At 41.4% G+C, this 71907-nt stretch overlaps 5 protein-coding genes and 2 pseudogenes across 5 annotated transcripts; 4 read left to right on the top strand and 3 right to left on the bottom strand.

Moving 5' to 3' along the window:
* Nucleotides 1–11796: 11796 nt before the first annotated feature.
* On the top strand, nucleotides 11797–12693 carry LOC131911294 (putative vomeronasal receptor-like protein 4). Its single transcript, XM_059263279.1, has one exon. It carries the CDS (start codon nucleotides 11797–11799, stop codon nucleotides 12691–12693), a length of 897 nt encoding a protein of 298 aa, XP_059119262.1.
* Nucleotides 12694–28861: 16168 nt separating this feature from the next.
* On the top strand, nucleotides 28862–29892 carry LOC131911020 (putative vomeronasal receptor-like protein 4). The gene has a single exon (XM_059263003.1). The coding sequence runs from the start codon at nucleotides 28999–29001 to the stop codon at nucleotides 29890–29892; it is 894 nt and encodes a 297-aa protein (XP_059118986.1). The 5' UTR covers nucleotides 28862–28998.
* A 1056-nt stretch (nucleotides 29893–30948) lies between these two features.
* Nucleotides 30949–31686, bottom strand: LOC131911019 (glyceraldehyde-3-phosphate dehydrogenase-like; annotated as a pseudogene).
* Nucleotides 31687–31845: 159 nt separating this feature from the next.
* Nucleotides 31846–32966, top strand: LOC131911018 (putative vomeronasal receptor-like protein 4; annotated as a pseudogene).
* Nucleotides 32967–44754: 11788 nt separating this feature from the next.
* On the top strand, nucleotides 44755–45693 carry LOC131911285 (vomeronasal type-1 receptor 4-like). Its single transcript, XM_059263270.1, has one exon. It carries the CDS (start codon nucleotides 44755–44757, stop codon nucleotides 45691–45693), a length of 939 nt encoding a protein of 312 aa, XP_059119253.1.
* Nucleotides 45694–57960: 12267 nt separating this feature from the next.
* LOC131911288 (vomeronasal type-1 receptor 4-like) lies at nucleotides 57961–58884 on the bottom strand. The gene has a single exon (XM_059263274.1). It carries the CDS (start codon nucleotides 58882–58884, stop codon nucleotides 57961–57963), a length of 924 nt encoding a protein of 307 aa, XP_059119257.1.
* Nucleotides 58885–68156: 9272 nt separating this feature from the next.
* Nucleotides 68157–69101, bottom strand: LOC131911284 (putative vomeronasal receptor-like protein 4). The gene has a single exon (XM_059263269.1). It carries the CDS (start codon nucleotides 69099–69101, stop codon nucleotides 68157–68159), a length of 945 nt encoding a protein of 314 aa, XP_059119252.1.
* Between the last annotated feature and the right edge of the window lie 2806 nt (nucleotides 69102–71907).

The following is a 71907-nucleotide window of genomic DNA, read 5'->3' as shown; positions in this document are numbered from 1 at the left end:
TGGGATGAGCAGCTCTGCTGCCCTGCACCACGGACTGCTGCAAACTCTCCCTAACCAAGGTTCTGGATGACAGGTGGAAAGAGATAAACTGTCACTATCACAGAGAAGTGATAGTGACAGATGAACTGAGACCCTCTTTATTCACACCTAAAGTCACCCTGCCTCACAGTGTCCCTTCCAAAGTCCAAGGCAGCCTCAGTCTACAGTGACAGAGGAGCACTCACCTGGGCAGTGTGTGCAGGGCTCAGTGGGTGTCCTCACTGCACCAGCCAGGCCCTGTTTATCATCCCCACTCCCTGTGTTCACAGCAGCTCTACCTGCTGTCAGGAGTTTGGTTCACCAGGGGAAAAGGGTTCCTTCTTCACATCTCCATCCCTGAGGCCAGCCCTCTCCCTGGTTCTCCGTCATTTGCTGAGTCACAAATCATTATGATTGAATTACAGAGTCTGTGGGCGATGAGGTGGGAAGTGAGGATGAGCAGTGTCCTGAGGGTGCTGCTTTCTCAGACTTGGTTCCAGTTTCCTCTCACCTCCCGTTACACTGAATCCAGGAACTGATTGGAAAGAAACATTCCTGATCCCAAGGGGTCAATTTCTGAATGTCTGCAAAGTATAGTAACACTGATAATAGAAGATGATCAAGTACTGAGTCACGGCTAATCGCTGATTCCTGGATGAGGGTCATTTTATTAATCACTTCATCTATCTCTTGTTAGGGTCTCCTTTAGTTTACAATGGCAAGGAATCCAAGGCCTGCTTCAGAGTTTTGTGAAGAAAGCAGTTTCAAGGTTTCTTAAACACTGTTCTACTGCTGTGATAAGGCACCATGACTAAGACAACTTATGATGGAAGGTATTGAATTGGGGGCTTGCTTACAGTTTCATAGGGTGAGTCCATGACCACCACGGCAGGGGATATGGTGACATGGAGGCAAGCATGGAGCTGGAGTAGTAGCTGAAATCATGACCAGCAAGCGGGGCAGAGAGAGACAGAGAGAGAGACAGAGAGAGAGACAGAGAGAGAGAGAGAGAGAGAGAGACAGAGAGAGAGAGACAGAGAGACAGAGAGAGAGAGAGAGAGACAGAGAGAGACAGAGAGAGACAGAGAGACAGAGAGAGACAGAGCCAGAGAGAGACAGAGAGAGACAGAGAGAGAGAGAGATTGGATTTAGCTGAGGAAATGCCAGGATGAGATCCAGTTGTAAGACATTTTCTCATTTAGTGATTAATGGGGGAGGGTCCAGCCCATGGTGGATGGTGCCATCCCTGGGCTACTGGTCCTGGGTTCTATAAGGTGGGCTGAGCAAGTGATGGGAAGCCAGCCAGTAAGCAGCTCCCCTCCATGGTTTCTGCAGCTCCTGCTTCCAAGGTCCAGCCCTGTTTCTGTTCCTGTCCTGACTTTCTTCAGTGAGGAACAGCAATGCCAAAGCCTAATAAACCCTTTCCTCCAACTTGCTTGTTGGTCATGGTGTTTTGTCACAGCAATAGAAACCCTAACTAAGACACATGTCACTAAAGGAACCCCAAATGTTGATTGTTTCTCAAATGCTAATGCCAGGAAAGCATCCTTAGAAAAAGAACTGTGCAATTTCCAAGGAAGCACTGCCTCTGTTTCCATTGCTTCCCAGTGTGTTGGGTGGAATGCCATCTCCGTGTGACACTATGACAGCAAAGGCTTTGCTGGTTATGACAGACAGCAGCAGTGATGGCGGAGGATGGCAGGTTAGGAACACTCAGCTCTGGCTGGAGTCTCCACAAGACTGAAATAAAACATCAGATGCTCTTACTGCAAGGAGAACTGTGCGGTAGGGAAAGGCACTGCTGTGTTATAGTAAAGAGTAGACCATGAGAGGTGGATGAATTCAGAAATACTCAGTTTTAGATCTGTAATGACATAACATGGACTCTAGCATCTGGTTCAAGGCAAAATGGTGTGTAAAGGGGGAATCCTCTCCCTTCTGTAGGACTTCTAGCAAGAGAAATGCCTCAGAGACTCCAGATGGAATATTACAGCACTGTGCAAAGTATGGTTTAATCCAGGAAATCCTGATCCTCAAGGCAGACACAGAAGAATTGGTTTGAAGCATTTCTTGGCTCTCTGGTGCCCTTTTGGGGACTCATCCTAAAAGATGCCTCGCAATCACATATTTTGACAGTCAAGAGCAGAAGCACAGGCCTGCATTTTGTGTCTCCAAGTCCCAGTAAATGCCCCTCTCCACTGGTCAAAAAATAAAAAAGTAAAAAAACCTGTGTCTCTCTCTGCAGTCAATCTCTTCATGACAAAAATGCTTCAGAAAGTCAAGTTGTAGAGAATAAAGTCTATATTTTTTCTTGGCACCAATGACAAAAATATATACTTGTCTTACAAACACTGGGATCTTCCCTAGGATTGATTCTAGGTTCATTAAGAGAATGGAGGGTTATTGTCTTGATTAAATCAAAACTTTGCAAACATATCAAATGGGTAAGAGAAAAAATATACATAATGTATGAAGAAAACGTTTTAAAAGAAGAAGTTGAGATTAATCATGACCTTTTGCTTCAGGGAGAATTAGGATTTTCATTTTTATATTTGTATTTACCCTTGAAAATGTGATAGGACCTTTGATCCATCCAAGATTCAATTTCCCATTGAAAAGTATAAATGAAGATGATAAAGGACTTTTCTTCAATTACAGCCAAGTGTGTTTATCCTGCATTGGATATCAGGAGTGCCTTTGTTTACAGGGATACAGTGGTGTTAGGACAGAATTTGAGTTGGAAAAGGAAGGTCCATCTGGTTGAGGATATCATTTATTTAAGGAAGAAGGAGTAAAACCATTGCTTATGGCAGACTATGGTGATCTAGAACGTGTGCAGATGAAGCAAAGACACCTTGTTCTGCTCAGGTGTGTGGTTGGGATGTGCTCAGAAAATAGAGTGTAAAGTGACAGATGTCATCTATTATGTCCTCCACACAACAAAGGGCTTGAGAAAGAGAACTGACTTCTCTCTGTACCAGAGGCAGGTCTCTATTCTGATTCGTAGACTTAGTTTAGAAAGGCAAAGAAGGGATCAGGAACATGGGGGAACTCTAGACATGGAAACCTTGCTGTTGTTCACTTTCTCACTTCACATGTTTCTATGATTTAATGAAAACCTCATTAATGCAGGGGTAACTTTTGAGGCAAACAAATGTAATTGAGGAGGGAAAGGGAAAGCCATGCTTTAGGGACCAGGTTCTGCAGAGGGCTCCCTTTTCTCTACAGCACGATGTGTTAGTGTCTTGAGGATACTTCATGGTGACAAGTGCTGTACACACACTGAAGGTACAAATATGACCCGGGAAGGCTCATTTGCCAGAAGGACCTGGAGCCTGTCTACACCCATCCCCGTGGTGAGTAGACATCATAGTTTCTTTTAATCTCACATGCCAGGCAGGGTTTTACTTAAAGACATGCATGAGACTCTCTGACTGAGCTGAGGAGTAGAGGGAGAGGCTGAGCCTGGTCATCTTCAGTCTTCTGCTGACACTTGAAATAACTGGGGCCATTTCTAGGACACATGACGCCAGGATGCAGGGGTGCTTCTTACCCTGTGCTCAGGTTCTGCCACCTTGAGAGAGTTAGTGGTGAATCTTTGTCTAATGTTTCCTCCTTTCTTCCAATAACTGAAAATAAATAGAAACTTTTCAAATTTCTGTAGAAAATGTCCATTTTTCTTTAACCTCAAAGTTCACTTGCCTTACAAGGATGTCAGTGATGTAAATTTAGTCCATCCATTTCATTTTTGGTGAATTTCTACAGTTCCTGTCTCAGCACCTTTGTCTGTTCTAGTCTGCCGGCTAACTCTCCAGGCTGCTGCTGTTCACCGTGAAGGTTTCTTTTGTGAATCCGTCCTGAAAGTCTCCATCCTGACACGAGATGTTGTACTGAACTAGTAAGTCAGTATCTTCACTGTGTTCCTAGACCGTGGCGAGGACTGTTAAGAACTACAAAGATGGAAAAGTAAGCCTGGCATGGTAGCACACACCTTTAATCAAAGCACCAGACAGGCAGAGGCAGGTGGATCTCTGTGAGGTCAAGGCCAGTCTAGGAGAGACCCAGGCATCTCATAACAGCAGCAACAACAAAAGATTTAAAAAAAGTCACAAACTTGTCAGACTTGAGTTGCTATAACTCAAGATGATCTCACCCCAGTACAGAGAATCAAGGAGCAATAACCCTATGTTTTAACTTGAGAAAACTGGGCCTGATAGATTCACTTCCCTGCCCAGCTGATTTGGAAGCCAATCCAGATGGGACATTATCCCCCTATCAGAATGCAAAGCCACCCTGTTTTTTGTTTTTGTTTTTGTTTTTGGTGTGTGTGTGTGTGTGTTTTGTTTTGTTTTTTTCTGTTGCTGCTGCTGCTTTTCTTCTGTTACTGTGTGAAACAACGGGAACCATTGTGACATTTGCATGCACATGTCATTGTGTTTTCCTGTGTTCGTCCTTACTGCCTTTCCTTCTCCTTCTTTCCCCTCCCACTGGTCCTCCCTGTGAAGTCCATTTTTGAAACTACTTTCCTGGAGTCAGAGGCACTACCGTTGTGCCCTGAGGTCAATGCAGAGACCATAACCAAATGTCAGGCAGAGCTCAGGGAGCCCCGCAGAAGAGGAGGAGTGTTGGGGTCCAGCTTTGGCTCAGGTTCAGGTCCTGAGAAGGGGGAGGGGCCTTAGAGCAAGGAAAACATCTGACCACCAGGTGGATTGCACTCAAGTGGCCTGGAATAGCTTGAGCTGGACAAATAGAGTTCTGGTAAATTGGTAGACCATTGACTGCTTACTTTTCAATCACAACCTCAAGATTTTAAATTTCTGTCAGCCATCTTCTAAACACAGACTTAAAAGTGCTTTTCATTGGGCTAAAATATGTATCGGGCTCTCTAGACATAGGAATCAATGTTCATGCTTTTTACCAAAAGCCATAGCCTTTGCTAAGATACCAAGATGTAAATCTGTTCTACCTGTTTTACAGAGGCCTGTTAACTGCCTTTTTTCTACAATATTGATGTCAGTGTAAGAGTAATGTTAATATATCTAAAACTTTTATCTCCTCTGGTAAACTAAAATTCATGTAAGCTTCAAGGAGTCAAGAAATCATAAGGCTTGGATCCACCTTTCACAGATCAAAAGGACTCCAGGTAAGTGCAGCCTAAATTTCCCCACCTGTCTGTTCCGGAGGATTCTCTCTCTCTCTCTCTCTCTCTCTCTCTCTCTCTCTCTCTCTCTCTCTCTCTCTCTCTCCTGGTCTTGGGACTCCCCCTTCCCCAATTACTAGGACTATGGACCTAAAAGTTCCAAATGTAATATTTTCCTTTAAGTTCCTATATTTTAACTTCTGCCCCTAGTCTATATCTTTCTCGGCAGATTTCCCCTTAACTGACACATCATCCAGGGAATAGCAACTGACTACAACCTTCTCCAAAAGACTGTAAGCCATTGACTTTCTAAAACTGATATGGACCAGTCCAGCCAATTGATTGCTCTCTATCCATTCACCGGATTCAGCTAATCAGATGCTTCTGATAAATGCCCCATTGCTCAACATTCCTGGGGCCTGACAACCAATGCCCTAATTCAGCTGGGAGCAGCCACAGAAAAGAGTACATCATCCCTGCCTTCATGACAGGTTGAAAAAAATGCTAAGTCTAAAGAAAACTCCTTGACATAGGGGACAAAATGGCTTCCGCTAATGCCAATTGATATAGCAAAAAAAAAAAAAAAAAAAAAAAAAAAAAAAAAAAAAAAAGCTCAGATTTATCAGCAGTAGATTAACTAAAATGTTTCTACAATATGATAGGACACTTGACCTGCTCTATGTAGAACAAAGAGATAGTATCCATCACAAGGCCTTTGGCTCTTCTGCTTTCTTTAATTACTGTTAGCTCTACTATTACTATTATTACTATTTCTATTAATTACTGTTGATACAATAACTAAATGATAATTCCTGCTTGGGAACTATTATACTAATGGTTATTAAATCTAACTATAAACTGGTACTATCATAGGGTCAGAGATTTGACTCACGATACAACTTCAGCGGGAAATGTTAGACCTGAAATTAATCTGTAAGACCCACTTGTCCAAAGACCAGGTAACTTCTTGGGATTCTGGAAGTTGTAGTTCATGAAAGATAACACCTGCCCAAGGACAAAGTATCTTCCTGGGATTCTGGAAGTTGTAGTTTTTGGAAAATAACAACAAAGCCTCATGGGAAGTACGGAATGTAGGGTAAAAGGGCCAGCCAAAGAAATACATCCTGACCCTGAAACGAGAGGCAAAAATTTAAAAAGTGCCAGCCAAAGAATCACACCCTGGACACTAAGACCAGAGTCAAAGAAACATACTTTGGTCCTGAAAGAAATTCATCTTGACCCTGAAACCAGAGCCATTTAATTGGCCCTAAAAACAGAGCCAAAAGGTTAACAAGGGCCAGAGAAAGAAACACACTTTGGACCTGAAACCAGTGCCAAAGACATACACTCTACCCCTGACCAACTCAGTATGAAAACCAACGAATTCCTGAGAACGAAAACAAACTAATCCCTGAGCATGAAAACCAATCAATCCCTGAGCATGAAAACCAATCAATCCCTGAGCATGAAATCCAGTCAATCTCTGAGTTTGTCCAAGCTCAGGGATTGAAATCTGACCAATTCCCACCCTGAAAAATCTTCACCCTGGAAAACCTCCATCCCTAAGACGTCCTGTGTATGCACTATACCTGTGCAGTTGAGAGCTGCCTTTTTCTACTCTGGCGGAGGCAGCCATCCTCCTGGATTCCTCCCTCCCAATAAATCTCTTGAGTGAGGTTCAGGTGAAGACCTTTCACCAGAGTAGAGAGGGGCTGAGAAGTAACACCTTTCACCTGAGCAGCAACAGAACTGCTACATTTCTGTGGGGAAACTCCCTTAGCGGAGTGCAGCAGAGAAGTAACTGCTCTCTGCAGGGAAACTTTCTTAGCAGAGAGGAGCAAGGAAGTAATAGCTTTCCCAGAGGAGCAGAACTGCTACGTTCCTGCAGGGAAACCATCCCCCCACCAGAACAGAGCTGTAAGTATCACATGGTTTCTGACCACCAGGATACTTTTTCCTTCAGAGCTATAGGGATAGCCTGGCTTTTGATGGTCAGGATACCTTTCTGTTTAGAGCTGTAACACTTACAGGGATAGCCTGGCTTCTGATGGTCAGGATACCTTTCCCTCCAGAATTGTAACACTTACATGATGGCCTATGGGTTTTATCCATATAAACCCTATCAACAAGAGTCTCCAGGCCACATAACTGGAAAGTTTCCAGGTGGTGATCATGATCAAATTCCGTCTTGGTCAGTACTTAAAATTTTATTTAATTTTTTCATTTTTCTTTATTAAGAAATTTTCTACTCACTCCGCATACTATCCACAGATCCCCCTCCCTCCTTGCATCCCCTAGCCCTCTTTCCCAAGCCACCCCACATCCCCACATCCCCCAAATCGGGGTCTCTCATAGGGAGTCAGCAGAGCCCAGCACACTGAGCCTAGGCAGGTCCAAGTTCCTTCCCACTGCACCAAGACTGTGCAAGGTGTCATACCACAGGCACCGGATTCCACAAGCCTGCTCATAGACCAGGGACAGATCTCAATCCTCCTGCCTGGGTGCTCCCCAAACAGTTCGAGCCAAACAACCGTCTTCTGTATCCAGAAGGCCTAGTCCAGTCCCATGGGGACTCCACAGCCACCAGTCCACAGTTCATGGGCTTCCACTAGTGCGGCCGGTCATCTCTGCACGTCCTCCCATCATGATCTCAACGTCCCTCACCTGCAGTATCTCTCTTCTCTCTCATCAATTAGATTCCTGGAGCTAAGTCTGGTGCCTGGCCGTGGATCTCTGTATCTGCCTCCACCAGTCACTGGACAAAGGCTCTATGATGACAGCTAGGTTATTTGCTAGGCTGGTCACCAGAACAGACTGGTCCAGGCACCCTCTGGACCACTGCCAGCAGACCAAGGTGGGGTCAACCTTGTGGATTCCTGAGAGCCTCCCTAGCACCCTGCCTCTTCTATTCCCATAATGTCCTCATCTATCATGATATCTTCCTCCCTGCCCTCCCACTCTGTCCCTGTTCCAGCTTGACCTTCTCATTTCCCTATGTTCTCTTCCCCCACTCCTCGCCCTCTGCCACTTCCCCCACACCCAGTCCACTCATGTAAATCTCATCCACTTCTCCTTCACAGGGTCATCCATGTGTCCCTCGTAGGGTCTTTTCCTGTTAGCTAGCCTCTCTGGAGTTGTGGGTTGCAGTCTGGCCATCCCTTCCCTCACATTTAGTATCCACTTATGAGTGAGTACATACTATGTTTGTCCTTCTGAGTCTGGGTTACCTCACTCAAGATGATATTTTCTAGTTCTATCTGCTTGCTTGCAAATTTCATGATATCTTTGTTTTTTACTGCTGAGCAGTACTCCATTGTGTATATGTGCCATATTTTCTTTATCCATTCTTCAGTTGACAGGCATCTAGGTTGTTTCCAGTTTCTTGCTATTATGAATATTGCTAATATGAACATAATTGAGCATGTGTCCTTGTGGTAAGATTGAGTATTCCTTGGGTATATGCCCAAGAGTGGTATAACTGGGTCTTGAGGAAGACTTATTCCCAATTTTCTGAGAAACCACCAGACTAATTTCCTGAGTGGCTGTACAAGTTTGCATTCCCACCAACAGTGGAGGAGTGTTCTCCTTGCTCCACATCCTCTCCAACATAAACTGTCTTCAGTGTTTTTGATCTTAGCAATTCTGACAGGTGTAAGATGGTATCTCAGAGTTGTTTTGATTTGCATTTCCCTGATGACTAAGGATGTTGAGCAATTTCTTAAATGCCTTTCAGCCATTTGAGATGCTTTTTTTTGAGAAATCCCTGTTTAGCTCTTTAGCCCATTTTTTAATTGAATTGTTCAATATTTTGATGTCTAGTTTCTTGAGTTCTTTATATACTTTGGAGATCAGCCCTCTGTCAGATGTGGGGTTGGTGAAGGTCTTTTCCCATTCTGTAGGCTATCTTTTTGTCTTATTGACCATGTCTTTTGCCCTACAAACCTTCTCAGTTCCAAGAGGTCCCATTTATTAACTGTTTCTCTCAGTGTCTGTGCTACTGGTGCTATATTTAGGATGTGATCTCCAGTGCCAATGCATTCAAAACTACTTCCTACTTTCTCTTCTATCAGGTTCAGAGTAACTGAATTTATGTTGAGGTCTTTGATCCACTTGGACTTAAGTTTTGTGCATGGCGACAGATATGGATCTATTTGTAATCTTTTACATGTTGACATCCAGTTATGCCAGCACCATTTGTTGAAGATACTGTCTTTTTTCCATGGTACAGTTTTGGCTTCTTTGTCGAAAATCATATGTTCATAGGTGTGTGGATTAATGTCAGGATCTTCAATTTGATTCCATTGGTCCACATGTCAGTTTTTATGCCATTACCAAGCTGTTTTTATTACAATAGCTCTATAGTAGAGCTTGAGGTCACAGATCATGATGCCTCCAGAGGTTGCTTTATCATACAGGATTCTTTTAGCTATTCTAGGTTTTTTGTTTTTCCATATAAAGTTAAGTATTATTCTTTCCAAGTCTGTGAAGAATTGTGTTGGGATTTTGATGGGGATTGCATTGAATCTGTATATTGCTTTTGGTAAGATTGCCATTTTTACTATGTTGATTCTACCTATCCATGAGCATGGGAGATCCTTCTATTTTCGATATCTTCTTCAATTTCTTTCTTCAGAGACTTAAAGTTCTTATCATACAGGTCTTTCACTTGCTTAGTTAGAGTTACCCCAAGGTATTTTATATTATTTGTGGCTATTGTGAAGGGTGATGTTTCTCTGATTTCTTTCTCAGCCTCTTTTTCATTTGTATATAGGAGGGCTACCGATTTTTTTGAGTTAATCATCTTGGTCAGTACTTAAAATTTTAGTAAAAGCTTGCTTAAAGTTGGCCAAAATGGTGGAACTGGTTGTTCTGGCGAATTTCAGAATTAACACTTACTCAGGTGACACTTGCATTTTCCTTTTAGACAACACACTAATCTTCTGCAACTCAGTTCATTGGAGATGAAGAGAAAAGACAGTTTATATAAACCACACTTAAGAATTTAGAATAACCAGGGAAAAGGAAGTATGAATGAAAAATTTGGGAATAGGATTAGGGCAAAGATTCAGAGGAAAAGCAAAGATAACAGCTTGCCATGTTCTGTTACACATTTGTTTTTTTTGACTGGGTGGTTTTTTGTATTATTTAATGTAAATATTGTGAAAGTTATTGTTTTCTTTCTTAGCTGGTACTATAAAATGTTGATTTCTGTATGATGGTTATATATTCTGTGGCTTTCTGAAATAATTTATCACATCTTCAAGAGTATTCTGGTATAATCTTTGTGACCTTTTAAGTAGAGGTTGACATCTGCAAATAAAAACATTTGTATTTATTTTCTATTTCCTTTCTGTGTGTTTCTCTTCCTTTATTACCTGGCTAAGGTGCCAAGGAAAAGGACGAGGTAGGGCACTAAAGGTGGTTTTGAGGAGAATACAAGGTATATGTGTATGAAAATGCCACACTAGAATCTATGGTTTGGTACACTTTATGAACGTGGATAGTAATAAAACAAATTGACTCCTGGATGCCTTTGCTGATTCTGCTGTAACCAGTGGATCTCATCTTGTAGAGCATACACTTTGACTTGATGTTGTGGAACTACAGAAGACCAGTGAATATTTCTAAGTAATAAAATTGCTATCATTGGATCTAGCTACATGGTTTAGCACTGGATCAGGACCCTTACTGGCATTAAGAGAAAATGAAATTTATATGTGCATATGTACATGCAAATGGAAATTTTTATTTACAGTTTGGGCTAGAACTGGGGAGAGTTGCTTTCAGTCTGTCTCCATTGCCCCATAGTGGTCCTAAACTTTACAGAAATTATGCAACAAAGGTTAGTAAATAGGTATACGTATGTAGCTTTGCGGCTCAGTTTTCAGAGTGGAGAAAAGCCTTTCTACTGATACCAGGGCCCAGGACTTTGGGGGTTGACCACACCCACTCTCATTGTGATAGTTCCAGTAGAAAACTGAGCCTGGGAAAGATAATTTTAAATCTTAGTTTTAGTGGCTCATTATACAATCATAGAGTCAGTGTTTGTTTTTAATATGTATCTGGAAATACTGGGGTCTAAGCATCTAATATACAATAAGATGGAAGAAACATAGGAAATGCTGTGCTCATCAATTGAAAGACATAATGGAACACTGGGCAAATAAGAGGTGCTGTAGAAATCAAAATGTGGTTAAATTTGAGAGGCGTTCAATACGTTAAAACATCAGGACTTCACAGATGTTTGTATATGGCATGTGGCACAGGCAGACAGGTTAGCATGATTTACAGAACTGGATTACAGGAATGTGATAGAATGAAATATAAAATGCTTGGAAAAATTCTAGTTGGGGCCATTGGTGTTACTTCAGCCATGCTGAGAGAGAACATAGGTGAGATATATCAAGTTTGAACAAGTAGATTAGATTTTATAGTATAAGTTAAATATATAGCTTGGAAAGTTTTTTTCTGAAAACAAGTCTTTAAAGAAGTTCTGAGTCAATAATATATATCATTATTTTATCCTCCAGAAAACTGAGTGGCTTTAAAAGATTTTTTTTTTCTGATACTTATCATGATTTACTGATTTCTTCAAAAGGGTGTTTGCTGGATCAAGTATTTCTGCCTCAGATATAAGGATGATTTTGGACTCTGTGAAGGGCACAGTCTTCCTCTGTCTCACTGGGCTTGGCACCATGGGGAACATCTTAGTTTTTGCCAGTTACATGCACATGTTCCAAAGCACTGAGAAGAAACCTATACACCTCATTCTTGCTCACTTGGCACTCACAAACATCATAATGCTTCTTTCGAAAGGGATGCCGAAGACTATAGAAGCCTTTAATTTTGGAAACTTCTTAGATGACACCAGTTGTAAAGTTGTTGTTTACCTGGCAAGAGCATCCCGGGGCCTCTCCATCTGCACCAGCAGTCTCCTCACTGTGGTCCAGGCCATCATCATCAGCCCCAGACACTCCAGGTGGCAGATGCTCACCCTGAAGACTCCACAGCACATTCTTTCCTCACTGCTCTTCTTTTGGATACTCAATTTCTTGATCAGCATGAATTTACCATATTACATTAAAAGTATCAACAGTGTGAACATAACACAGGTTAAAAAAGGCAGCAATTATTGCTATTTTCTGCCAGAAAGCTGGATAATAAGATGGATTTTTCTCATCCTCATGGTCCTGAGAGATGCTGTGTTTCAGGGTGCCATGGGAGGGGCCAGTGGCTACATGGTATTTCTTCTCCACAAGCACCACCAGCATGTCCTCTACCTTCAGAAGGCCAAGCTTCTCTACAGAACTCCCCCTGAGCTGAGAGCTGCCCAGAGTGTCCTCCTTCTGATGCTCTGTTTTCTTTCCTTCTATTGGGCAGATTGTTTTATTTGTTTAATTTTTACTTTCTTCTTAGAAAATTATTCCCAAATACTGTATGTTCCAGAGTTTCTAACTCTTGGATATGCAGTTATCAGCCCCTTCATACTTATTCAGAGAGATGAACATCTGACTAAATATTGTCATACTCAGTAAGAGAGATCAGGCATTAATAAATGTCCATTTATCCTTTCAGCATACAAAACATAAAACTTGATAGTTTTGTTTAGGTGCACATAATACCGTATCTACTAAGAGTATCTCAACACATAAGGGTGGATTCACACTCAACAAATGTTGATTGCCCGTAGCTAATAATGAGACTGAGGGAAGTTCAAAGCCCCAAGTGTCTCTTTTTCCATCTTGCCTTCCTGTGTCTATAAAGGATCATTCATGATCACCACTTCTGGTAGTAGAAAGAGTTATGGAAGTACACCATTAATACATGATAGAGATGATGTGTAAATATCACAGTGACTCCCACTGAATGATACAATTAATCTGTTAATGATTATAATGAAAATAAATGCATTACATTTAGGTTTGAAGAAACAGATCTACAGGTCAGCCTGGTCCTATAGTCCTGGCTGACTGAAGACATCCACAGGCCTGCTTTGTGCCACATGGCCCAGGTGGGTGAAAGACACCCATAGGCCAGCCTGTGCAGGCAGAATTTCCCAACCAGACTACAAATCAGCTCTGTCCCACCAGTCACTCCCCAAATAACCACACAGAGTTAATATTAATTATAAATGCTCAACCAATATCTCAGGCTTGATTTTTGTTAGCTCTTATAACTCAAATCAACCCATTTCTATTTATCTATGTGCTTCCCCAAGGCTCATTTACTTCATCTCTGTATTTCTCATCCTGCTCGCTCTGTATCTCATGGCACTTCCTCTGAATCTGCCCTTCTTCTCCCCAGCATGCTCTCTGCACTGAAAATCCTGCCTAGCCATCAGCCAATCAGATTTTTCCTAACAATGAGAGCAACACATCATCACAGTATACAGAAGGATTACTCCACAGCATTTCCTGATTTTTTTTGTTTAATTAAAAAGGAAGGTTTTTAACTTTAACATAATAAAATTATCTACACTAAGAATAGATATCAGGTAAGAATTACACTCACAAAATCCAGTCCATTTGTATTTGGCAAATTCAGAGAAAGTATTCCACTTTCTATTCTATCTTGGTGAGTCCAAAGTGTTGTACTTAATTCACTCTCTAACCTAACATGTGTTACCAACCCCAAACTATCCTTTTATGTCTCCCAACCTTATACACTTTATTCCTCTTTTGTGAGTTCTTCTCTGAATTTGGTAACAGGGAAAAGTATAACTATAACTATCCAATCTTCAATTTCATCAGAGACCTGAGAAGGATGAGATATTACCTGAGTAAACAGGAAGTGCAGAGCAACAACTTCCAAAACTAAGATATGACAGAAACAGCTGGCTGCTTGAACAGTTACCCAAAGTTCCTCTGTAATGTTGGGGCATTCATCTTCGGCCTACAGACCTAGATTATCTGACAGATTTTTCTGTGAAGCAGGAATTTTGAAGGACTGTCCTACCTTTTCTTGGCAAAGTTTGGCAATCTTGTATGCTGTGAATATGTATTGCTACGATTAGTTAATAAAGAAACTGCTCTGGCCTATGGCAAGTCAGGTTATAGCCAGGTGGAAATGCAAGAGAGAGACAGGAAGAACAAAGGCAGAGGCAGGAGAGACGCTAGCCCACAGCACAAGGAGCAACATGCCAGCAGACTGGTAACCCTATGGCCATGTGGAAATACATAGATTAAGAGAAATGGGTTAATTTAAGATGATAGAGCTAGCTAGAAAGAATTCTTAGCCATAGGCCATCAAGTTTGTAATTAATATTAAGCCTCTGAGTGATTATTTTAGAAACAGCTGCTAGACCACGGGGCCAGGCAGAACTAGAGAAACATGGGACTGCGGGACTAGGTGGGAGTGGAGAAACTTCCCTCTACAGCTCTGCTTAATAGTTTGGTTTGAAAGACAATAGAAAAATATTTAATTGTATATCAGCCACAATACAATTCATGTAAAGAATAAGAAAGAATGGAAAAAGTACTTGCCTCATTTGAAAGAACCTAAATTTATGGAAGCAAATGAAGATGAATTTAATATTTTCCTCCCAGTGTTCATGATTAATACATTCACATGAATTTTGTAAATAAATAAAATACTGACTTTGAAAACAATTTGTGTCTCTTTTGGAGGAATTGTTTTTGCCTTGAACTTCCTATTGTTGTGTGGGAGCCCGTTCTCGGGTTCCTTGTGGCTTTACCCAGCAGGTCCTCATAGAGGATGATTAGACCAGGGCCTGAGTGCAGGTGTCTGAGATGGTCTACACTTGGCTGTGCTGGGGGAGGAGGTCTTTTGCTCCACCCCTTGGTGTCTCTATAAAAACCCTGGGGCAGAGACAGTCGGGGCCTGTTGGAAAAGGTTCTAGGCCCTCTCGAGGCTATCCTTTATTTTCTATCTGTTTATCTCCACGATATTCTCCGCAATAAATCCTTCTATCTAATATTTCCTGCTGCTCACACTCAAGAAAACTCTGGGGAACTGTGGGGGTGGTTGGGTAAACGCCCCACAGAATGGCGCCATGAACAGGGACTAAAGAAAAAAGAAAAAAAGGGACTAAAGAAAAAGGGGGGACTAAAAAAAGGGGGGACTAAAGACAAATGAACAGGGACTAAAGACAAGGTAATAGGGACTAACGATAAAGGAAAGTAATAGTTTTATTACAGAGTTTTTGGCGAAAGTGCTGAGTTCAGCCCTGCCAGTGGATAAGGCATGCCGGTGTTATGAAAAATATATATATATTATATATATTGAGAGGCAGGGGTTTTATCCTCGAGAGAAAAGGAAAGCGGACTGGAAGGATGTCCGATGCTGCAGCGATTCTCTTCTGTCAAAATTTTCTATCTTCTATCCCTTTCTCAATTTCTGTGAAAAATAAGTATAAGGTATAGCGTAGTAATATAGTTTAGGAAAAACTTAGAAGTGTAAGATTATGTAGGAAAAAATAAGTAAGGCAACTAGACAGAAAAACTCTACAATTTTCTAACTTTGGGGGCTATGAATGCAAACTGGGGGAAAAAATCTTTCTTTGGGCTTTATGGGTAGTAAAAAAAGCTCTTCTTTGAGTTTATGGGGAAGAAAAAGTTTCCTATGGAAGCTTTTGTCCTGGGGGCAGCTGAAATGCAAAGTCCAAGCGGCAGGAGAAAGTAATTTCTCCCTGAGGCAAAAATGGGGGTGTAAGAAGTCAAAGTTGGGAAGTTTTGGGAAAAGTAGGTCTTTCTCCTGGGGAAAAAATCTTTCTCTTAAACTATAAAGCTTTTCTTGGAAAATTTGGGGGGAAAAATCTCTCTAAAAAGCCTTAATCTTTCTCAAAAGCTCTCTTAAAAAACTTAAAAACTAAAGCCTTTAACTTTCTCAGAAGGACAAAAATTAGAATCATCTGAAGATATTAGTATGGGGACCACCTGTGATTAGCTCAAAGGGAAAACAACAAACCTCTTAAGACAGCAAAACCTCTCTAAGTTCTCTTTCAAGCTTTAAAAATCCTCCCTACAATGCAGGAGGCAGGGACAAGTTCCTAAAAACCTCTTCTAAGCTCTGTCTCTTCAAGCTAGTAAAAGTCAGTGGGTCAGAGTACCCTGAGGGAAACGCTTGGGAGAGTGTGGGTAAAGAGCTACAGAGAGCCCAAAAGGGCAGGAAACTTTACCTGAGAAAAGCAAAAAAGCCAAGCTTTTCAGTTACAGCATCAAAGGTTTTGTTTGAGCGTTTCAGAATGCAAAAAGGTGCTCCTAATGGTCCTAATGCAAAGATGCCCTGAAGCATGCAAACTGTTAGCATTGTATCCTCGCTTCTGAGCAAAAACTCAGAGGCGAATGGCCAGCATCTCTGAGTTGGAGTGCATTTCGGGGATACTAGGGTTCCTGCAGTTGCAAACTTCCTGGAGCACAGAGCTGAGGCAGGAAGGTGCAGGACCCAGGGGAAGATTGCTAATGAACAAACAAAACTAAAGCCAGTGGGAACGGCACAGTTGTCCACTTTCCTACAAGTCCCGGGTTGATAGGTCCACAGCTGCAAAAAGAAATCTGAGAAAAGCTTTCCTATCAGACTAAGGACCTTTCTGGAAAAAACAGTAAGCTAAACTGTGTCTGAAGTGGTTGTGCTGCTGAGTCAGAATGCTGTCTGGGGAAAGAACCCAGCCAGGGCAGAATAGAACTATCCAGGAGTAAAGCTTTCTTTTCTGTCAGAGAAAGCATCTCCTTGAGAAAAGCTTTGTTTCAACTGACTCCCGTGAGATGGAGTGTGGCCCTAAGGGGTGATTGCCTCTGGCATAAGCTCTGTCCGTGAACACCCAGACAAGCAAATGCAACCCACTGGGGGACTGGGCCAGGTGAAGGACTGATGAGGCAAAACACCTGTCCTAATGGGAGTTTAGAAATGGCAAAAACCTCCCTTGTTAGATTTTCAGTCTGTATGCAAACCACACAGACCCCCAAAACAAACGGACAAAAACCTTACCTTCAGTAGCAGGGAAAGCCGCCACTGTTGTGTCGGAAACTGTTTCTAGGGTAGAGGGGATAAATTGAGACCAAACTGGGAACTGTCTGGGAGAAAGACTCTGAAGAAACAGAAGGGACAGAATCCTCCCCAGAAAATGCATGACCTGAAAAAGCTGCTAGAATTTGAGGCAGATTCAGGGGGAGAAAAAAAAAAAAAGCCCCTACCTCCAAAAGCAGCTAGCAGAGGAACAGAGCCGCAGACAGATACCTGAAGCTCTGCATCTGGGGAAGGAGGGAACAAGCAAAATAAGATAGATCCGTGGGAGAATATCTCTCTGAAAGAGCTATGGAAAAGCTGTTGTAAATGATCTTGTTTTTCACTGACTGGCTAAGTCAAACACAAGCCCCGAGGAAAGTTGCTATCAGAAATGCCAGCCTCAATGCCCGCTAATGAGGCAGGTGCTGTTCTGATTTGGGGGCCAGTGTCAAATGAAGGAGAGACACCTGTTGAAGCCAGCTGAGGAGAGAATAGAAATCTCCCAATGTGCCATAGCTGAAAATGTAAAATGCTTGCTCAAATCTCCCGTTGCAAAAGCAAAAAACTTTGTTCAAACCTCCCTGGCAAGAATTTGTAAGCAAGTCTGCTAAAAAAGAACTTAGAAGTTGACTGTCAGACCCAAAAAGAACTATGGGAAATGACTGATATAAGGGAAATGATAGAAGGGACTGATATTATTATGGACTGATATTAGAGAAATGCATTCTGGGAAAGGTAGTTTTTCCGCTAAAGATGGCGACATTGCACTGAAACACTTTTGTCAGCTCGAAAATACGTTCATGGTAAACTTAAAATACAGTCTTTAAAAGAATAAGGAGGAAAGTCGTCTAAGAGTTTAAGTATCAGTTCCAATGAAAAATTGAAAGGATACGGAACTAGGTGCTTCGCGGTTTGGGGCTCCATTGGTAAAATGCCTTATTTACCCGAATAGCTGTGGAAAGTTTTTACGGTAGTTGGAAGACAAAAAGCTACCTGTAAGAGCAAACAAGCCACTTTAAAATCCTTAAAACAAGGGAAAGCAGTTTATACACTGAACGTTGTCTTAGATATGAAGAGACTTATGTTGAAATTAAAAAAGTTCTTTGCCTTTTGAACAAACTGCCTGCAATGAGTAATTCCTTTGCAAATCTAATAAGGAGACAAACAGGCATTCAAAAAGAAATGACTGCTTTGTAGATGGGAAACACACTTCAGAAAATCTAGCTGTCTTACAAAAGAGTTGCTTCACCTGAAAGTTCCTTATAAGAAATCAATGCTAAATATCACAGCTGCTAATAACATCAGTAGTTAATGTTAGGATTTGGTCCTTATTTACGTCCTTTAATTACGTCATCAGCCTTCGCCGGCTTCCCAGCCTAAAAAAGCGGTTGAGCCCTCTGTGGGCTCTCTCTCTCTCTGTTCCCTCTCCTTTCCGCTCCTTCCCCCCGTCGGTCCCCCTCTCTCCCTCTTCCCCCCGTCGGTCCCCCTCTCTCTCTCCCCCCATGTCTCTCTCTCTCTCTCTCTCTCTGTCTTTCTGTCTCCCCCCCCCAATAAAGCTCTGAAAAGGTAACCATGGCTATGATTCTTTTAATTAGCACGCTCCTCCGCCGGCATGGCCGCCGCGGGCGGTGACCAGCCACGAGGGGCAGCGCCGCCGGCATAACCAACATTGGTGCCGTTCAGACTCGGATACACCACCGAATACCGAGGACCTGCTGACTGCTGCTGCTTGCCGCCTCTTCCCCCATCCAGCGAGACCGCGAGCGCGCGCGCGTCCCTCGCCGCCTCCGCTGGACCCCCACACCGCTACCGCCATGATTCTTCACCACAGTAAGTCCGCGGTTCTCGCAGCGTAGTCCGAGCTATATTCTTTGCGACGGACACCCTGGGGGTCGTCCTCGAGTTGCACCAACAACGGCACATTTTCGTTTCTGACGAGAAAGTAAATGGTGTCTTGGTCTACCGGGTGGATCAAGTTGGTGCAACGGCAGCCCTTCGCATCCCTTGACGAAGAGGATGGCGAACTTGAGCTGATTCATGGATCTCTCTCCACTCTTTGGGGACGCCCAAGATTGTAGTCTGATCCCGGTTTGTTATTTTAATTTTTTATTTTTTCTCTCGGCTACAGCCATGGGACAAAAGGGCGGATACATTGGCGGATAGGGGCGGGCACCGGTAAACCTGGCCTCATAACAACGTAAACCTGGCCACATAACAGAGTCGCGGGAACTTCTGCCAAAAAAAACGGGCAAATAAGAGTTACTTTATCTCCAAGCTTTCTGCTAAAGCTCTAAACCCTTCTCCTTCCCCACTTCTGCGTCTCCACGTGCAACCTTTTCCGCCGGCAGTGGGCGGGCTTAGGCGGCTTCTACGACTCGCCCTAACTCACCTTAACTCCACCCACTCATTCTCAAACTGCCTTGAGAAGCACAGACAGGTCTGGAAGCGGCTAAGATTCATACAAATAAGTTTACAGTAGTCAGGATGGCTCAGCCAAAAATATTCAGCTTATAGCCTCAGACAAGTCTTCCGGAAAGGATCGGTTTATAGTCTGCCTCCTGGCAGATCTTCCAAAAGCTGTCCTTAAGCCATCGATCAGCAGGAAAAAAAAAAAAATTCAGGACATAGAGTAAAATCCGTCTCTTGTTCCCCAGACCTCCCCGACTAAAACTTAAACATCTGGAGAGCAAGGCTCCTGACCCCACAGGCAAAAGAGTCATCTGTGGCATTTAAGGTGTGCCAGGGAAAAGATAAAGTCCAAAAACAAAATTGCCAAGTGCTGGCACTCGCTGACTCCCAAAAGCTGTTGGGTCCCTGTTTTAAGTGAGGAAAAGGCCAGGGGCTAGCGAATGCCCTGCCAGGCCATTGACAGCCTTGTTAAAAGTGCCACCTAGAAAGACAAAGAGTCAGCTGACTGCCCCCAGGCACCAAGATGCATGGGTACATCAAGCTAAGACCTCCAGCAGACCTAGGCTTGGCTACAGACATGGCAGGGAACCCAGAACGCGGCAGGGAAGCGATCCAATTCTTTCCTTCTGGACACCAGAGCCACTGACTCAGTCCTGGGAGTTTTGGGATGCCACCTCTCCTTTATTGTCGGGTACAGAGGACAGCCTTACCACCTCACCAGATTTAATTACACTTTCAAAGTTACTTAATGAAAAAAGATTTCCACCTAAAATAAGAGCTCATTGCTTCACTCCAGATCCACTGCCTGTGTTTCTCATGTGCATACAGACAGGGCCCTGATCTTTGCCTTGTCCCTAATTCCAAAGGGGGAAAAAATTTCTCATGTACCACAAGCCTTTCTCTTCCCAGTTCCCTGTTCTAACTCACTGTTCAGCTAATGGTACAGGACCACCACAGAACCAGAGTCCAGAGATCATCAAATAAGACTGTAACAGCTAAAAGGTATTTATACCCCCAGACCCAAAAGCGTCTGGGCGCTACAAAGACTTTAATGTAAACATCTATTACTATGAGATGCTTTTAACAATTGATCACCTGTCTCCTAGATGCTGAACCAGTAAAGGAAACAGATGCTTTAAAATAATCTGTCTCTGATAAAGCTTAACATGTTTCAAAATCCATAGGGACAGGCCAGATCTACCTCAGATAAATGCCAACATAAAATAATAATGATTCTTTTTATCTCTCTAAGTTTTTCTGTGTCACCAGCATCTTGTCAAACAGAAAGTTCCCAGCCACAGCCAAGAGGGATACATGTCTCCAGAGCAAACGGATGACAGACAGCATTCCACAACACCTGTCGACCTCGGAAGACTCCCCTTCTCCATTCCCCCCAGAGCCAACCAACGTCCAAAAGTCAGCTGGAAGCAGTTTTTGAGAGGAACAACGCCCCAGTCCCATCTACCTGCTTTTTTTTATAAGGGAAAGTCTGGGATGTTAGGATTTGGTCCTTATTTACGTCCTTTAATTACGTCATCAGCCTTCGCCGGCTTCCCAGCCTAAAAAAGCGGTTGAGCCCTCTGTGGGCTCTCTCTCTCTCTGTTCCCTCTCCTTTCCGCTCCTTCCCCCCGTCGGTCCCCCTCTCTCCCTCTTCCCCCCGTCGGTCCCCCTCTCTCTCTCCCCCCATGTCTCTCTCTCTCTCTCTCTCTCTCTCTCTCTCTCTCTCTCTCTGTCTTTCTGTCTCCCCCCCCCAATAAAGCTCTGAAAAGGTAACCATGGCTATGATTCTTTTAATTAGCACGCTCCTCCACCGGCATGGCCGCCGCGGGCGGTGACCAGCCACGAGGGGCAGCGCCGCCGGCATAACCAACAGTTAAAGCTAATAAAATGAAAATGCTAAATCCTGAAAATGCTTTTTCTCAGAGTAAGCTAATGAAGGATATGTTTCATGAAAGAACATCTATGTTCTTAACTCTTTTGAACAGTAACAGTTTTGGTAAAAATACTGGAACTAACAATAATCCAGTCAAAATGTTTCAGCAAATCCAAGACGCTATTCCACAAAAGAAAGCTGCCATGCTTTATGGGCCATATTAGAGCTCACTCCAATCTTCCTGGTCCTTTAGCTGAGGGTAATGCAAAATGGAAAGATCCCTGCTTGGGATTATGGAAGGGTCCCGATCCTGTGTTAATATGCGGTCGAGGACATGTTTGTGTTTTTTCACAAGAGGAGAATGAAGCTTGGTGGTTACCGGAGCGTCTGGTAAGGAGCGTGGAACTAAGGAAGGGTCAGCTCCAATGACGTTTCTATAAAGAAACCAGAAGGAAAGTGGCTCGATCAGTGTTTCTGAGGTTTTGTCACTGGTTAATGCAAACAGTGAGGAAATAGAGTTCGGAGCTGTGCCGCTTTTGGCTTTACTAGCTTCTTTGGAAAAATACTTTATATCACCTAATAGCTGTGCGGTATTTGGCAACGACCTTACAGCAGCTAAATACGGTAATTTTACCCTCAGTGTGAAGTGAAGTACTGCTGTAATAGAAACGTTTGTCTGAATTGAAGCACTTAGGGGAGCTATTATGAATTTGGGTGAAGGGACAGCCTCTAGTTAAAAACCGTTTACCGCTGACAGTACATCTCTGCCGGTCCGAAACGGCTGAGAGAACTGGCAACTTTGGAGTGTGGCTTCATCCTGGGAAGGTTACAGTCCCCTAGCAACAACTATCACAATTCTATAACAACACTCACTAAATCGCAGTGTTTTATAGCAAAGCTGACTATAAACTCTAAACTTTAGCAATGATGTACGTACTTCCTGTCTAGTTAAGAAAATCTTTCTAATAGAGATAGTAATAATAAAGAGTAAGAAATAGAAAAAGTTGAAAATAAGATATGTGAGTTTTAAAAAATTCTGTCTTGTTAGATCTGTGTTAAGAAATCTTTAGGTGTTTGCTAAATTAGATATATGTTAATGGTAGCCCTATATAAGTTTGTAAAATAGATCTATAGAGTTCCTTTAAGAATATAAGCTTGCAAGAAATATCTAAAGTAGTCGTAAGACATGTAGTAATAAGCTTGTAAGAAGTAAAGATGCTAGTTGTAAATGTAAGTTTAAATAAGAAATATAAGTATATAAGTAATAAGAAATATATTTGCTAAAGTAGTTCTATAGTTTCCTTAAGGAGTATAAATAAGTAGATATTAATACATTATATGTGAGTTTGTAAAAAAGTGTAAATGTTGAATGTGAGTCCAAATGCTTTGCAAGGCAAAATGTTATATGAGTTTAAAAAGTGTAAATGTTAAGTGTGAATCTATGCTTAATGTATATGGTGAAAAAACCTGAGATACAGAAGTTAGTGTCCTAGGAGACTGCAAAGCAGGCAGTCTGAGCGGTTTTCAAAAGCTCCAAAAGCCGCTAAGAAGCTAAGAATGGGGGACGCCAGAACCAGCACAACAAGGCATCCGCAGCTGAGATCCGTGGAAAATCGACACAACACAGAAAAACCTGAGCTAACATCAAAAACGGTGTGGTTTAGAATACTACTGTACCTAAAATGGTCTCTGGCTTGAGGAAAAAAGTTGCAGAGATGCTTGTTTGAACTAAAATTGTTAACAGCAAAAAGTTTTGGTTGAAAAACGTCTCTTCATATTTGGAAGTGAAAGCCTGATACCAAAATTTACCTTTTTGAGCTTTTTGAACTTAAAATGAGAAAACTACAAAAATTTTTGTTATGGATTTATTAATATTTGGAAGGCTGATACCAGAATTTATCATTTGAATTTTAAGACTTAAGAAATGAAATAAACAATAGAGATTTCATTGCAATGGGACAATTTTGAGTTTATTCATAGTAATGACCTAGGGAACATAGGGAAATTGTAAAATAGATCTATAGAGTTCCTTTAAGAATATAAGCTTGCAAGAAATATCTAAAGTAGTCTTAAGACATGTAAGAAGTAAAGATGCTAGTTGTAAATGTAAGTTTAAATAAGAAATATAAGTATATAAGTAATAAGAAATTCAGTTTGCTGAAATTGGGTTAAAAATGGAACTGTTTAAATGAAGAAATTTATTTCTACCTGGAATCAAGATGCAGTTTTGTGTATGCATATATGCTTTATTAACTGGTGATTCATGACTTGTTTTATGGAACTGTTTATGTAAAAATGGAATTACTTACAGAACTGGTTTTGTGTTACAAATGGAACTGTTTAAATGGAAAAGTTTGGGTTTTCTAGTTAGGCTTGAGATTTTGCTTAAATTATAAAGAAAAGGGGGAGAGTTAATATTCCTTAGTCTAATTTCAAAAGTTGTTTGAGTGGATTAATGTCATGTTTTGTTAGTAAGAAATGCAAATGAAGTATACTAAGAGACTACATTTAAAGTATGTAAAGAGTTTTATTAAGAAACTGCTTTTGGATGTTTTGCTAAAAGTTTTCAAAGTGTTAATGGTTAGATTGAAAATATTGCTTTTCAATATGGGTTTGTAGGAATTGTATAAGTTTGGGTTCCTCTAACTAGGTTTGAGATTTTGTTTAAAAAATTATAAAGAAAAGGAGGAGTTATGAGATTGAATTATGTTTGCAGAAACTTATTGATATTAATGCACCCTGGTTTTGTGGAGTTAAGGAAATATTTAGGTTTGATGTGAATACATTGAAGTTTTTCCCTATGTTCTGTTAGCAAGAAAATTCAAATGATTGAGTTAAAGTTGTAAGACGGAGAAAATTGTTAACTATATATAGCACCATATATGCTAATTCAAATGGTTCTGTTAAGAGTTTGCTTTGAGTTGTAAGATTGAGAGAATTGTGACTATGTATAGCAATATTTATGTTAACCTGTTAATGGTAATGATGAAGCTAAGGGATTCTTTAAGTTTGTAGTCGCCTTAAGAGGTTTTGGCTTAGAAAGGGCTTGAGGCAGCTAAGACTGCTGTAGTCACCTTGGACCTAATTCAAAAGAGAAATGCCATCTTTATCATCCTCTACTCCCATACTGGGAGGTGTAACAGCTATGGAGATTGCTGTAAGCCATTAATAGTTATTTTTTTATATATTAAGAAAGGGGGACCTGTGGGAGCCCGTTCTCGGGTTCCTGTTGGCTTTACCCAGCAAGTCCTCATAGAGGATGATTAGACCACGGGCCTGAGTGCAGGTGTCTGAGATGGTCTACACTTGGCTGTGCTGGGGGAGGAGGTCTTTTGCTCCACCCCTTGGTGTCTCTATAAAAACCCTGGGGCAGAGACAGTCGGGGCCTGTTGGAAAAGGTTCCAGGCCCTCTCGAGGCTATCCTTTATTTTCTATCTGTTTATCTCTGCGATATTCTCCACAATAAATCCTTCTATCTAATATTTCCTGCTGCTCGCACTCAAGAAAACTCTGGGGAACTGTGGGGGTGGTTGGGTAAACGCCCCACATTGTTGTCAGCCTCTGTTGCAGAGACCTAGAAAAGATCCTGGCTCGCAATTGAGTGATAATTTGCTTTTGATTTTTCTCAAACAGAACCCAAAATTTATTTGGGTAGAATGCACAGTTTTGAGAATAAGTTATTTGGTCAAGCCTCTTTGAATGATTTGTGATGCTTTTACTGATTTCCTATATTTAAGAACAGACTAGAATCAATGCAGAGACTTACACTCTTCCTGGTTCTCTCTTCCCTTATTGTATATATTTGATGCTTTCACTTTGGTATTAATACTTCTGAGTGACACTCAGCCATACTACAGGGCAGGTCCACTGCCCAGGAATCATTATCTAACATAAAATGAACTCCACAATTTTGTTTTGTGGGCTTTTTTTTTTCATTTTGTTTGGGCTTTATTATTTTATTTTTGTTTTTTTCATTTTCCTTTATTTGGGGTTTTCTTTTGGTTTGGTTTGTTATTTTTGTGGGAGAGAGCACAAAAGAGCAAGCATAGAGTTAGATACATTGGGAGGTGTGGTTGATGTGGGAGGTATTGGGAGAATGGATTGACATCAAAATATATTGTATAAAAAATTTAAATAAGAAAAAGAAAATAGTACAGAAAAAAATGCTCAGGACTGATGGTAAAGCTTGCAGCAGACACTCAAAATAGCAGTGAAAGTGCAGAGGCTCAACAGTGTCCTGGTGATTGTCCTAAACATGACACTGACCGTAGCCCCTGCCTGTAGTACTGAGTGATCTTTTGTTATTAATAAAGAATATGCTTGAAAATTATACAGAAAGTTATCATCTTCGAGTATCAGATATTTCTTCCAAAGCAGTTCTTGGTTAAGGAGGTAAACTGAGGCATAAGGACAGACCGGAGTTAAGTTCAAATGCCCGACCCCTACTTCTCCTTACTCACAGAGACCATAATTATAATCAGAAAGTTTCTGGGTTCAGGAAATGACAGGGCACCAGGGAGAAGGCAGAGCGGCCTCAGGGATGGAGATGTGCAGGAGGAGCCTTTTCCCCTGATGGAGCCAAACTTCTGATGGTGACATCTTGACACCTCTCTTGAGTTCAGGTCTCAGGTTGATAAACAGGGCCTGGCTGGTGCCATGAGGACACCCACCCCAAACTGCTGCACAGACTGCATGGTGAGTGCCGCCACGTCATGGTGGGATGGAGCTGCCTTTGGTGTGGAAAGAAATCTGTGGAGGGCAGAGATGCAGGAGACAGGGATGTGGGCTCCCTGTCACTCTGAGAGAGGGAAGCGGCAGGATTCAGGGAGAAGATGGTCTATCATTTCCTACCTGCAATCCAGGATGGCTTCATCAGCCATGTGGACAGTGTGTGCTGCCCCTGGGCCAGAGCTGCTCATTACACAGGACAGGCAGAGCAGGAGAAGGGGGCGCCTGCACTGCAGCCTGGAGGAGGAAGCTCTGGTTCCCACAGCTTCTGCACAATCTTTGTGTGCTTTTCCTCCAAGGACTGGGAACTTCAGTCTGAGCTGTGTGACCTCTAGTGACTACAGTGCTTGTGGATGGAGCTCTCTTTCCTTCTTTACCATGATCTCATTTCTTGTGAATTTCCCCTTCCCTAGATCCAGTGTAAACCATAGAATATGAGAATTGTGGATAAAGCAGACATGAGGGCTAAACACTAACACCAATAACTGATTTTAGAAAATGGGTCTTTAAGGCATGCTGGGCACTTCCCTAGGCGCTACACATGTTAGTTCATTGACTCTCTAAAATACACCTGTATTGCATAAAACATAATTTACATATGAAAAATACTTTTTAAGGTAGCCAAATAATATTCTTTACATGATGAATATATGAATTGGGAAAGCCAGAATTTTAATTCACAGTAGGTGGTCACAATGCAGGTTCTTGTGAATCCTGAACTTTCTATTTCTAAAGTTTTGGAATTCCTCCAGCTTCTAGGATAAGTGTAAGCCTCCACCACATCACTGCAGGAAAATCCCTCATTTAGCTGGACGCACACAGACTGGATTGATCAGTTCCAGCAAGGTGGAGGTAAGGAGCTTGAGAAAGCGTGTTAAATTGTACATGCATGTTTGAAGAATAGGCTCATTGGTTGAGAGCATTTGATACTCTTGCGATTCTCAGCAACCACATCAAAGCTAGCAACCATATGCAACTCCAGTTTCAGGGGATCTGATGCCTTATCCTGACCTTTGCAGGTCCAGGGACACAAGGGCTGCCCGGGCATCTATTCATACACATAAAATAACTAAACTGAAAAAGAAATGAATGGAAATCTACATATAAATGTCTCTCCAGCAGTTGAATAGATTTATATAGATAACTTTTTCAGTGCAGGAGTGACACTATTCAGGAAACAGTGACAGATTCCTCATTTCAATATACATTATTGGTATCTCAAAGAAATAAGAGGTACACCTTTAAAAAACACACAGTCATAAAAAGATCGTTACAGAGATAATGCAACTAAAAATTAGCCACATTGATGACGCCTTTAAAGGTAGTCCATGATAGCCACTGGACCTATGGGAACTTGGAAATTTACCACCCCCGTGCATGCAAAGAAATGCAGTAAACATTCCTGAATGTGTATTCCAAAGTGGACTGACTTTCCCAGCACTTTAAGGAAAGAGCACAACCAGAATATCTATGCTTTCAGTTCATCTCTGTGGTTTATATAGAACATTACAACCATAACACTCAGTAAATAATTTACTCAGAAGTCATTTTCTGAGCATTCCATGACAGGTTTACGGAAGGTAGCTGATGCACTAAAGCATCTCTCAGGTGTTCTCAGCACAGAGGGATGATATAAGCAGGGCTAACAGACAGCACAGTCGGGGGTTCAGGGAAACGGTAGGAGACACAGTTGTGACCTGTGGGCAGCACTTAGCTATGAAGGATCGTGGCTGGAGTCAGGTCACAAAGAGGACATCACATGTCCTCTTGTCACAGGGCCAGTGCCTGTGTTACAGGTGCTTGGAAGAATCTGAAAGCAATCTGGAGATAAACTTTGTGAACAGCAGAGAATCCTAAAGAGTGGAAGAAAATAGATTTAGGTTTCCCACATAAAAATATCTATGATTTGTAAAAGTGGAAGCAACATGAATTCATTTGTGTTTTAATCCTCACCCCAATTTAAACAGAATGAGAAAACGGAAGAATGGATGTTACGTGTAAAACTTCACAATAGTATGGGGTTGTAGGCTGCTTGTCATTTATAGTGTATAGCATTACTGACTGATAAAATCAGTGATTTGATGAGCCTTGAAAATCAAAATGTTAGACTGTGCCTTTGTTGGGAGTCCAAAGGAAAATGCCTAAGCTGAGAGCTGATATATAATACTTTCTTGGAGAACATTCTTAGGGCGTGGTCAGTAAAGGCACATAAGTAGGGGTATGTGGTTTCCTTTAATACATCCCACGCATGAGGTGATAGGGGACAACAATTAGTCACCCTATCCCACTGAAGTGAAGAGAATGGGCTGCTGCTTCTCTACCCAATTAATCTATGTGTTATTTGTTGCCAAGGTCAGTTCAGAGATGGAGACCGAGAAAAGCCACCTGACTTTCCCTGGAAAGCATCCCCATTTGGACAAGTGTTATAGTTCTTTGGAGTATCTCCAATTTTCTATTAATTCAATACTTGAGGGATGAGTGTGTACAGGATGACAAAGAGGATCTGGGAAGAGAGGCATCTAAGTTGATGCTCCATATCATGTCTCAGAAATGAGTGATGCTGCCCTTTGTTTGGATGTCCTCATGGAAAAAAGTATAGAGATGGAGGGTATAAAACTGTCTTCTGTAAAGCAGTGAGTGCATCAGCATGGTGTTTCTATCCAATCACCATCAGCATCATTGCTGTATCCATAGAAACAAGACCAGGAGGGGCAAGAACGAACTCAGGCATCTGTAACAAAGGACTCTGCATTCACATAATACACTGTTCTCCTCACTAAAGAAAACAGAACACCCACAGGCCTGAACCATTTCATGTTTACTTCCTTGTGCTTCTCAAAAGGGTTTTCCTAGTGCTGGAAATATCATGAAGATGATCTGGAGAGACCTCATCCAGAGACTAATTTTCATTTCACTTACTGGACTTGGAGTTTTAGGGAACATCATCTTATTTGTGGGACATGTGTATACTTTCATGGGTCCTGAGAGAAAAAATGTAGATGTTATGCTCATTCACTTGGCTTTTGTGAACATAATCATTATTCATTGCATAGGAGTCAGAGACATAGCGACAATTTTTTATTTCAGAAACTTCCTAGGTGACATTGGTTGTAAAACTATAATTTACCTAGAAAGGGTGGCCCGGGGCCTCTCCATCTGCACCACCTGTCTCCTCAGCGTGGTCCAGGCTGTCACCATCAGTCCCAGGACAATCCTTTGCAGAAAGCTCAAACCACAGACTGCATGGCAAGTTCTTCCCTTTCTCCTCCTCTTTTGGATCTTTAACTCCCTGATAAGCTCCAACTTGCTTCACTATATCACAGCAGCCAGGAGCACAAACAGGTCTGAATTCGGGATGTATACTGGGTATTGCTGCATGCTGCCATCCACACACACAGTTAAGTGGCTTTTCCTCTCCCTCATGGCTCTTCGTGATGTCATTTTCCAGAGTCTCATGGGCTGGAGCAGTGGGTCTATGGCTCTCCATCTGTACAAACATCACGTACGTGTCTTCTACCTTCACAGTTCCAGGTTTGCAAATGATTCCAGGCCAGAAATCAGAGCTACCCATAGTGTTCTCACTCTCATGGCCTGCTTCCTTTTCTTTTATTGGGCAGATTTCATTTTCTCCTTCTACACAGGCTCCACAGTGACACATGATTCCACAATACTCAATATTAAAGCATTTTTAGTACTTAGTTATGCTGTTCTAAGTCCCTTTGTCCTGATCATCAGGGATGTCCATGTTGCTAAGCACTGATGTGCTGAGAAATAAGAAATTCCTTTTCACACCAAACTCTTTACGAATTAAAGCTATACACACTGGGTTGGTTTTGTTCTTCCTTTCTCATGTATCACAACAATAAATTGTTGAGACAATAGATTATATTTTGCTTTGTTTTGTTTTACAATCAACTTGTCCTAGAAAGTTGAAGACTGGTTCAGGCTTCAGAGAGCTGGCAGCGATTCTTACTATCCCACCATTCCACCATGTCTATCATGCAGTTTATTTAGTGTGGTGATATTTTGTTTGTGCAACCCAATAAAGTTTATCTGAGGATCAGAGAAAAACCCAGCCACTATATTAAACATGGAAGTCAGGCCATGGTAGCACATGCCTTTAATCCTATCATTAGGGAGGCAGGGATCTGTCAGGACCTCTGTGAGTTCAAGGCCACACTGAGAACAGAGCCAAGTGTGGTAGCACACACCTTAAATTCCAACACTAGTTAATCATAAAGGTCTGGAGGTCTGTACAGACAGACAGGAAGTGACAGAGCTGGACAGGAAGAGGATGTGATGTAGCTGGGTGGAGAGAGCAAATGAGATAGCAGAACAGAAAGGCATATAGGTGTCGGTATACAGGCAGTAGGTCTCTTTGGAAGCTGAGGTGTCAATGAGGTGAGGTTGGCTTGTGGCTTTTCCTATTCCACTGATCTCTCAGATTTTAACCCCTGAATCTGGCTCTGGGTTTTTATTGAATAAGACCCTTAATCAATTCGCCTACAATTTAACCTGTTGCAATCTTCATCAGAAATGCAGGAGAGCATGCAATCCCTGAAAGTAGATTTTATTTTATTTATTTATTTATTTTTGCATGCTCAAGTTTTACTCTTTTTTTTGCGGGGGGGGGGCATGCAGTTAACTTTATTGATGGTATTCAAGAGAGTAGGGCTCCCCAAGTCCCTCCAGCTATTCTGGGGGTCTGGGATGGAAACTGTGAGGGAGATGCTCAGTGTCAGGGGCAGAGATGGAACAGGGACTGCTCAGCAGCCGAGTGTCTCTCTCTTCCTCTGTCCTTGCTGAGATGGGCTTCTTACTCCTTGGAGGCCACGCAGGCCTTGAGGTCCACCACCCTGTTGCTGTAGTTGAATTCATTGTCATACTAAGAAATGAGCTTCACAAAGTTGTCATTGAGAACATCAAAGGTGGAAGAGTGGGGTCACTGTTAAAGTCACAGAACACTTGGTCCTCAGTGTAGGCCAGGATGCCCTCTAGTGGACCCTCCGATGTCTGCTTCACCACCTTCTTGATGTGATCATTCTTGGCCCCTTCTCTAGGGGCATGTCAGATTCACAGTGGACACATTGTGGGAAGGAACACGGAAGGCCATGCCCATGAGCTTCCCATTCAGCTCTGTGGTGACCTTGCCCACAGCCTTGGCAACACCGATGGATGCAGGGAAGATGTTCTCTGCAGCTCCACGGCCATCACGCCACAGCTCCCCATAGGGGCCATCCACAGTCTTCTGGGTGGCAGTGATGGCATGGACTGTGGTCATGAGTCCTTCCCCAATGCCAAAGTTGTCATGGATGACCTTGGCCAGGGGGGCTAAGCAGTGGATGGTGCATGTAGCATTGTTGACAATCTTGAGTTAATTGTTATTCTTCTCATGGTTCACACCCATCACACACATGGGAACATCAGCAGAAGGGGTAGAGATGATGACTCTCTTGGCCCCAACTTTCAAGTGGTCCCCAGCCTTCTCCATGGTGGTAAAGATACCAGTAGACTCCACAACATACTCGGCACCAGCATCTGTTCCCACCGACATTCACCATGGTGTCTCAGAAATGAGGCTGGCACTACATGAAAAGATGCAGCTGTCTCTGGAACAGGGAATTTCAGAGAGCCAAGTTTTACTCTGACAAGGGATAACAAATGTTTCCATTTAAAATGTTTTAAAAAATTTAGACTTTCTGGACAGTGAGACATGTCTGCTCCTGGCAGCACCTCAGTGCCCTTGGTGTACCATCTGGTAGGACTCAGCCTGGTAAAGGGCTGTTCACCAGAGCTGTCCATCAGCTCCTTGCAAGAAATGGAAAAACCTCAACAGTCTCTGAAGGACTACTAAGCAGCGCCTAGCAAAGGCACTGAGGCCACTCTCCCTCCATGGACAGGATTTGAAACTTTCCCAAGAAATGTGTGCAACAGCCCTAGTTGTGAATTTCTCAAATAATGATGACTATTTGCTAAATTTTAGTGTCTGCTTAGGTTAAAAACTACCTTGGGCATAAAGGCTGTTCCAATATTTGTGAGATAATTGTGCACTTTTGCCTTTGAGACTGGGAAAAGCCTGTAAACCTTGTTCTCACCCACTTGGCATTTTTCAATATGATTATTGTTTGTACCACGGGGATCAGAGACATAGCCACAGTGTTTTATTTCAGAAACTTCCTTGGAGATACTGGCTGTAAAGCTATGGTTTATCTGGCAAGGATGGCACGAGGCCTCTCCATCTGCACCACCTGTCTCCTCAGCGTGGTCCAGGCTCTCACCATCGGTCCCGGGACCACCATTTGGAAAAAGCTAAAGCCACAGACCTCATGGCAAGTTCTTCCCTTTCTCCTCCTCTTTTGGATTGTTAATGTTCTCATAAGCTCCAACTTGCTCTGCTACATCAAACCAGGTGGTGGCTTGAACATGTCTACACCTGAAACATTCATTGGCCATTGCTATATGCTGCAATCAAGTGGCTTTTCCTCTCTCTTATGACTCTTCGTGATGTCATCTTTCAGAGGCCGATGGGCTGGAGCAGGGGCTCCATGGCTTTCTGTCTTAGAAGCATCACGAGCGAGTCCTGTACCTTCACAGCTCCAGGCTTGAAAACAGTTCCCCTCCAGAAAGCAGAGCTACCTGGAGTGTTCTCATTCTAGAACTGCTTCCGTTTCTTCTGTTTCATTCTTTCTCTCCTTCTACACAGGTTTCACAGCGACACACGATTTCATTTCACTAAATAGTAAAACATTTTTAGAACTTGATTATGCTAGTTTCAGCCCCTATGTTCTGATCAACAGAAACATCCGTGTTTCTAATGTCATGCATGCTCACTGAGAAGTGTAGAAATTACATTCTACATCTATTCCTATGAGCCAAAGGTATGTTCATTGTAAGCTGCTTTGCCATGGTGAACTTTAGAGCTGGGGGACATAATGTTTGCTGTGTAGCACAGGCTGACCTGGCAGTCAGTACATATAGCTCAGGCTGATCTTGAACTGTCTCAGTATCTCAAATGATGGGATTATATTATTGCCTACCAAACGTCCATATGCTTTAATATTCTAATATATCACAACATTAAGTTAAATATTATAGTAATAGATTTCTTTTTCTTAAGAAGTCCAGCACTGTGCAATGTGGTGATATATTGTGTACCCTAATAAAATTTGCCTGAAGATCAAAGAACAGAACACACTACTAGATTAAACAGATACCAGGCAGTGGGGGCACACACCTTTAATCCTAGCACCTGGAGGCAGAGATCTGTCTCGATCTATGAATTCAAAGTCATCCTGGACTACATGAGATTGACTCAGTCTAGGAGAGAAATAGAGGTAGGCAGTGGTGGCACACACCTTTAATCTCAGTACTTTGGGATCACACGTCTTTAATTCCAGCACTTGAGATCTCATGCCTTTGCTTGGGAAGCACACATGCCTTTAATCCTAGCACTAATAAGGAAGTGATATGACTGGGCAGAGAAAGGTATATAAGGCTATAAGGCATGAGAAGATAGGAACTAGGGCCTTTTTGGGCTGGAGGTTTTTCAGGTTGAGGAGTCCTAGAGGTAAGACAGGACAGTGGCTTGTTCTTTTGTTTCCTCTGATCTTTCAGCATTTACCCCAATATCTGGCTCTGGATTTTTTATTATAAGACCATTTAGCAATTCATGTTTCATTGCAATCTTAAGACTACTTCAGGGTTGTTAGGCAGGTGCAAAGTGGATTCTTCCCATCCTCCCATCCCACCATCCCTGTCATGTGACCTGTAGCCTCTCATTAGCACTGAGAAAAATACTGGAGACAGTGCATCACTCAGACATCAGGATTTCAATTTTCCCAAAGCCAGAGCAGGAGAGTGAGACAGGGTGGGCGACCCATCCGTCTCTGAGGTGAGCGTGCAGGGCAGAGGGAAAGTGACGGTGAGTCAAGTCAGGTCACCACAGCCCAGCAAATCTGAGCCACAGTTGTTGGATGTGGCGAAATTCCTGAACATAAGCAGCTAGTGTGGATGCTGTGGAACAATTACAACCAGGATGACCTCAAGGTACCACCACAAGAGTCTCTGGCTGACAGGCTCTCTCACATGATGCCATCCCATGTCTGGAGACCGCACTCAAGGCCAGGGCCTCCCTGGCACACTGATGTGTAAATCCTTTGCCGACCTTGTTTACACTGCAGTTTCCACCTCACTTCCAGCCACTCACCGTGGCCTATGCTGAACATCCCAGTGTTCATAGGTCTCCCCTCCTCTCCTCCCTGGAATCCCAGACTCCATCTTCCCTGATCCTGCAAAGCTGCACTCTGTTGAGCTGCAGACAAGGGCACTACAACGCTGACCTTGCAGAGAGGGTCTGTTTGGTGGGAGCTAATTGGCACAGCCTTGGCAATTGGCAAGACACTGGGGGCCTAGAGAACTGCACAGCCTCGGGCCCAAGAAATTCAGACATCTCAGTCCTCAAGACACTGCACTGCAGTCATCCTAGGGAGGCTCCTGTCTCCTGTGGGCTGTGTGGGAGTGACTCCTGAAGGGATCCAGGGCTGTGAAGGGCTGTTTACCAAAGCTGTCCATTAGTTCACTGCAGTTCCTGCCCAGGATAAATAGAAAGACCCAAAAGTTCTTACAGGGAGTGGGCTTGAACTCTCTCTGTGTAGCTCAATACTGTGCCTGGAGGGGAGCCCCGGTGAGAGACAGCTGTGGTGAGACTCCTCCACTGGTGAGGCTCACAGGCTCAGGGACCTAGTGAACACTGTGTCTCAGCTGCTCTGCTGTGATTTAGCTGTGCCCTGATGTACTCACATATCAGATCATTAAGTTAATCCTTACTTTTAAAACTAGGTTGTATTATTTTATATAAAATTTGTCCTAGGCAATCTAAGACCTGCTCAGGAGTTGAGAAAGCTGGACAGATTCTTTCCTTTGTCACTTTCCTTTACATCCATTTGTGCAATGGGCTTATTTTATTTTGCTAACAACTAAATAGACATATTAGAAGAAAGGTTACCTAACCTGTCATATTTTGAAGGAACAGGAAGCTCAGCTTTAATCCTACACGGAATTTTTTCTCAGAGCATCTTTATTTTTGTATTGTGAAAATTTAACTTACTTTTATTTTGTTTTACTGTTTTTTTTTTGTTTCTTCAAGATAAGGTCTTACTATATAGCTCTGGATATCCTGGAACTCACTATATAGACCAGACTGGACTCAAACTCACAGAGATTTTCCTGCCTCTGCCTCTCCCTCTGTTCTGAGATTAAAGGCATGCAACAGTATACCCAGAATATCTCTCAGGTTATCTGAATATTTAATATTTCCAATAACATGTGGTCAGCATGGAAATTATATACATACAAATAACATAAACAGAACATCTTGTATCTATGTAATTAGGAGCACACATATACACTCACACATGCACATACACACAAGAATTAAAGCAGAAGGGCCCAGAGGCCATGAATTTGAGAAAGAGTAAGGGCCTGGGTACATGGGAGGGTTGGAGGAAAGAAAGAGAAGGGGGAGATTTTGGGATCATATTTTAATTTGAAAATAAAAACAATTTAACAATAATATAAGAATAAAAATGTACTTTTGTTTTGTATACCAACTTGTCATTTATTTGGGATATATTCAAGGGTTCTTTGACTGAAAGTGTCCTTGTACATTTGGACCCTGAAAACATTTGATTTCTTTGAAATGATATCTATGGAAAACACTTCTTGCTTTATATAGAATTGTGATCAAGGACATTATCCCCTAAGGAAAGCAAAAACTAAGTGGAAGTGTAGTACTTTGCATGTGGACATCTGTGGGAGAACATTCGTAACTTCTGACAGAAGGAAGGCATGCAGATGATGAGATGTAGATCAGGGCTATGCTACAAAAATTCAAGTAATAGATACTGTGTGTAGGTTTGGGTATGAGAATAATAATAGGAGGCCACTGAAGAATTTTCAGGAAAAAAATGGCAGATTACGGCACATTCTAAAAGGCACCTCTTGGATCTGTAGCTGGCCATGATTGGTAGGAGAAGGTATATTAGAGGAAAGTGTTAAAGAAATGTGCTAATGCTAAATAAGACTGAATGTGCACAATCCAGGTTGGGTATGAGCAGAGTGATACAGGAGAGCCTTCAGAGAGTGGTAAATGTAACAGGGAAGGAGAGCCAACAGAAGGACTACATAGTTCCGAGATGGTATTAGCAAGGCCAGTGAGAGGCCCTGAGTGGAAGGTGCTTTTTAGAGCAACCTACATCAGGTACTAGCAATTCTGTTTCAGCACTCCCTACGCCTAGTCATCTGGGATGAGCCCAGGGAAAGGTGGTTGGTAGACAGAAATATGTGCCAGTTCAAATTCAAAATCCCTATGCAAGAGCAAGTTCTCTTGAACAAAATGATTCAAGAACACACTGTCTTCATGTGGGATGTGATCAAGCAATCTCTGTGCATATTAAAATGTGGGAACTTTGGGTTTGGATGGTATTAGTTATATAGAGGTAGTATGATTTAGCTACATTTTCAATAATTTAAGATAGAACCGATAATGTTTACTGAAGACTAGGGTGTGATGTGTGAGAGATTTTTGACTAGAAATCCTGGGTAAATGGCTATGATAATTCATTAGATAGAAATGATTTAGAGGAATGGTTTTCATGTTCAGATAAAGACATAGAGACATTCAGATATGTTAAACTTTATTTGCATATTAAGCTATTTCTGTGGTTTCAATAAGGGTCTCTCTCAGGTCCAGGGATTGGAAGTGTGGTCCTCGTCTGGCAGTGTTGAGGAGGTAGAATCTTACTTGGAATGGAATCGGCTCATCAGGTGACTCTTCATAAGCATTTAATGGCGATGTCTAGGTTAAGTCATTCTTATGGGAGTGGATTATATGGCAAGACCACACCACACACCTGGTAGCTTCTGTGGTCATTTCTTATTCTGTTTCTTAACTACATCGTGAAGCATCCAGGAGTCCCTCACCAGAATGAGAGTGCTATGCTATTTGGACCTTCCAGATACAAGACTTGTAATCCAAGCAGATCATTTCATGAAGTACTTAATCTCAAATATTTTTATAGCAACATGAAATAGATTACTAAATCATCCAAATAGATATCCAATATGCAGAAACATTTCCCTGGATGAATGCTGGGCCAATTCTTACCTGCCTCCCCCCACACTCTGCCCATCATGTGACTTTGGATCTCTTGCTTACTTGCAAAAAAAAAAAAAAAAAAAAAAACAACCAAAAAACTGAAGGAGATCCCATTGACAAGAATCTAGAACTACAATAAAAAAGAAAGAACTAGTGATCATCCACATTTATATCCCCTCAATGTTTATCATGTCAGGGAAATACCCCAGCACTTCCTGGTTGCCATGGTCTCTACCAAGAGCAATGAGCAGGGGACCAACAGGGAAAGAGGTGTCAGGATGTCACTGTCCTGGAAGGAGAGAAGATATTCTAAAAGGAAACATGTGCCCCTTCCTTTGCACTCTGAGAATACTGATATTATAAACCCAAGGAATTACCATTTGCCCAGAGTCAGTTGCACCCTTAGGAAGGAGAAAGGCTGAAGCCTGGGCACTGTCAGAGGAGGAACTTGCCCCCTAGAGAGGCTTCCCACAGTTCTTTTGACACAGGCACCTTTCCTGCATTTCTTTCTTTGTTATAAAATTGTATCACTGCTACAGAGAAGGGCAGAGAAAGGAAAAGTCTTTCTCTTCCGGGTTCAGCCAAACCATAAATAAAGCCACCTGTGTTGACAGTTGGTTTCCTGATTTCCTTGAAGAAGAGCAGCTGCACTGTGGTGTTTTTTTGTTTGCTTGTTTTTTTTTTTGTTTTTTTGTTTTTTTGTTTTTGTTTTTTTACATTTTCTATTTTTTATGGGTGCATGCATGTTTGTGAGTCCACAGGCACACCTGTGTGTGAGGTGATGCCCATGCACATTTGTACTCACCTGTATGCATGAAACTGAGGTTGGTGTCAGGAACCATCCTCCATTTACTCTGCTGAGTCAGGATCTTACAGTGAAACACAGAGCACAGCTATAGCTAACCTATTGACCCAGTTCCTCTAGGGGTAGCCTGTCCCTGGCTTTGGAGGCTGGAATTACAGGCAAGCTGCCACCCCACCAGGCATTTGAGTGAGTTAGCACTAACACTTGGAATAAAATACTTTAGCCACTGAACAATCTCTCCAGTGAGGGTTTATGGTTTATTAATCTTAGTTGCCACCCTCTTACAATGGAATATTGTAAGCTTGCTGTACAAAATGGAGGTTACCAGTGACTCCCAGCATGCCCTCTGCCTATGGTGGCCAGTTTTTATCTGGATTTGGGGCATGGAAGCCACATGAATGCTAGCTTTCTGAGATTTTCTTGTCTTTTATTAAATAAACTAGTCAGAGCACTACAAGCTTTAAATTGTTTTATTTTTCTTTTTGTTTCAAAGACAAAGAAGATATTTAGAACTTCTCCAAAAACAATCATAAAAACAGCAGAGGGAAGTGCTCCTTGTTATACCAGAGATTTATTTTTTAAATTTCTTTTATTATTATTATTATATTTTTACATTTCAAGTATTTTAAAATTCAAACTTTTTTTATTACATTCTTCCCAAAGTCCAAGTCCTTCCAGATCTTCCTCTCCTTCCTACCCACCAAACTTCAAGCTCTTTCTCAAAAACAAAAACCCAATACAATAATAAAACCCCCCCAAAACAAGAAAACAAAATAAAAAATACATATCACAAAAGAAAAATCCATTGAACTGTAACCAAATAAAAGTACACACACACACACACACACACACACACAAAAAAAAAAAAAAAAAAAAAAAAACAAAACCCCGTGTAGTCCATTATTATGCTGGTCAATCACTCCTGCATGTGAGGTCCCTGAGTAGTTGATATACCAAGTGTCACTCTGTTAGAGAAAACTGATTTTCCCTCTCCCAGCAAGTACAAGTGACAGTTCAGTCACTAACCTTTACCCCAGTGGCCAGGTTTCCATTCATTTATTCACTTTTAGAAAATATATAATAAGATAAAACAAGACCCATCACATCAAAGTTAGAAAAGACAAAAAGAACCTAACAGAAGGCACAGGATCAGAGGCCCACTCATTCACACACTCGAGAATCCCATAAAAACTAGAAGCACACGGAGGATCTAGTGCAGACCCGTGTAGGCCCTGTGCATGCTGCTCAAGTCTCTCTGAGCTCTTAGGAGCTTTGCTCATGTTGATCTAGAGGGATGTAGCACGAATCTTAAAGCGTCTTATTAATAAAAACAAACCTGGAGCCAGATATGGTGGTGAATGCTGGAAGATCAGAGAAGCAGAGCAAGCCACAGCTACCTCACCTTGCCAGTTCCTCAGCTGATCCTGTTTCCTCAGACTGGAAGCCTCTGAGTCCTCATCCAGAATGGATCTCAGCTGAACTGCTGCTCCAAAGCCTGAAGCTTAACCAGCCAAAAGCTTCTGGTTCCTAGTCTTCACGCCTTATATACCTTTCTGCTTTCTGCTATCACTCCCTGGGATTAAAGGCGTGTGTCACCATGCTTGGCTGTATCCTTGAACACTCAGAGATCCAAGGTAGATCTCTGCCTCTGGAATGCTAGGATTAAAGGTGTAAGTGCCACCATTTTCTGGCCTCTGTATCTAGTGGCTGTTCTGTTCTCTGACCCCAGGTAAGTTTATTCGGGTGTACAATATTTTGGGGAACACAATACCACCACAAGAGGGCTTTATTTTCTTGGTGTCTTTCATCTCTTCTGGCTCCAATGCTCTTTCCACATCCTCTTCTGTGGAGTTCGCTGAGCTCTGAGGGGGAGGGATTGAGGGATTTGATACAGACATCCCATTTAGGGCTGTGTGTTCCAAAGTCTCTCACTCTCTGGGTACTGTCTGACTGTGGGTCTCTGTGTTTGATCCCATCTGCTGCAGGAGGAAGCTTCTCTGCTGATAACTCAACAAGACACTGATCTATGAGTGCTGTATAATATTTAGGAGTTATTGTATCAATACATTTCACCCCTTTTTAGACCAGTATTATTTGGTTTTACCCTTGGTCCCTGGCTGTTGCTTCTCAGGTTCCTAGTTAGCCAAGCAGTGTCAAGTGTGGGTTTCATCTTGTGGAGTGGGTTACTCCACAATCTTTGTGCCGCCATTGTCCTAGCATATCTTACAGGCAGTGCACCATTGCAGATGAGGCTTTGTGGCTGGGTTGGTGTTTATGTTCCTCTTCTGAGAGCCTGCAGAGTACCTTCCTGTACCAAAGACGCTGGAACAAGGAGTGAAGCCTCTATGTAGGCATGGACTTGATATCTCCAAGCTCAGTGAGTAGTGTAGGTGAAGTGTTAAGAAATGGAGCCTTGGTGTCAGTTTGTGGGGAGTAGCCTATAGTCTTGGCAATAGCCTGGATTGTTTGGGGATTCCATGGGGCCCTTTGGCCAACAACCCTTATTTTTCTATTTCCATCCACCATGACGTATGTAATGTACAACTTAGCTTCCCTGTTCCTGGATTCCACATTCAATAGAGAGGATACAAATTCTAGTTTCCTCAAAGGCTGTCATTTCATTTACAGAGGAAGCATTTTTAGCTTCTAGCATGTGTCATTTGCACTTATATATATGCAGACACCATCATACAGAGCACAGAGTAAGAGTCATGACCTTGAACTCATCTCCAATGTCAATCCAATGGGGCTTTCTCTTCAAAAACAAAATAATGACATCATCACTTCTAATTTTAGTCCTGTGTATTTACTTACGTTCTTTTCCATTTGGGATAGGTAGGGGGCTCCTAGGAACTAGAATGAAATGTATATGGAAGGCCCACTCTTGGGCACACATAAATTTTAGAAATGTCATTGAAGTTGTATAATGATATTGCTTTTGGAGTAAGGCCCAGAAGATATCCATTTAGAGTTGTATATGATATTTAATGTGCAGGAATGAAAGAATCAGTTAAAACAAATCCCATCACCAGCAATGAGCATAGGTAGAACAGAGCTCTAAACTTGTTCTAGTGCTTGTGTGGGACTTGCACATGAATCCCCAGCTCTGAGCATCATTTATTCTAATTCTGTCTAAGGAAGGATTTAAGAAAGAGAAGCAAGTGACTTAGTCTATGTATCAGGAGCCGGTCCCCTGCCAGATCATAGCTTGTCTCTTTGGGAAGGTAAAAACAGTCTGGAGATGTGGGGAGCTCTGTACAAAGAAACTCAGTTAGTTGTTCATTTTCTCATCTCACACCCTTCCTCTCAAAATCATTAAACCCTAATTAAACTTGAAATAACTTCTGAGGAAAGCAGATGTAGTAATTGTGGAGAGAGGGGGAAGCTGTACTTCAGGGACTGGGGCCCTGCAGAGGCCTTCTTTCCCCCTGACACTGTGACAACATGAAACTTGAAGTCCACACTACCTGGTGGCAGCCAAGAGCCCCACAAATCCTGACAGTACAAATAGGACCTGGCAAATGTCACTTCCCAGAGCTGCTCCTGAGGCTGTCTGCACCACAGAGGTCCAGGTGAGTTCATGGAGGTAAGATCTTCGATCCCCTCAGCTGTGCCAGGGAGAGTTTCACTAAAGCAGAAGTCTCTCTCTTTGCCTAAGCCGGGGAGCAGCTGAGAGGCTCTGTGATCCTCGGGACCTCCGCTTTCCTTCTGACCCTACAAGGCTGGTCCCTGGCTCCAGAAAGACCAAAGGAGACTAGTTCCTAGAGATACAGAAATGGAACAGAAATATTGAGGCATCGCTACCCATCCTCAGGCTGGAGGATCATGACAGAGCTCTGGCTAGGTCTTTGCTTAAGGTTTTTTCCTTTTTTTTTTTTTTTTTTCTTTAAAGGAATCAATAGTGTACCAAAGATTTCAGATGTCTCTCAAACCCTGGAGATAATCGGGATGCACTCCTGTAACATCAGCACTAGAGAGACTAAGACAAGGTAATTGTTGTTCAAGGCTAGCCTGGTTTACATAGGGAGACTGTGTCTCAAAAATAACAAGACAAAACAAAAACAGAACTTCTTGTTTTTAGCTTCCATGTTTGCCAGCATTGTGACTCCAACAGTATCACTAGTGTTTGTAACGTGGATACTTCTCACTTTTGGTGCATTTCCACTTTTAAAATACTTGCACGTGTCTTCTCTTACAATAACATCTTAACTCCTAATTTGAAGGTTTTCCTTGGGTATCCATCCTTAGTCTCTCCAGTCTATCACATAATAATATACATACTTATATCAGCTGCAGTCTTTGTACGCCTGCCAGGTGTGGAGAAATATAAACCACTAAGTGTAACAGTTATCATTACCGTCTTGAGAATTCTTGCTATCAAGGATTCAGGCTGTGAACTAGCACGTCCTGAATAGCTCATCTAAATTTTTATCCCAGTACTAGGCAGCAAAGAGAAATAGTCTGTTTTGGTTTTGTTTCCTTGTTTTTAGAAAACCAGAATGGATGAATGTAACCTATGTCACCTTCTTGGGGTTTATTTCCAGAAATGGGATCTTCCATATTTCTAAGCACAAGTCCATCTTGTCTTTTAAATGTATTTCCTATAGTATTTCCCAGTATAATGTGGAAGATGAATTGCCCCTTCCTCCTCTTACAGTCCACTCCAGTAGAAGGAATCACTTATTAGATCAGAATCTGTTCTGAAATATGGCTGAAACTTTGGTGTTGGTGGAAAGAGAAGAACAGAGGGTAGGAATCCCCAGGAAATCAAATATTAAACAAACAGAAAATATTAGTATTTTCCATCAGGATTTGATATGAATTATTGAAGGGATTTTTACAGATTCCAGCCTCTGACTAAACACTGCATTTTTATTCTAAATTGTTAATGAATGCTGATGTGTTTGTTATTACTGTCTGGAGCATATTTCATTATGTGCAGATATCCGGGATGGTATTGCAATTTCTAGGACACACCAACAATAGGGCAATAACTACCCATCTGTCAGAGGAGCAGTTGAAGGGCAATAACTGACATTTCTAGAGTCATGAGGCAACATAAACCCAAACCTGGGAACACGGCTCAGTTCATGCAGATCACAGGTGATACCATTAAGACATAGACAGTTGAAACAATCCTGTAAGTTTCACAGGAATAAAGGAACAGACACATTCTAAGTACTCAGAACACACAGACCCATGAAATATTCAGTTTCCTCTCATTCCAGAAAAGATGCCCAAAGCTTACCATGAGTCCCTGAGAAATGAGAACGGAGCTCCTGAGCATGAAGAATAACATCCTGCCGAGATCTAAGGTTCTGGAATCAGCTCAGACCGATGCAGAACGGAGCAGCCTGCCTGATACACAGGTTGGAAAAGACTCAGGAGAAGCAGCTGCAAAGCAAACTGACAAACTGCTGCTCACAAGGCCCCACAGAGGCAAATGACACCGTGAACTCTGAGATGGGGGATCCCTGCTACACAGTAGCCCCAACCTATGGTACTGTAGGTAGCCAATACTGAGGAGTTGTAACTCAAAAACTTCACTCATTTCATAGCGGCACATAATACTTCATTAATCCCCTTCTCTTATCCACCTCCTCCTTATCTCTGGTGGACAGCTGATCCATGCTCCCTTAATGCCCTAAGGTCACTCACTGGAGTTACAAACACTCTGAAGTCATAAACTGGGGTCACAGCTATCTGCTACCCCCTCTTCTAGGAAGCGCTACAGGGTTCTGCAAGACACCGTCCTTACCTGCAACCTGGTGGGCACATGAATTTTTCAGCATATCTCTTTGTGACTCAGCTTTAACTGTCAGGCCTTATATGGAAAGGTTATATAATTTGAGTTGACATTGAGGACTACCTTAAAAAGTGATTAGTGAACATTAATACTGAGTGAAGTCACAGAGTGGTCAATATAGAAACTTTTAAAATATTAAGATGTAGATATAGAAGTTATAAAACTTCAAAGCTAAAGGCAAATCTAGAAATTGTTATATTAGTCAAGATAAATTTAAGAAAGGAATATCAGACAAAGGAGGAGACAGTGTGGAGGGTAAGGTACTAAATCTGAGATATGTTACAGGTGTTGACCCAGCAGGGATTCCCAGTGTGTGTGAGGTGATGTGGGGAAGGCACACAGATTCAGCATGAACCTCGGGCTTTGGGAGTCAGGTCGGGAAATATCATGAAATAGAATGAGAAGCAGAGGAAGAAATGTTGGTTGGAGAAACTGGAGTTCAATTAAGCTATGCTGAGAGTTAACTAGGATAACCTATGCACAAAGAAAGACAGACAGACAGAAACACACACACACACACACACACACACACACACACACACACCATTTGAACATGTCAATTTTTCTATTGTAGAGCTCAAAAATAAGAATTTCCTTTAAAACTTTACATTTTGAATGGCAGTTCCCAAACTCACCTGTCACAGCACAAACAATATCCCAGAGTCCACAGTGGGGAGAATTGGGGCATTTCCAGGATTTTATTTGCAACATTACATGTGTCCATTGCTGCCTTATGTACACTAGAAAATGCTATTGTACAAAATGTGTATTTCAGATCCATGTCTAGCACTTCTGACACTTTCTTGAAAGAGTCTTTGCATCCTGGACGAAAAATTTTCTGCTTAGGAAGGAGGAAATGGTTTTGAAGTTTATTAAGGCAATAATTTTTTTCTTAATGACTATGGTTGGCACTCTGGGGAACATTTCTGTTTCTGTGAATTATATGTTCAGTTGGTGGGGAGGCCCTGAGAGGAAACCCATACACCTTATTCTCATCCACTTGGCTTTTGTGAACATCATGATCCTTCTTTTAAAAGGATTGCCAAATACAATAGCAGCTTTTGGTTTGAGAAACTTCCTAGATGACATAGGCTGTAAGATCATCGTTTACCTGTCAAGGGTGGCCCGTGGTGTCTCCATCTGCACCAGCAGTCTCCTTATTGTGGTCCAGGCCATCATCATCAGTCCCAGAGCATCTGGGTGGAGGAGGCTCAGACCAAAGTCTGCATGGCACATCCTTCCATTCTTTTCATTCTTTTGGATGCTCAATTCTTTAATAAGTGTGAACCTAATCTACTCCATCACAAGTATAAACCTGAATATGTCACAGCTTAAGAGTGAAGACAACTATTGTTATTTTATGCTAGAAAGTCAGAAAACAAAGTGGATTGTTCTTCCTTTCATGGTTCTGAGAGATGCTGTGTTTCAGGGTACCATGGGAGGGGCCAGTGGCTACATGGTATTTCTACTCCACAAGCACCACCAGCATGTCCTCTACCTTCAGAAGGCCAAGCTTCTCTACAGAACTCCCCCTGAGCTGAGAGCTGCTCAGAGTGTCCTCCTTCTGATGTTCTGTTTTCTTTTCTTCTACTGGACTGACTGTGCTTTTTCTCTATTTGTAAGTCTCTCTTTACAACATGATTCCTTGATGGTAAATATCCAAGAATTTCTGGTCCTGGGTTATGCAACTTTTAGCCCGCTTGTGTTGATTCACAGGGATGGACTTCTGGCTGCGTGTTGGCATGCTCAGTGGGAAAAATTGAGAAAATGTGTCTCTCATTTATCTGTTCAATGAGTGTGAAAGAGCTCTCAGTTCTACAAAAATCCCACAACACAATTAAGCATGTGTTTATTCTCAGACGATCTTCCTGATAACTCAAGCTTTGAGGGGATAAAGAGGGAGACCTTAGCATATTATAGTGATGTAGAACCTCACTCTGCAGATTGCCACCCTTGTGAAGGGACTTTAATTTTTTAGCTTTTTTATATTTGTATTCATTTCTTGTGTATGAATAGTTTGCCTGCATTATGTATGTGTAACTTGTGCATCTCTGGTGCGTCTAGGGCCTGGAAGAGACCATCTAATGCCCTGTTACTGACTGGAGTAAGACTTATGGTCCTGAACCAAAATAAGGTTGCTAGGAATTGAACCCAGATCCTCAGTGAAACCAGCTACTGCTCTTAAGTGAACCATCTCTCAAGCCCTGAGAAAATGACCTTAATTAGAATTTGTAAAATTGGTTGTACTCCTAGCATGACTGGAAGCATGAAGATGAATTTGGTAAATTTATCAAAATTTATAGTGATTTAATTCTGTTAGTGCAAGAAATTCTGTGTCTTGTATCTGGCACTGTGCTTGCTAACTGTTAGAACCACAGGTTATTTTGGGATTCTTCAAAGTGTCTGTAGGATTCTATCCATAGAAAAGATTTTACAGATTTATGAAAGATGATGTGTACTGTACAGCCAGTCACTAGATGACCAATGCACCAGTCACAGCATTTAAATGAATGGAAACATTTTATTGGTGTTATATTCATGAACATTCTCTGCAAGAATGAACACTGTATACATAGGACAAACATTTTATTACTCAACATAGAAATGTGGGACAATGTAGATACACATAAAACCTGAGGAAGCTTAAAAAATAAAGGGTTCCAAACACACAGAAACAGAGTCAAACGTGGCTTCTTGGTAACTGCCTTTTCTTGGGTAGGCTTTGTGCTAGTGGCAAACAGAGGTGTGATTCCTTTAAGAGGCAGTTTCCTAGCTCCATGCTATGGACAAATATGGGCGTGGCTCCTTTAAGACGTCTGCTACTGAACACTTAAATGGGGTTCATGAGCATCAGGCAGCACTCTACTTGGTGACAGCTTAGACCCAACAACTTCCCAGAACTGGTTCGGTAAATTTGGCTCCCACCAGTACCTTCTCTCATGAAGCTAGCCTCTCAGGGAACCAAGTGGGGGTGAGCCAGCTGCCAATGCCATGTGGCAATGCATGCACTAAGCTGAGCAGTGCCATCAACTAACAGCAGTTTAAGACTGGTCTCATGCAATCAAAGAACAATACAGATGTTGATCTGTAAAGACAGATCCAGATGGAAAAACCTCTAAATGGGTTACAGTGTGTTTAAAAATATACATAGGCTTGGGAAAGAAAAGAGAAAGGATATATACAGTTAAACAATAAAAAATACTTTAAAAATAATAATGTCTTTTAAAAAGTAGTAAAATAAAAAATAATAAGCCAGATAAAGATGGGAAATACACAGAGAGTCTGGATCCTGTGTGTTATTGTATTATCTTCAGACTTTTGTGATTGCTAATGAAGGAACAACAGCTACTAAGACACACTGGATTATGAAAACTGCTGGATTAAACCAACCTATGTATTTTAAAAATGCCTTGACTTCAAAATGGAAGTAAAAATATGTTACTTTGGGGAAGAAGTTGTGCTTTTATTTCCACAGGAATGAGAAGCTGTGGATTCATTCCAGGTTGATATGGTTCACGTATGATCAGGGAAGACCCCCTGAAAATCCTGGCTGAAGACATAAAGAAATAAACCTGGAAAAACTACAAAACATGTAATGTATATTTTACCTGCTCAGATATAAAACAAAAAATCATCTTTGACTAATTTGTGTACAATGCACAGTCTGTACTTGTATTAATAAAGCCATGTATGTTACTGTTAAAAGTTTATGTATTTTCAGAGCAAGGGGACCAGACACCAATAAAAACAGATGGCCCAGGTGATCTAGCATCTCAAAATGCTTCTGCTTCAGTCTCCTCAGAATTCTGCATCCAAAACAGCTTCAAGACTGCTGGCTGACTGGGTCCAGCCTCACGAACTACTCTAGCCATAACATAACAATTATCTTGATTTTCTCAAGTTTCCCCAAAGATACCAGTGACCACAGACAACAGGAAGTAGTCTAGAGAATGATGCCCACATTTCCAAAAGATGGAGTATGGGTGGGTTTTGGTTATTCAATGGATTATAAATGTTTGTCATTGTTTAGAGGGGGGTTGGTTACAAGTTGTTATTGGTCATAGTCAGAAAAAAAGCTAAAAAAGGAGTTAAATTCAAAGATCTCTTTCTAAGGGAAAAAGGGAGATATGATATAGGAATGATGAAGAAAAAAGTGTAGATTATTTAATCTACTTTAATCCAAAAAAGAACTATTAATCTCAAAATATTTTACATTGGTATGGATTTTGACATGTTGATACAAATTTAAAGGTAATTTTGTTATACTGTATGTATGTTTCTACTCTTGTTTGGGGTATTGTGTTTATGAGGCTCATTTAAAAATGTAATATATAATTAAGAATTACAGATTAATAGTCATCTACAATAGTCAACCTTATAATCATGTTTGGTATGTTTTCAAGGTCACACACAGATATACTTAAATAGATGTTCTTCAAACACTTCAAAGACATACAGAGTATGGCATTTAACACATTTAATAACCTAAGGCTTTTGGTGACAATGAGACAAGTCTGCCTCCGAACATACCAATTTACTTCAAGAGAGGGTGATGGGCATCAAAGAAACTGCATATGGAGTTTTTTCTTTATGGCAAAAGTTAGGCATGTGGGCAAAGAAATTCCCTTTGCCTCAACTGCTGACAGTATGCTGTCCAAACTGCACAAGAAAGGCAACTGCCAAACTTTGCCAATACAAGGTAGGACAGTCTTTCAAAATTCCCTGCTTCTCAAAAATGTCTGTCTAATATATTAGACCTGTAGAACAAAGGTGGATTTCCCAATGTTATGGAAGACTTTGGGTGACTGTCCAGGCAGCCAGATGTCACTGTCATTTAGTAACATTATACCCTTCTGGGGTCTTTGAGGGAATTAAACAATAAGTAATTTGACTTAAAGTTTTCTTTAGTTATAATAAAAAGGTAAATTAGGTATAAAACTTTAGACTCACAAAGATAAGATAGATAGTATTTTCTCTAAATTTGCCAAATACAAATGGACTGAATATATTAACTGTAATTCTTACTTGATAACTCTTACCTTCCTTTTTGTTAGACAATAAGGGGGAATTGTGGAATATTTCTTTATACTGTGTGAATATTTGTCACTGTGATTGGTTTACTAAGGAAGCTGACTGGCCAATAGTTGGTCAGGTAGAGGTCAGGTGGGACTGGCAGACAAAAAGAGAGCATGAAGAAGAAGGGGAGGAGTCTCGGGAGTTGTGAGGAGATGCAGAGGAAGCAGGAGATGAACTTGCTGTACTGAGAAAAGGTACCGAGACTTGTGGCAGAGTGTAGATAAGATATAGGGATTAATTTAAAATGTAAGAGTTAGCTAGTAACAAGCCTGAGATATTGTCCCAGCATTTATAATTAGTAATAAGTTTCTGTGTGGTTATTTGGAAAGCAGCTGATGGGACAGAGTTGATTGGCAGTCAAGACACAAAACTCTGCCTACACCTACCAATTGTACAATTTTTTTTCAATGATTATATCCACAACTATTGTTCAGTTATGTCACATCTGACTAAAGCCTCTATAACACTGGGTTTTGGGTGCATCATGGTTTTACTTACCATGATGAATAGGTTTTTTCCCCTTGATTGCCCTATATGTACAAAACAATTGAGTGATGTGTATTGTATTGTGCTGTAGCTTATTAATCTGCTCGTTTTTCTAATATGAAGATTTATTTTTACTTATGTGTATGTGCTTGTGTGAATGTATGCTACATTTATACAGGTACCCACACAGACCAAAAGAGGACATTGAGTCCCAAGGAACTAGAGCTATAGGTTGTCATGAGTCCTATGAAGTGGGTGTTGGATAAGGAACCAGGATCCTCTGCAAGAGGGGCAGATCTCTTAACCATTCCTCCAGCTCCTTTTCACATTTCTCATGTAAATGTGACTTGTTTGTAGGTAACATCCATTGCTTCTCTTGGTTTCACACTCTTCTGTTAAAGCCATTTTCTAGAAACTGACATAAAGGGCTGGATTAATGAACACTTTCTCAGTGTGTAATTTGATCCAAAAAAAAATGGTGTGAGAACATGGAGAAGGAGTGAAGAAATATGTGTTAAATCTGCATTATGAAGAGATTGTTCAACATTAAGAATAGACAGGTGGTCTGAAGAGACGACTTGGTGGGTAAAATCACCTGCAGACAAGCCAGACAACCTGATCTATCTCAGACAAAGAAAACTGGCTCCCACATATTGTCCCCTGACCTCCACATGCATGCTGTGACACACACAAACACACAAAATAAACTTTAAAATAATTAAAAACTTTTTTTAAAAAAATGATGGACAGGAGATTCATAATTGTTGACACCGCATGCCCAAGGATGGTCTGGACTCTGAGTGGTACATAGAGTTGCAATTTTTAATTTCCCCTTAAAAGTCAGAGTAGATTGGGGAAAAATATTGATCAGAAGATAAATTAAAATTTTAATACATGATGAAAATAGTTAAAGATCTAAATAATTAGAGGATTGTGAAGGCAACCTGGACATGAGACTCACTTATGTCCTTCAGGTAATGTAAAAGAGATTTGACAATTGGAGTTGGATTAGTATAAATATCTTCTCATACTTTATAATTTCTTTATTTCATTTTTTTTTTTGAGACAGGGTTTCTCTTTGTAGCACTGGCCTGGAATTTGCTCTGTAGACCAGACTGGCCTTCAGCTCACAGAGATTGCCTGCATTTGCTTTCTGAGTGCTGGGATTAAATGTTAGCTATCATGCCCAGACTATAATTTTTTTATGTTGGACGCATTGATTGCCACTAGCACGGACTTGTGGGACATTATGCTAAAGGAAACAAGTCAGCTACATGTAGACAAATACCATGTAATTTTACTAATAAGTGGAGCTTAAATACAGAGGAGAACAGAGTCTTCAGTGTGTGGTGTGCAGCCTACAGCCCTCAGAAACTACCTCCATTTGTGAACCTGCTTGTGGCTGGTTCGTCCATATAATTAGAAATATGAATCTCTGGCTACTCAGAGCTTACCAATCTTCACCTTGAAATTCTCCCTGTCATGTGACTTTTCCTAGGAAGACATTAAAAAGAATCTGTTCACCCCAGATAGGGTAAAAAATGTGCAAAGAATTGGTTCCATCCAATTTGAAGTGAGTGAACCAGTTTACTTGGATCTCCTGGGAACACCTTTATTTTAGGCACATGGAAAACACAAAGCTGCATCCAAAAGATGAAAGTCTGGTTCCAACATGGATGACAACCCCAAAAGAGCTGTACAAGAAGAGATCCCAATCCTCAATCAACCTTTTATCTCCTATATTACCCCCCAAACAATATGCAGCTATGGCAGGAAGAGGTGAAGATGTGAAAACAGGCCCTGCCTCCCATCCCCCATGAGACTTGAACTGTCTCATTAACAGTACCATAAGGCAAGCTTCCTCTCTGTTCTTCAGTGAATATCATTGCTGAGGTTGTAGGCAAGGGTATTCTGTGGGACAAACAGTAACTCTACGTCATGGTGGCCAATGGCCCTGTCACTCCTGAAGGAAAGAGATCTACCACAAAACTGCATTACTCCTCTGGTTCATACATTCTCCCCACTCCTTGCAAACTGTTCTCTTAATATCTTGAGATGCTGAATCCCAAGCCCAAGTGGGTCCCTGAGCTGGTTCATAGCTTGGAAATGTGGGTGGAGGACCGGTTTGGGGACCCTGGAAAATAGTTACAGAACATGTTTGGATTTCGTGTTGTGTGTTTTCTCAGCTCACATCTTTAGTTAATCCACAACAAGTGCTTGGATAACCTCTGAGCCAAACAGTGTAATGATTGTAGAGGAAGAAGAAAAGCTGCCACATGGGCCGAGACTCTGCAGAGTTTCCTGACAAGGTGATGATGACAGCTGAAGTCTTTGTGCTGCTTCCTTGGAGCAAAGAACCACAAGATCCTGAAAGTGCAATAAGACCTGGGACTCCTCATCCTGCCAGGCTGACCCAGCACTCACCTTTGGGCTCAGCACAGCAAGGAGACCTTGAAACCCTTCAGTTCACTGAATGTAGTGCTAGCCGCATCTGTGACAAGTTCTTACTATTTATCTCTAGGTAGTTTCTAAGTCACAATCCTCCTGCTGTAGTCTTCCTGGTGCTGGGAGTAGAGGCTTGCACTACCAGTGTGGTAAGGGCAGTCATTTTTTGTCAAGCTATAAGTTTGTTTGGAGAAGGGTCACTTTTTTGTTTGTTTGCTTGCTTTTTTTTTTTTTTTTTTGAGATAGGGTCTCATGATATCATTATGGCTGATAGAACTGGCCATGTAGAGTGGTCTGGATTCAAACTCAAAGGGATCTGCCAGCCTCAGCCTCTCAGTACTGGGATTAAAGGATTTCACCACCATACCTGGTTTAAGGGTAGTCATGTTTAAGAGCCTCCAATCTCTGACTCTATAGTTATTCATCCAATAGTCTACCTTTATTAATGAACACTAATGTGCTTGTGATGGAAGATTATAGCATAATTCAATAAATGTTAAAGACTCAGGATTACAGACTGCATTGCTGGAGGTTAGCCTCCATATATATAATGGAGGAAGCAGAAACTGAAGGACAATAACTAATGCCAAGTGCTACCTGCTACCAATCCTAGGTGCAAGCCAGGGTTCACACAGCTCAGGCTTCCAGAAACCTGCAGGATAGAAAACTCTAAAGCAATGATGTAATATTAACTGGGAAGCAGAAGAGGAAGGGTTCAGATCGGCTTTCCAGCTATTTAGAATATATGCAAATCTTAGGGACCCAAACGCACAGTTTCCTTTACGCTAACATACTGTCCCATATAAATATGCCTATATGGGAGACATGGTTCTTGGATGTGAAACAGTAACTTCCTCCCCATCTAGAAATCAGAAAATCAACTTGGTCTGAGAGAGATCACAGTGACCCAGTTATTAACAAGGTTGAAGGAAAAGATATGGGTAAGGCCAGAGGGAAACTAAAAACTGACTGCAGAAATTTTTTAATCCCATGACAATACACAACAGTAAGTTATTCTTCTTCCTCTTATCTACCTTCAAAAGTATCCACACATATAGAACAAATCCAGACTTTCTTTACAGGTCAAGAATCAAAACTCAGACCTCATGGTCAAGTGCCACCTTGCAGCTCCTTGAGGGCACTCTCCTGGCTACACCCAGTAGATTATTTGATTTTTTTCAACAAGAGACTTTTTGGGACATCTTTGAGTTGTTCAGCTTTAATTGTTTGATCATAAATGGAAAAATTATGCTGCTTGACATACTATTGAAGGCTAAAATGTCATTTAATACTAAAGCGCAGAATCCGTTTGAGGTTCAACTATAACCCAGGAAACATCAAAGCTCTGGAGCAAAGACACAGAAGTTGGAAGGAAAAAGGCTACCCTAGATGTCATCTTGCTTACCAAAGGGGAGACAGCAGGGAAAACTGAATCAAACGAAATGGACAGAGAAGTGGCTGAGCAAGGAAAAGTGCTTGCTGCCTACCTGAGAGCCTGAGTTCCTTCCCAGAACCATGGTAGAGAGACAGAGCCAGTTCCTGGGTATTGACCCCCAACTTCCACACACACACACACACACACACACACACACACACACACACAGTACATGTATGTGCTTATGTATACATATACATATATATTATATATATACATAAAATGAGTCAATGCTTTTAAAGAAATAAAACTAGAAACACAGTAGAAATTGAAGCACCTACAGTCTTGGAGATGTTAAAGAACTTGAAGCAACAGGTTCCCCAAGTGTCTGCAAATAGGATGTAGGTAAGATGCATTGATTTAGCCCCTGACATTTGGAATTGCATGGTGGTAATATGATAGAATGAAACAGAATCAAATACAATAAATGAAATAACGAAAATAAGAAATAACTCCAGAAGTTAAAAAAAATATTAGGTTGTTTTCAACCATCCTGAGCGTGACCATGGACAGAGTAAACAAGGATTCAATTTGATTTTTCCACTATGGGGCTCAAACAGCACGGTTAGAAAATTTAGATATTTGTTCTGTGTTGCAGAATATTCCTTTGCACTGTGTGAAGATGTGTCACTGTGATTGGTTTAATAAAAAGCTAAATGACCAATAGCTAGTCAGAAAAAGGTTAGGTGGGACTTCTGAGTACAGAAGAGACTCAGAGAGGAAGAAGGTTGGAGTTGGCAGCCAGATTCAGAGGAAGCAGGACGTGCAGGAGGAGAGGTAAAAGCCACGAGCCACGTGACAGTATGTGGATAAATAGAAATGGGTTGATTTAATTTATAGGCACTAGTTAGATACAAGCCTAAGCTAAGGCCAAGCTTTCATAATTCATAAGAAGTCTCCATGTCGTGGTTTGTGAGTTGGCTAGTGGGACAGAGAAAGACTCATTACAGTTCTGTACTAGAAATGTGGTGATTTGAATAAGAATGGCCCTCACAGGCTCACCTATTTGACTGGTTAGTCAACATGGTAGAACACTCTTTGAGCAGGAGTAGGAGCTGTGGCCTTGTTGAGAGAAATGTGGCACCAGGGTTGAGCTTGGAGGTTTCAAAAGCCCACCCCTGACCCAATCTCTGTCCCTTCTCTCTCTCTGTGTCTTTCTGTCTCTGTCTCTGTCTCACTGTCTCTGTCTCTCCCTCTGCCTCCAGATTAGGAGGTAACTCTCAGCTTCTGCTCCAGTGCCAGGAGTGCCACCATGCTCCCACCTTGCCCCCAAAATGATGATAATGGACTAACCCTTTAAAACTGTAAACAAGCCCCACTTGAATGTTCCCTTTGAGAAGAGCCGCCTTGCTCACGATGTCACAAGCCATTGTGGGCCATGAAGCAGTTTTAGCAGATGGCACTTGGTAATTTAGACAGCAACTCACCACAGAAATGATTCTCAGAATGAAGAACCCTGTCAGGCAAGGCTTGCAAGGCCACCAACTCTGTAAACATTTGCTCCTGTCTGTAATTTAACATGTGCAGAAACAGCTGTGGTATCTCCCCAATACCTGCCCTAATTTTATATAACATGTATATGCAATCTCTTGATTACATCTCAATCTTATGGGCACCTATATTTGTGGATTTCTTAAGCTCTCATTAAGCTGCATAATTTTGATGAATAGAAATATACTCAAATATGCTTCATAGCTAGATCTATTGTTCCATGTGGACTGTAAGACACTTAGAAGTCTGTTCTCTATAATTAGCTAAGCTGACAGGGCACATTGGCCAGATGTTGTGTCTCTGTGGATAGCTCACAAGCGAGACTTTCACAGATTTTACTCAAGGGTAGAATTGCAGGTATCTGGCCTTGTTGTGTCAAAGTCCTTCAGAGATTTAATAGCTTCCCCCACTGGCCCTGCCAATGTCAAGACCTGCAGCTCCTCCCTGCTTTGACTTCAAAAGCAATTAACACTTTGTATTTACTTCCACACCAGTTTCTGATGCAAGGATTAAGCTCAGTTTACTATCTGTTCACCTTCAGTCTTGGATTTTATGTGAATAACAAGCAATTAACCAGCTAATTAATCTAACCTAGTCCAAAAGGGATTCAGTTTTATCTCTCAGTTACCATGGGAAGAGCTACGCCATGCATTTAGCTTTTGTCTGGGAAGAGCATGGTCACATGAACTAGAGGGAATAATGATCAGCATGAAAGGCAATAATTGTAGCTATATCATTTCCGTGTGAAAAATACAAATCTAAATGCAACACAAACAAACGAAAACAAAACAAACACAACCAAGAACAACAGAAATTTGATCAGACACTGTCAAGGAAAGAACCAAATGTATTTACATTATTTTCATCAGAATAAACAGCAAAATACCGTGTGTATTTTTGCACATGATATTTTGTCTTAGTGCTGTAGATGAAGTCAGAAGATGAAGTGAAATAAGTTACCCAGGCAATAGTCTTCCTTTGTCTTACTGGACTTGTTACTGTAGGAAAGATCCTAGTATTTGTGAGACATATATACACGTCTGCCTTGGGGACTGAGAAAAAGCCTATGGACCTATTCTCATCCACTTGGCATTTTCTAATACGGTCATTATTTATACCAGGGGGTGCAGGGACATAGCCACAGTGTTTTATTTCAGGAACTTCCTCAGAGGCATTGGCTGTAAATACCTAAGTCAATAGCAAAGTTTAACTTGCTATTTCTGTCAATAGGAGCACTGACCAGCACCATTCCTACATCTCTCCGATCGTCACCACAGCCACCAACATAAATTTGAGCCAGGCACAGTGGCATATACCTCTAATGGTATGTGCATATTCCCAGCAGTTGGAAAGTTTGAGGCTGAAAGATCAGGAGTTCAAGGCCAGTGTGGTGGTTTGAATAAACATGCCCCCCATTAGCTCATAGGCAGTGGCACTACTAGAAGGCGTGGCCTTGTTGGAGGAAGTGCATCATGAGGGGGTGGGTTTTGAGATCCCAAATGCTCAAGGTCTGGTGTGACATTCACTTACTGCTGCCTGCAGATCCAGATGTTGAACTCTCAGCTCCCTCTCTAGTGCTGTGTTTCCCTGCATGCCCCCATGCTTCCCACCATGATGATAATGGACTAAACCCTGGAACTGTAAGCCAGCCCCAGTGAAATGTTTTTCTTTTATGAGAGTTGCTGTGGTCATGAAGTCACTTCACAACAATAAAACCCTAATTAAGATAGCCAGCCTCTGCCTTAAAGCAAGAGCCCAATTTGGTTTATTACATGAGACTGTGTCTCAAAAACAAAAAGAAAAACTTCAATAGCCAAAATGTTTACTTTTATTTGTAGTTATGTGTATGTGTCTGTGTACATGAATACAGATGCCAGAGAAGTGCAGAGATGCCAGATTACCCCGGACCTGGAGTTATGTGCAGTTGTGAACCACTTGATGTACTGGGAATCAAACATGGGTTCTTTGCAAGAGCAGCATGTGATCTTTATTGCTGACCTATCTCTTCAGTTTCCTCATATTTTTTAAAAACAAAATAACTCAGAAAGGTAAAAGGAAGTACTTATTAAACTTCTGTTATTCTAGTTTTTCTCAAATGCAATAATTCTTATAGTTTTTTTTACTCTTGCAAATGATGGAGAGCAAATCTAATTAAAGATATGACTATATTCCATTATTTTCACGTTTTTATCTTATTAAATTAAAACACTCTTGAATATTTCATTCTATATCAATATATTTTGAGTTTATTTACCATCTTATAAATAACACACCAAAAAATCTTGCAAATTTTTAAAATTACATTTTTTTGTGGGAGGGGAGCATGCATGTGCCATGGCACATGTAGAAGTCAGAGGGCAGCTTAAGAGAGTCAGTTTACTTCTTTAACCATGTGATTCCTGGGGTCAAGCTCAGGTGTCAGTCTTGGTGATAAGTGCCTTTCCCTGCTGAGCCATCTCGACCAGTCCTCAATGCCATGATTCTCTTGTAAGTGTGGAATTTGGGGGTATGTTTCCTCTTGTGTTGTTCTCTTTGCTTTGGTTCAGAAGGTTGAGCCTGGGCCTTGTCCATAGAGGAAGTCACCCTGACACTGAGTTACTCCTCAGCCCCTGAATATTTTCAAGTAGCTAACAAATGCACACTTGTTTGATATTTAGGCAATGTGTTTAGAATGATGTATACAATTTGTAAATTGTATTTCTTCAGTGAACATGTGTATCTGAAGGATTAGTTCCTAGAAATGGGGTTCCTGAATCAAAGGGATTCACTTAAGTAATTTGTGCAGATGCTGACACATCCCTCTGCTGATCTTCACTACCTGAAGCTCAGTGGAGAGAGACTTCCATCTATCTATGCAGAATTCACATCAAATGACTTCAATCTATCTATGCAGAGTTCACACTGAATGTTGAAGGATGATGTGAGAGTAAATGAGAAGATACCTGGGTCTCTTTCTCTTTGATCTGATCTTCATATCAAACATAGCCTGTTCACCACCAGCTGTACTGTATGAGACTCTCTTTACCTGCTTAAGCTTTTCTTACTTGATTAAAAAACATATACAAGGCATAGAAAATACTAACAGCCATTTCAAACCTCCTATTCTGAAGCAACATGGCTTCTCCAATCTTACTGAGCATGCCAACATTCAGCCAGGTGTCCATCCCTGTGAATCAGGATAAACGGGTTGAGAACTGCATAACCAAGGGTTAGAAATTTTTGAAAATGCATTGTGAAGGAGTCATTCTTCAAAGAGAAAGATAAATATAAAGAGACAACACAATCTGTCCAATAGAAGGAAAGAAAACAGAGCATCAGAAGGAGGACACTCTGGGCAGCTCTCAGCTCAGGGGGAGTTCTGTAGAGAAGCTTGGCCTTCTGAAGGTAGAGGACATGCTGGTGGTGCTTGTGGAGAAGAGATACTATGTAGCCACTGGCCCCTCCCATGGCTCCCTGAAACACAGCATCTCTCAAGATCATAAGAAGGAGAAACATGCTGTTTATTTTCTGACTTTCTTTTTTGAAATAACAGTATAAACTATTGTTACTCAGTTGTAATGTATTTGTGACTCTGTTTCTGATGGAGTGGAGGAGGTTCATGCTGATCAAGGAATTGAGAATCCAAAAGAAGAGCAGGGAGAGAAGCACGTGCCATGTGGACCTCAGTCTGAGCCTCCCCCACCAGGAGGCTCTGGGGCTCATGATGATGGCCTGGACCACAGTGAGGAGACTGCTGGTGCAGATGGAGAGGCCCCGGGCCATCCTTTCCAGATAAACAATAATGTGACAGCCCACATCACCTAGGAAGTGTCTCAGACCAAAAGCTGCAAATGTTGTTGGCATGCTCTTGGAGAAAAGCGTTATAATATTTGTAAAAGCCAAGTGCATGAGAATAAGGTGTATAGATTTCTTTCTAGAACCCACAAAAGTGCATATGTGATTTACCAAAACAGAAATATTCACCACCGTGCCAAGTCCAGTTATAAGAAGGAATATTGTTGTTTCACTAATATTCAAAACCATTTCTAACTTCGTAGGGAGATAATTTTGCATCTTCCAAGTAGAGTTTGAGGAAATGATATATATCTGTAAAATATATTTAATGTCATAGTGTCTTTCTGGTCTATAAAAGACAACCTGGATGTGTAATGGAACACATTTTCTATCTAAAGAATTCTACTTTTTTTTTTCTTGTTAGTCTTTATGGGACATCTTCTACCTTAAGTGGAATCTGTGGGAGAAGATAAAAATATCTGAAATTACAAAACATTTATATTAGCAAATAGACTTCCATATTAGCAAAATTAAATTACATGTTCAGATGTTTACATATTCCATGTATTTTGAACCCCAGCATGTGTTGAAATAAACTCAAATGCTTACCCACCTGAATGTCTCCTTGTGTTTTCTATTTCATTTTGTTACCTCTGCTATGAGTCAGTTCCCAACCTGGACACTCCCTTAACCTCCTATCCTGCACAGCTAGTCAATGGACACTTCTTTAAAAAACTGTGTCAACCCTGGTCATTCACTTCTGTAATCCCAGCTCTTGAACAAGGATGAGGCAGGATTACTGTGGATTCCCTGCAATCACATAGAGAGTTTCAGGTCAGCCACAGTCACGTAACAAGACCCTGTCTGAACCCCCACCCCAAGAGAACCCTAGAGCAGCCCCCAAAGCAAAACAAAAATCAATATGAAGCAAAACAACCCTATCTTACTGCATCAATAGTAGCATCTTTCAGAGTGGGAGACCTTTATTCTTCTGTAATTCCTTTTGTTTTATTACTGTGTGGTTTTTCTTTTAAAATGAATATAGAAAAAAATCTGTGCTGTGGAATGGCCTTTCTTTATGCTGTGAATATGTATTGTTATCATTGCTTAACAGTAAGCTGCTCTATGGCTAAGCAGCCTAGAGGCAGGTGGAAAACCCAAGCAGAGATCCATGGAGAAGAAAGGCAGGGCTGGAGGAGATGTTGAGAGCTGCCCCGGGAAGCGGGGAAGCCAGATGTAATGTAACAAAGGTAAAGTCATGAGACATGTGGAGACACAGAGATTAACAGAAATGGGTTAATTTCAGATATAAGAGCTAGCTAGTAAGAAGCTGAGCCAAAGACCAAACAGTTTGTAATTAATATATGAGCCTCTGAGTAATTATTTTATAAGTGGCTGTGGGACTGCGAGTGGGAGAGATTTGTCCAGACCATGGGCCTGGGTGGCACAAACTTCCCCCTACAGACCTGTTTTATGTCCTGTCTCTAGTGACTGCATCTTTGATTCATTTATCTTTATACTCCGTAGGTGTGTGCCTCTATGCCTGCCTTTTATCTTTTATCTCCAAGATCACTGGCAGCAAGAACTGTGTGAATATTGGCTTGTTCCCAGGTCTGGGATGATGCAGCCTCATGAGTAGAAACACTCACGAAGTACTGTCTTTCAGCCTCAGTTTCCTTGACTGCAAGATGAGATATTATAATCTGTAGTCATGCATTAAATAAAGCATGCTGGGGTTTGAAATTCTCAGCCCATAGTGCAATGAAGCACCAGGCATATCAGTAAGAACAGCTGTAACTGGTATATTTAAATAAGAGTTGATTAAAAATTTAGTCAGACATCTAGAATCTTTAAAAAAAAAACAAAATTCAAACTATTCCCCAATACCCTCATGTCATTAACAAATATATTTATGATTTTATGATTTTGGTCTAGTGTTTCCCATCTTCCCAGGATTCCTACCTTAATGTTAGTGAGGACCCAAATCTCCAAATCAGATTTGGGGTAAGCTTTGAAACACCTATTACAATACTTCCAGTAGTTTTTGACTAACAATTTGAACAGTAGCAGGGATAATAGGGAATTATCTTCCTAAACAGCCATTGAATTATTGTTGGAAACTACTTAAAAGGGCATGCTGTACATTGAGTTAGGTAACAACTCAGGCAAGCAACTCTGCCCACTTCAGACAGAGTTTTCTCAACCAGCAAAGGCAAGAGTGCTTGATGCTTCAGAAAACTGAGTCTAATTTACAATGGATCATATTAACTTGTAATCTGGCCAAGATAAAGAATAATTATAATTTTCAATACAAATTGTTAGTAGTTTTCTCTATCATATTGGTATATAATGAAGTTGACTCAGAGGTATAGTATGTTATTTATAAGATTAGGGGAGACTTTGAGGATGAGTGCAGAAAAACATTTAAGATAAATACACATACACAGAGAGAGAAAGAAAGGGGGACAGAGGGGGACGGTTTGTAGAATTAAGATCTTAATAGGTTAAGACAAAGTTTGTCCATATGTAAGAGACAAATATGCCCTGAAGACATTGTGTGGAAACTGATAATGGTGTAGTCATGGCACAGGTGAAGGCAGAGCTTACAGAAGAGAAGGGTTTCTGGTTTGTTTCCCCCTAGGAACTGGAGACGTTCTTGTATCATTCTTATTCTCCCCAAAAGGAAAGAGGCAACACACGGAAAGACCCTCCCTGAGCTCCCCAAAGGCACTGGCTCCTAAGCATGGAAGCCTGGCACTTAACCATCTTTCCAGCCTGTGGTACATACCTGTGGAGATCATGCTCGCCCAGCCCTATGCCTCACAGTCAAAGAAAAAGGAGCTGACGTGCTTCAGAGGGAAATTTTGCAGCCCCAGGGAGGAACGTCAAAGAGTGGTCAGGTGTGCTCACTGCAGCAGCCCAGGTGGAAGACAGGCTCGGGGTGAGTCCTCTGGCCAGGTGAGCCTTCCAGGGCTGCGTTTGAACCTTCTGGGTTCAGTCTTGTTTTCAACAACCTGTCACTGGGCTTCAGTTTTCACAGCTCTCATAGTGTAGGGGAGAAGGAAGCCCTCTGTGGAATCTCATCCCTGGGGCACATCTCTCTCTCCCTCCACAATTACTACATAGGTTTCTTCTAGAAGCTGTTTGAGACTTAATTGGAATTTAATTACTGTATGTAACAAACTATAGAAGTGATCCCTGGAAGTACAGTCTGGAGTTGAATTACTTTAACAAAAGGACACGCAGTGAGGAAGTGAACAGCAGCTAGGTTCTGAGTCTCGCTGCCTATGTCTCCACTCTGTGTCTCTTCACTGTCACAAAGTTCTGAAGCTAGAAATTAGAAGAGTACTTGCTTTACAGGCACAGAAAAGGCAACGTCCTGCTTTTTCCTTTGACCTGTTCCACACCTGAGAGAATGACAAACGTCATCCATCTCTGGAGATTCCACTTTCTGAGAAAGTCTCAGATACACAGTTGGGAGCAAGAGGCTCTCCTTGCTGTAGGCACCTTGATGGTTCAAGTTCTTCCATGAGTGACTGTTTCCTTCTTTGTCCATTAAACAGCAACTGGGACCCTGAAAACCAATGAAACGTCACGTGAAAGACTCATCCTGTCCTATAATGACTGTCAGTACATATGGGAAGGTTATTGACTGATTTATTGGTGGAGGCAGTAAATTTACAGGAGCCAAAATTTTAAGGAGCCAAATTACCAGGTGAATTTAGGATGAACTGTGTTTTACAAAATGATATGCCCCTTATTTGACATTGAGTTATAGTTTATCTTGGAAAGGTTTCTCTGTTGGCTTAGTACATTCTCACTAATGGCTGCCTGTCTTTCAAGCAGAGGTCAATACTGTCACTACTTGGTGGAGAACAAGTAGGTCTAGTTGGTAATGACAGGCTCCATCAAGATGGTGGTCTCCCTGCCTTCCATGTTTCAAGATGGGAGTCCAATACCACATCATCATGGGGAAGGGCAAGCTGGCCAGTCCACAGGACAAGTATATTACTGCTAATTAAAAACACGAAGGAGCTCTGGCTAAACTGGTGGAAGCCATCAGGGCCAATGCCAGATATGAGGAGATCCATGATCATGGAATGGTGATGTCCTGGATCCAAAAGCCCATCCCTAGTGACAGAGGAGAACACACCTACTCTAACAAGGCCACATGCCCTAATTCTTTCAAATAATGCCACTCCCTATGAGTATATAGTGCCCATTTTCATTCAAATTACCACAATGGGTGAGAGGTATACTTATCTGTGGGCATAAGCATAAGTATTTGGAACGCAGTTTAAAGCTTTATTGGTTTAGGAAAATGGCTGTAGTAGGTTTCTCCTCTACAGTCCGTGACCTTTCCACCCATGGGATTTTAGCTAGCTTTATAGATAGGGCCAAGCATGAGTTTTCTCCTATTGAGCATCTATTAAATCCATTTAGACAGCTGTTGGTTATCCCCAATATGCTGCTGGTGATCCCCAAGATGCTGCTGGTGATCCCCAAGATGCTGCTGGTGATCCCCAAGATGCTGCTGGTGATCCCCAAGATGCTGCTGGTGATCCCCAAGATGCTGTTGGTTACCCAATATATGTGTGCCTCTGTTGAGCCATTAGACATACCTTGCCAGTCACCCATTGTGATTTGTAGGCTTTACAGCTGAACTGCTACTGTTTGCTTTTCTCCCTCAGCGGTGTGTACATCATCTTATAATACTATTAAGAGGTAGCTCTCAGGAAGGAGGCTTCCAGGTCAGTTACCAGGTTGATTTCCTCCAAGTATTTTATGTGAAGTTTGTGATATTTTCAGCAATAGGGTCTTGCCCTCAACTTCTGGGAGGTAACCAAGTACCTGGAAATTTCTCCAGTCCTGCCTTGTCCAGCAGTCCAGACAAATCTCTCCCATGTGCAGTCCCACAGCCGCTTATAAAATAAATACTCAGAGGCTTATATATTTTTTCTTTTTTTTTTTTTTTTTTTTTTTTGGTTTTTCGAGACAGGGTTTATCTGTGTAGCTTTGGCGCCTTTCCTGGAACTCACTCTGTAGCCCAGGCTTTCCTCAAACTCAGAGATCTGGCTACCTCTGCCTCCTGAGTGCTGGGATCAAAGGTGTGTACCATCACCACCCGGCGTCAAAGGCTTATATTAATTACACACTGTATGGCCTATGGCTTCGGCTTCTTGCTAGAGAGCTCTTTCATCTTAAATTAACCCATTCCTATTAATCTATGTGTTGCCATGTGGCTGTGGCGTTACTGGTCTGCTGGCATCTTGTTACTCCTTTGGAGACAGCTGGCATCTCTCTTGACTCCACCCTTCTCTCTGTATCTCTGCTTGGATTTCCCACCTGGCTGTAAGCTTTCTTGCCATAGGTGAAAAAATTGTTCAGTGGGAGCCACACATATTCACAACATATAGAAATGCACTCCACTGCAAAATAAGGATGATGGCTATAGTCTATATTGTTCTGGGGGTCTTTGGATACCCTTGACCAATAATTCAAAGAGCAGTATCCTTTAAGCACTAGGGTTGTTAATCCATGGCTTCTGGGAGGATTATTTTCCCCTGTGTGGGGTAGATCTATTTAAACTGTGTGTGTGTGTGTGTGTGTGTGTGTGTGTGTGTGTGTGTGTGTGATGTATGTCTATATTTAAGTGTATATATACATATACCTATATATACACACAGAGATAAATAATATGTATCTTAATGTAAGTTTATGCAGTTTCCCTGTAGTGTTATTCATCTTAATTCCCTTTTTACCCTTTGTATTACTTTCCATCATCCTCCCCTTGTGTTTCTTTTTCACACAAAATTTATTTTTCAAATGATCATTATGAATTTATCCAGTGACAGATGAAAACTTCCTAGATAATTCTGTATTTTACCTTAACTAACACGTTGTTCACTTGGTATTTAGAAGATTGTTTCATAATCCTTGTGGTTCCAATGATCACCTAATCAATATGGAATCCTTTATAGATCACCATTAGAAGGTTGTAAATGTTTGAAACCGGGGGAGAAAGATTCAGAGAGATTCAGAGTCAAAAGTTCAGGATCTGATTACACACACATTAGTTAGCACTGTGAGAAGAGACGATGACCTTGTAAACATGTTGATTGTTTATTTTTCACAATTCACAATGTACTTGTGTATGTGGGGACATGTTTATACATAGGTGTCAGAACATCACTTTATACACTATATAGTCTTGGTGCACAGCCTTGCACTGTGGCTGTGAGAAATTATTAATGAGAATGGAAGGCCCCAGCATTCTGATGAGCTCTGTGCTGGGGCTCACCAGCTGACATGGAATCTCTAGTCAAACTGTGATGATCTGATTTCAAGGGGCTAGGGAACAAGTGATGAGACCCAATCACCATAGGGAAGGTTGCGATGGTCATGGAAATAACAGTGATCAGAACATTTCAATGTAGAGAAACCTCTTATGCTGATCGGCTGATCATGGTATCTGATAATTGTAAAATTCAAGTGGCCTTGAACTCCACCAGAATTCTATATGCTATATACAAGGGGGAAATCACCAGATCTGAATTCATCTCACTTGAAACACTAGAACTGTTCATCAGCAAGTTCCCAGATGTGAGCCAATGTTCAGTCTCAAAGCTCCTGCAAAGAGGGCGGAGCCAGATTCCCATTTGTAGATGCCACCACAAATATGTGCTGTCAGTCAATGTGCCTTCTGGTCAAATGAACTGCACTCATTTACTAGGTTACTTTGTGGTGAGAAATGAACTTGCTTATACCTTTCAGATTTGATAGGACTCTAGTCTAAATTGACATTAGTTTTTAGAAATTATTTTTTTAGATTTTATTTTTATTTTGCATTTATGAGTATTTGCTTGCATGAGTATCTGTGCTACATGCATGCAGTGTCTGTGGAAGTTTGAAGTGAGCATCAGGGCCCCTGGGAATGGAGTTACAGATGGTTGTGAGCTGCCCTGTGGGTGCTGGGCATTGAAATAGGGTCCTATAGAAGAGCATTCAGTGCTCTTTACCTCTGAGACATCTCTCCAGACCCTACACTAGTTTTTAGAGGTATAAAATGTCACTGTGCCCCACCAATCTGAGTAGAGGTTCCATAAGGAAAGGTGATCAATGCAAATTCTGTATAACATTCACTATGCCCTGTGAAAACTCCATTGTCATTTGAGAATCCAGGTTTCTTCACAAGAAGTGTCTTGTTTCTCTCTGGTTAATTAATTGTTTTAATATTTAGCAATTTACGATGTGCCTGGGTGTGAACTTACTCACTGCTGAAGCCTTGCATGCTCGCTCGCTCTCTCTCTCTCTCTCTCTCTCTCTCTCTCTCTCTCTCTCTCTCTCTCTCTTCCCACATGGAAATATGGAGGTTGATATATCTGGTGTCATCTTCCACGGTAACTCTACACATTATCATTATTTTCATTATTTTTTGGTTCGTGTGTGTGTGTGTGTGTGTGTGTGTGTGTGTGTGTGTGTGTGTGATGCACATGGAGGTCTGAGGGGAACTTATGGGAGTCAGTTCTGTCCTTACACTATGTGGGTCCCAAGGACTGAACTTGTTTCATCAGGCTTAGTGGCAAGTTCCCTTACCTGGTGAGCTCTCTCATCTGCCCTCTACATCTTATCTTTTGAGACTGGGTCTGTCTCGGAGCTTATAGACTGGATAGACTGGCTGGCTAGTGAGCTGCCAGGATCTGTCTTTCTCCACCCTTTCTGTCCTAGAGTTACACAGGCCACTGTGCATGGCTTATTTTATTACATGGTCCTATGAGAACTCAGGGTCTCATAATGCACAGCCAGCACATTACTGATAGAGTCAACCTCCCAGATCTGCCTCCACCTCCTTCTCCTCTTCCTCCTTTATCCTCACCCCACCTGTCCCCCCTTTTTAACACCCTCAGTCCTGACATTGCAGGCATGCACACCCACACGTGGGAAAACGCCTTGATCTGAAGGAACCAGATTTCAAACAAGCACTTTCTAAATCAGTCTTTGAGAGCTGACTCAGAGGGAAGGATGTAAGATCCTGGGGATGGGGTGACAAACATGTGTTGCATCTGAACTGGGAGAGAAGGTTGCTGAGCATTAAGAGTAGACAGAAGATGCATGACCATTGACACAGCGAGAGAAAGGACAGACTGGAATTTGAGTTGTGTTCACTCTCTTCTCTTCATAGATTTTGTTGCCAGTAAAATAAAAATATAAAAACAAATCCTGCAGTGATGATTGCCTACGAAAATTTTCATAATGTTGGAACAAATGATAACTGAAGAAAATGTTTGAAATCTAAGATATTTTTACATTCACACTGCAAGGTAATATTTATACTAGAAAGCCAAGCTACTTAAGGAACTATAGCATAAAACTATAACAGAAACTGCTAACATTTTTGGTGCAACCAAACACAAAATAAATATAGATTGACCATTGTAAAGTAGAACTATGATGTACCCAGATGTTTACAGGGGTTCTTATTATAGGTGATAGAAATGTTATTTTCAAATAGAGTTCAAATCTGTCTCTAACAATTCTAGAGTTTTATGTTCAAAGATAATACAATAAGTTAACTATCAGTAAGTACTTTTTATAATGGGCTCATTCAATATCTGATAGCTAGACCCATATTCTCTACCCAGTAACTTATTGTGCGGATCTCATTGCAGAAATTACCAAGTAAATTAAATTAGAATCAGATCCTTATGCCATTTTTTTTCATGACAGAGAGATGAATAGTGTTGTGGAGAGTCAGGGTGCAAGTAAGGGCAGCTACCAACAAGTCCTGTCTGCTTGCATACACATTTATTTATCAATATTGAAAAACAAATTCACATTTTTATGAATACAGCAATTACAGAGGGATATAGAATGGCACTTTACTGTGCATACATTCCCTGATTATACAGTCTATAATCTATGTTACTGCAGACTGTCTTCATGCATCGATTAAGTGTTTCTATGCATTTCAGTTCTGGGATTGGTGTCAATGGATTCTATTGACTGAAATTTCACAGTACATGTCATTCCAGATAAAGGTGTCTTGATTCTTCACCATTTCTTCACAATTCCATAAGATCCTTTCTGTGGCTGGATAATTAACCTGATTTCAAGCAGCCTAAAATGGGCTTTTTGGTGGTTAAATTATTGTGTTTAGGAAACAACAATTCTATAATGTGTAACATTTTCCCCCAATGAAATTCTCAAAGAACAAATCTACCTGTGGCTATAGACCTAAGATAAGAAATTCCTGGCTAAAAGAGAGATAGACAAGTTCCTTTGATAAAATTTATCCAATTTGTCCTCACATATCCCACTCCTGGACTCACAGTGCTGAGAAAATCATTTCCATAATCTACAGTTAAAGGCACTTCTCCAGGGTGCCTAGCTGGAGAAAATATCCATATCATTGTGATTTGCTTAGATCTCTCTCAAATCAAGGCTGTGAGTCACTAGGATTACTGTCTATGAATTAAAACATCTTTAAAGTGCTTTGGTTGGATTTTTGTCTTACTCACAATATTAGAGAACAGAGATTTCTTTTATGCTTATTAAACAGATAAACAAGAGGAACAGTTTTTCAGTTTCTTCCACTGAGCATGCCAACACTCAGCGGGAAGTCCATCCCTGTGAATCAGCACAAGGGGGCTGAAGATTGCATAACCATAGACCAGAAATTTTCGAATAATCATTATCTCAGAATTGTTCTGAGATAAGTCTGAAGAGAGACTTAAAAATAGAGAAAAAGCACAGTCAGTCCAATAGAAGAAAAGAAAACAGAGCATCAGAAGGAGGACACTCTGAGCAGCTCTCAGCTCAGGGGGAGTTCTGTATAGAAGCTTGGCCTTCTGAAGGTAGAGGACATGCTGGTGGTGCTTGTGGAGAAGAGATACCATGTAGCCGCTGGCCCCTCCCATGGCACCCTGAAACACAGCATCTCTCAGGACCATGAGAGGAAGAACAATCCACTTTGTTTTCTGACTTTCTAGCATAAAATAACAATGGTTGTCACCATTTTCAAGCTGTGACATATTCAGGTTTTTACTTGTGATGGAGTAGATTAGGTTCACACTTATTAAAGCATTGAGCATCCAAAAGAATGAAAAGAATGGAAGGATGTGCCATGAAGACTTTGGTCTGAGCCTCCTCCACCCAGATGCTCTGGGACTGATGATGATGGCCTGGACCACAGTGAGGAGACTGCTGGTGCAGATGGAGACACCACGGGCCACCCTCTCCAGGTAAACGATGATCTTACAGCCTATGTCATCTAGGAAGTTTCTCAAACCAAAAGCTGCTATTGTCTTTGGCAATCCTTTTGCAAAGAGGATTATGATGTTTGCAAAAGCCAAATGGATGAGAATAAGGTGTATGGGTTTCTTCTCAGGGCCTCCCCACCAACTGAACATATAATTTACAGAAACAGAAATGTTCCCCAGAGTGCCAAGCACAGTCATGAAGAAGAAAACTATTTCCTTAATAATCTTCAAAACCATTTCTTCCTTCTTAGGTAGAAAGACTTGTTTCCATGCTGCAAACACTTTTAAGAAGCATCAGTAATGTTAGACATGAATCTGCAATTTACATTTTGCACAATGGCATTTTCTAGTGTGCAAGAGGCAGCAATAGACACAGATAATGTGTGCAGATTAGATCCTGGAAATGCCCCAATTTTCCCCACTGTGGACTCTGGAATATTGTGTGTGCTCTGATAGATGAGTTTGGGAACTGCTACTCAAAATCTAAAGTTTCAAAGGAGATTTTGATTTTTGAGCTGTGCACTAGTAAAGTTGACTTGGTCAAGTGTGTGTGTGTGTGTGTGTGTGTGTGTGTCTGTCTGTCTGTCTGTCTGTCTGTCTATGTGCATGGATTATCCTAGTTAACTCTCAGCATAGCTGAATTGAACTCCAGTTTCTCCAACCAACATTTCTTCTGTTTCTCATTCTATTTCATCATATTTCCCCACTTGACTCCCAAAGCCTGAGGCTCATGATGAATCTGTGTGCCTTCCCCACATCACCTCACACACACTAAGAATCCCTGCTGGGTCAACACCTGTAAAATATCCCAGACTTAGTACTTTACCCTCCGCACTGTCTCCTCCTTTGTTGATATTCCTTTCTTGTATGCATCTGGATTAGTAGAACTTTTCCCAGGTTTGCATTTGACTTCAAAGCTTTATAGTTTTGATTTCTCCATTTAATTTTTTTGACATTAACTATTCTGTGATTTCACTCCATATCAATTATTATGATTTTTTAAAAATTGTCCTCAGTGAAAAGTCATATTGAATAACGTTTCCCGATAGGGTCCAAATATTAAAGCTGAATCATCAAAAGACATCCTGAAAAAGAATTCTGTGTTAAAAAGTCATGTTACTGCCCTGTTGTAATTAGGAAGAGCATTAAGAGGAATCGTGGGACACTTCCTAGGAGAGTGGGTAGCAGAGGGCTGTGATCTTGGTGGATGTCTTCAGGGAATCTGTGACCCCCAATGAGCAACCTCAGGGCATCTAAAAGAGTTTGGAATGTCTCTGGACCAGGGGATGATGATGAGGTGGATAGGAGAAGGGGATTAATGAAGTATTATGTGCCGCTATGAAATGAGTGAAGTTTTTGAGTTATGACTCCTCAGTATTTTCTACCTACAGTACCGTAGGTTGGGGCTACTGTGTAGCAGGGATCCCCATCTCAGAGTTCACGGTGTCATTTGCCTCTGTGGGGCCTTGTGAGCAGTAGTTTGTCAGTTTGCTTTGCAGCTGCTTCTCCTGATTCTTCTCCAACCTGTGTATCAGGCAGGCTGCTCCGTTCTGCATCGGTCTGAGCTGATTCCAGAACCTTAGATCTCGGCAGGATGTTATTCTTCATGCTCAGGAGCTCCGTTCTCATTTCTCGGGGATTTAAGGTAAGCTTTGGGCACCCTCTAGAATGAGAGGAAACTGGATATTTCAGTGGCTCCATGGGTTTGTGTGTTCTGAGTACTTGGAATGCCCTGTTCCCTTTGCTCCCTCCTGTTAAACTTACAGGATTGCTTTAAATGTCTGTGTCTTGATACCACCTGTGACCTGTGTGAACATAGCCTTGTGGGTTCATGTTGTCTAATGACTCTAGTAATGTCAGTTATGACCTTTGAACTGCTCCTCTAACAAAGGGGTAATTGTCTCCTGTGCTATTGCATGCTAGAATTCAGGATACCATCCTATATGTCTGTAAATAATGAAACATGCTCCAGACATTAATAGCAGGCATATCAGTTTCACTACATTCATTACTACATTTGGAATAACCATTAACTATTTACCTAGAGACCGGAATCTGCAGAAATCTCTGCAATCCTTTCACCTCTAGTCCTGATGGAAAATATTGAATGTTTTCCACTTGTTTACAGACTGAGGATTCTACTTTCTAACTCTTTTCTTTTCTCCAAAGGACTAGGGATTCTACTTTCTAACACTCTGTTCTTTTTCTCCAAACTTTAAAGCTCTGCATCCTGTTTGAAGCCAGCTTCAGGGACATCTCAAAAGTGATTTATCTTTTCATATGAGAAATCACAAGAAGTAGAGACGGCTCATCGCCTAGATTATCTTGTGAAATGTTTTAGGAAACATGATTTCTGTCTACAGAGACAAAGAATACCACATTCTGTATAACCCCAGAAACTTGAGGTGCATTAGTAATTTCTTCCATGCCAATAAATATAAGATTATTGTTCCTTTTCCTCAGCACTGGGATAAAATTAAGACGATCTGTTTCAGGATGTACTCCTTCACAGCCTGGATCCTTTATGGCAGGGATTCTCAAGATGGTAATGGCAGCTGCTACTCTAGTGGTTTATACTTCTCCACACCTTCCAGGCACACAGTGATTAAAATTGACTTACAAGTGTGTACAATATCAGGTGTCAGAATCAAGAAACTTTAACAAAACCCTTCCAGTTTATCATAAGTCTGTTTAGGAAGTACCAACACATTATAAAGAAAACATTTGCCAATATTTGAAATATGGAAATGCATCAAAATTGAAAAGTACAAATTTTATAAGCACAATGGTAATAACATGTTAGAATCATTATGCTAGTAAATCTGGAGACTACAAAACAACAACATTTTGTTTTGGCTTTCTCTCTCTCTCTTTCTCTCTCTCTCTCTCTCTCTCTCTCTCTCTCTCTCTCTTTTTGAGAAAAGGTCTTCCTATGTAACAGGCTGGTCTCAGCATGTAATCTTTCTAATTCATTTCCCTAGTGCTGATATAGTGGGAGTGTTCTATTCTGCCTGTCTCAACATTTTTGTTTTTGTTTTAGTTT

The sequence above is a fragment of the Peromyscus eremicus genome, chromosome 5 (genome assembly GCF_949786415.1).
Source record: "Peromyscus eremicus chromosome 5, PerEre_H2_v1, whole genome shotgun sequence".
Taxonomy (NCBI): domain Eukaryota; kingdom Metazoa; phylum Chordata; class Mammalia; order Rodentia; family Cricetidae; genus Peromyscus; species Peromyscus eremicus.
The sequence above is the reverse complement of the archived record's forward strand: the minus strand, read 5'-3'. Positions and strand labels throughout refer to the sequence as shown.

Coding starts and splice junctions, on each gene's coding strand:
- LOC131911294 (XM_059263279.1), top strand. CDS start 11,797: ATGATTTTGGACTCTGTGAAGGGCACAGTCTTCCTCTGTCTCACTGGG.
- LOC131911020 (XM_059263003.1), top strand. CDS start 28,999: ATGAAGATGATCTGGAGAGACCTCATCCAGAGACTAATTTTCATTTCA.
- LOC131911285 (XM_059263270.1), top strand. CDS start 44,755: ATGGTTTTGAAGTTTATTAAGGCAATAATTTTTTTCTTAATGACTATG.
- LOC131911288 (XM_059263274.1), bottom strand. CDS start 58,884: ATGCAAAATTATCTCCCTACGAAGTTAGAAATGGTTTTGAATATTAGT.
- LOC131911284 (XM_059263269.1), bottom strand. CDS start 69,101: ATGGTTTTGAAGATTATTAAGGAAATAGTTTTCTTCTTCATGACTGTG.